At 49.0% G+C, this 60,948-nt stretch overlaps 1 protein-coding gene across 1 annotated transcript; it reads left to right on the top strand.

Annotated features, from left to right (window-relative positions):
• The first annotated feature begins 1,451 nt into the window (after positions 1 to 1,451).
• Wdtc1 (WD and tetratricopeptide repeats 1) lies at positions 1,452 to 52,946 on the top strand. Its single transcript, XM_051171029.1, has 16 exons — positions 1,452 to 1,896; positions 21,070 to 21,216; positions 24,509 to 24,592; positions 30,932 to 30,978; positions 31,453 to 31,564; positions 37,549 to 37,736; positions 40,110 to 40,292; positions 41,833 to 41,927; positions 42,416 to 42,531; positions 43,853 to 43,925; positions 44,431 to 44,539; positions 45,427 to 45,600; positions 48,483 to 48,718; positions 49,403 to 49,583; positions 50,644 to 50,836; positions 51,668 to 52,946. The coding sequence occupies exons 2-16, from the start codon at positions 21,169 to 21,171 to the stop codon at positions 51,863 to 51,865; spliced, it is 2,037 nt and encodes a 678-aa protein (XP_051026986.1). The 5' UTR covers positions 1,452 to 1,896; positions 21,070 to 21,168; the 3' UTR covers positions 51,866 to 52,946.
• The last annotated feature ends 8,002 nt before the right edge of the window (positions 52,947 to 60,948 follow it).

The following is a 60,948-nucleotide window of genomic DNA, read 5'->3' as shown; positions in this document are numbered from 1 at the left end:
CCAGTCTCACCCTAAAGAAGGCTCTAGCCTGAGGCTAGAGAGCTGAGGCTACAAGATGGGGAAGCCTTCTTCTGGTCTCAGTATCTATGCTGTTTTTTTGTTTTTTGTTTTTTGTATTTATTTATTTTTGAGACATAGTCTCACTTTCTAGCTCCAGCTGGAGCTGAGCTGGAACTCACTGGCCTCAATTAATACAGATCCACTTAGCCAGGCGGTGGTGGCGCACGCCTTTAATCCCAGCACTCGGGAGGCAGAGGCAGGCGGATCGCTGTGAGTTCGAAGCCAGCCTGGTCTACAAAGGGAGTCCGGGACATCCAAGGCTACACAGAAAAACCCTGTCTCGAAAAACAAAAACAAACAAACAAAAAAAAAGACACTCTTGGGATGATAAGCATGGGACCAACACGTTAAGCACTGAATGTCTGTATCTGGTCCTTGCTGAAGAACTCTCAATCTTTGTTTTCTTATCAGCAATGCGACCCTGGACTAGCAGCGTTTAACCTCTTTCCTCTTTTATAAAAACAGAGAGACAATTGTACCTATCAAAGGGAGCATACCCAATACAGTGAAAACTTAAGTGTTTGGGCTTTTTTGGTTTGTTTTTCGAAACAGGGTCTCTCTGTGTAGCCTTGGCTATCCTAGACTCACTTTGTAGACCAGGCTGGCCTCGAACTCACATGAATCCGCCTGCCTCTGCCTTCCGAGTGCTGGGATTACAGGCGTGCGCCACCGCCGCCGATGACCATGTTTCTGAGTTGAAGCTCATGGTCTCTCTACCTTAAGCTATCCTGAGTGCCTCCCTTGTCATCTTGGGTACTTCCTTAGAGAGGAGAGTGGCTCCGTTCTGACCTGGGACTCCCAGCACAGCAGTTACTCGATTAGTATCAGATGGACTTTGTCTGCCATCAGTCTGGGTTCCTAGAGCTCCCAGGCCATGCAACCTAGGAACTATTCTCTTATTTTTCTTCTTCCAGCTCCGGAAGATTGGAGCTTGGAATGTGTTAGCTTCAGCAGCCCCCTAGATCGGGAAGTTGTAGGCTGTGGCTTGGCTCTGGAATGAATTTGGGTCTTAGCCCAAAGTATTTCCTAATTTACAGGATCAGAGGCAAATTTGACGAGCCCTTAGCCCTAAGAATGGCTGTGCTGGACTCGGAACGAACTCGTAGAACTGGGTCCCAGAAAAGGTGTGAGAAAGCATTTTATCCGCTAGTGGGAGGTGCGTCTAGGTAAGTAATGGTAACCAGGCGGGGCAAGTCCACGCCGCAGGACCTCCGCGATGGCCAAAAACTACGACTCCCATGACACTCCAGGGCTGAGTCCCGCTTCCCCGCCCGCCCCCTGACTGCCGTTCCCGCGAGCGGTGAAGCCGATTGGCCCCGGCGTAGCGGGGGGCTCCCCCGCTAGCAGGTTAGTGGGCGCCACCGACTGCAGACGTTGACCGGGCGCGCGATGGGGGGGCAGGGAGCACTAGGGCCCCGCGCTCACTATTCTGGAAACTGCCGGGCGCCATCGCCGTAGCGTAGCCGCGGACCGGGAGGCGCGGGGCAGGCGCGGAGACTGCGTGGCGCAGGCGCAGTGCGGGGTTTCTTCTGGGTCCCCAGACAGCTGGAGGAGATAAACAGAGGAGGAGGGAGGGGAGTGCGTGTGTGAGAGCGCGCGAGGGAGTGTGAGTGTGTGTGAGCGCGGGTGTGAGGCGGTGCGCAGGGGCGGGCGGAGGCGCTGTCCGGCCCCGGCCAGGCGCCGGGCGGGGAGCATGGGAAGAGGCTAAACCTGCCCGGGTCCCCAGCCCCCTTCCCGGGATCCGCGCTCCTGCTCCCGGGAGAGGGGCCGGGCCCCACGGACCGACATGGGCTCGTGAAGTTGCACCGCTGCTGGTCCCGGGAAGAGACCTGACAGGTACGGGTAGCCGCCGCCCCATCCCAGCCACAGACGCCGAGTCGGGGACGTGCTCGGGCAGCCCCAGCACCCGGGCCGCTCGCTCTGGGCCGGATCCGGTGCTGGGGACCTGAGCCCGATCGCCTCGGGACTTCGAGGTGTCCCGAGAAGGGGACAGGCCTCGGCGGCGAGGAAGGACAGAGTGGGCCGGGGACGGGACGGGAGGAGAGGCCAGCAGACGGCTAGCTGGGAGGTAGTGGGGAAGCTGTAGGAGTGTCCGGGAGGCTCTATCGGGACAGAGGTGGAAGTCGTCCTATCACGGGACTTTGTTATTTATTTATTTATTTTTGCGGAGTTTTTGACATCTGATCTGACGCAGGTCGCACTCAGAAGAAAGGGGCAGGTGGAAGTTTCACGAGGTCAGTGACCTGACCTACTCTTTCCGTGTCTCTGTCGCTCTGACTCCCCCATGCCCCGTTCGTCTCCCCCCCCCTCGTGTGTTTGTGTGTGTGTGTGTGTGTGTGTTCAGGCAGCCGCAGATGCCTTCAGTGGCTCATCCTGGCACCAAACTGAACTTTGCCAAGGTGTTTGCATCATCGACTGCAGCGCCAAGTACAAAGGGTCCCTGTTTGGGAGTGGGCTGTTAGTACCTACTTCAAAGGGTAAATAAGAAGTGTAGAGATAAGCTTCAAATCAGCAGGCTCCCTTTCTGAAAAGCTTTAGTGGCGTGGTCCCGTCCTGTCCCCACTCGTACTCCCTAGCCGGATAATTGGAGTTTCTTGGTAACTTCGGGTTTGCTCTCCACTGTAGGTGCGTTGCCACGGCTAATAGAAAACAGGTATGAAGGACTTGTCTTAGCAGCAGATTGTGTCTGGTTTTTTTTGTTTGTTTGTTTTGTTTTCTTTTTTTTTTTTTTTTTTTTTTTTTTCTTTCTTTTCTTGAAGCTCTCTGGTTTTCTTAAATCTCTTGAGGTAATGTATTTGGTGGAGCAACTTGAAAATTTTGTTCTCAAGTTTGAGTTTAGAAGCTGAGTACAGTGGCTTTCCCACTTCTTCCAAGGATGGGGTGGATGGTCAGGATAAAGCGTCAGATAAGTGTTCTTATTGTGTGTGCATTTTACAGCAAGGTCTCAGGTAGCCCCGGCAAGGCCTTGAAGTCATCACACTCTTATCTTCCTGCCTCCAAGTCCCCAAGTACTGGAATTATAGTGGTATGTCACTACACTTGTCCCAAGTGTCTTGTCCTCCCCACTCCCCCCTTCAAGGCAGGTTTTCTCTGTGTAGTCCTGACTCTCCTGAACTCATTCTGTAGTCCAGGCTGGCCTTGAACTTGTGATCTGCTTGCTTCTGAGGCCTCTCCTGAGTGCTGGAATTAAAGGCCTGTGCTACTACAACCAGCTAGCTCCAGGTGTTCCTTTTTACCCACAACCTGCCAGATCTCTGTGAATTTGAGGCTAGTTTCAGGACAGTTGGGAGTACATCGTAGTGAGACCCAGTCTCAAAATAAAACCTAAGTGTAAGTGAAAAAGTAAAGCCCGAAACAGTTTTGAGAAGAAAAACAATCCTTGGCTAGCTTCTGAGGCAACACCTTCATGTTATCTACCCTGGGCACAGTGAGCTCACTTCTTTTTTTTTTTTTTTTTTTAAGATTTTATTTTTTTTTTAATTTTTTTTATATTTTATTTTATTTTAATGTCCGTTGGTGTAGGAGGCTCAGATCTTGGAGTTACAGACAGTTGTGAGCTGCCATGTGGGTGCTGGGAATTGAACCCAGGACCTTTGGAAGAGCAGGCAGTGAGCGCTCTTAATCACTCAGCCATCTCTCCAGCCCAGAGCTCACTTCTTTTTACGTGTATGAGTCCTTTGCCTGCCTGCATGTATGTATGTGTGTGCAGGCCCCACGGAGTCCAGAAGAGGATGATGGATTCCTTGGAAATGAAGCTGTAGATGGTTGTGAGCTTCCATGTTGGTGTTGGGAATTGAACCTCAGTCCTCTGCAAGAGCAGCCATGTTGGTGTTGGGAACTGAACCTCAGTCCTCTGCAAGAGCAGCCGGTCCTTTTAATCACTGAACCATCTCTCCAGCCCCCCAGGTCTTCTAGCAGGCCAGAAAGTAGCTAGTAGGGCAGAATCTGAGGCTTTTTGTTTGTTTGTTTGTTTTTCCAAGACAGGGTTTCTCTGTGTAGCCTTGGTTGTCCTGGACTCACTTTGTAGTCCAGGCTGGCCTCGAACTCTCAGAGATCTGCCTGCCTCTACCCCTGAATGCTGGGATTACAAAAGCAACAATACACCCAGGTGAATCTGAGGCTTAGCCATTGATTTCTTCATTGTTAATTATATTTCTCTTTTTTTCTTTAGAGACACGGTCTTGGTATGTAGCCGAGGCTTGCCTGAAACTCAGGCAGATCCCTGGCCTCAATCTCCTGAGGGCTGGGAATATAAGTCTGAGCGTTTATGTCTTTTAGTCTATTAAACTATTTATTTATTTATATTTCATATGATTGGTGTTTTGCCTGCATGCATGTTGGTATGAGGGCTTTGGGTTTCTGGAGTTACAGACAGTTGTGAGCTGCCATGTGAGTATTGAGCATTGAACCCAGGTCCTCTGCAAGAGCAGTCAGTATTCTTAACTGCTGAGTCACCTCTCCATCCCCCTGAATAATTTTTCTTGTGTTTTGTTTTTTGAGACAGGATTTCTCTGTGTATCTCTGGCTATCCTGGAACTCTCTTTGTAGACCAGGCTGGCCTCAAATTCACAGCACAGCAAATTCACAGCGTGTAACACCATGCCCGGCTAAGAATGTTTTTAATAGAGTTTTTTTTTTAAAGATTTATTTATTATTATGTATACAACGCTCTGCCTGCATGCACACCTGCAGGCCAGAAGAGGGCATCAGATCACATTATGGATGGTTGTGAGCCACCATGTGGGTGCTGGGAATTGAACTCAGGATCTCTGGAAGAATAGTCAGTGCTCTTAACTTCTGAGCCATCTCTCCAGCCCTTAATGTAGATTTTAAGCATGAACCTAAGGAGAAGGAAACAGGTGCTTGGGAAAGACATGCTTCAGAATGGAAGTAGACTTCTGAGAAAAAGTTACCTCTCTTCTATTCTTTTATGTTTTGGTTTGGTTTTGGCAGCACTGGGGATTAAACCCAGGGTCATGAACATGCTAGGTAAACCCTCTCCCTCTGCACCACAGAGTTATATCATCAATCAGTCCCCAGTCCCCCCCCCCCCCCCCCCGTCTTCCTGAGTTCTGGGGTTGGGGGTGCACACTGCACCCAGTATTCCTTTAATTAAGATAAATATTACTAGGCAGGGCATGGTGGTGCATGCCTTTAATCCCAGCACTCGAGAGGCAGAGGCAGGCAGATCTCTGTGAGTTTGAGGCCAGCCTGATCTACAAAATGAGTTCCAGAAACCCTGTCTCAGAATAAAAATTACTCTGTGTGAGAGCAAGTATGCATATGCATTTGTGCTGCATACATGTGTGCAGGTACACACACCACTGTTTGCGCGTCCCATTGCATGTGTGAGGTCAAGTGGGTCAATTGTCTCCTTCACAGTGTGCTCTAGGGATTGACCTCAGCTTGCCAGGCTTGCATAGTCAGCACTTCTGCTCACTGATCCACATTGCTGGCCCTTTATAAATGTTTGAGATAGGCTCTCAGTAAGTTGCCCGTGATGGATTTGATAATCCGTGTGGGCCTTGAACCTGTCCTCTTCCAGCATCCGTTTCCTGAGCAACAGTGAGGTTCGAGGCCTGTTTTGTCAGCCCAGCAAGTTACTGTGTTCCGTTGGAAGACTGGAGACAACCCTTTCTTTCATAGTTTGGATTACATTGCTGATAAGTCTGGATCCTTTTCATCTCTTTGGGAACCTTTTCAAGTCACATCGTACAGAGGGAGCACTACTTCTGGCTTGATTTGGCAGAATAATTGGACAACAACCTTTATTTCTGCTTGGGATTCCTTCCCTGGTAGTCACTAGAGAGAGAGAGTACATAATGTGATCACAATGACAATGTCAACAGTAGTTGAACAAGTTTTGGAGTTGTCACAAGTGGCAATTTTGGTTTTTCGAGACAGGGTTTCCCTGTGTAGCCATGACTGTCCTGGACTCACTTTGTAGACCAGGCTGGCCTCAAATTCACAGTGATCCGCCTGCCTCTGCCTCCCGAGTGCTGGGATTAAGGTGTGGGCCACCATGTTAAGTAGGAAAACTTTATTTTGGCTATCTGTTTTAGGGTGTCAGTTCGTGGCTCCTTGGTTCCATGGTGGCAAAAGTAAGTGACAGAGGTTTTTACCCCATGGCAAACAGCAAACAGAAAAAGGAGAGAACTGGGACAAGGTATCACCTTCAAAGGCATGACGCCTCCGGGGACCTCTTTGACATGTGAGCCTGTGGGGACTATTTCTTTTCTTTTTGGTTTTTTGAGACAGAGTTTCTTTTTGTAGCCCTGGCTGTCCTGTCCTTGAACTCACTCTATAGACCAGGCTGGCCTTGGACTCAGAGAGATCCACCTGCCTCTGCCTCCCAAATACTGGGATTAAGGGTGTGCGCCACCACCCCCTAGCAAGGGGCTGTTTCTGTTTTCTTCCTCTCTCTCTTTTTTTTTTGTTTTTTGTTTTTTGAGACAGGGTCTCTCCTGGACCGGCATTGTAGACCAGGCTGGCCTCGAACTCACAGCGATCCACCTGCCTCTGCCTCCCGAGTGCAGGGATTATAGGCATGCGCCACCACGCCTGGCTTTCTTTTCATTTTTTAAAAGATTTATTTATTATGTATACACTATTCTGCCTGCATGTATGCTTGCACACCAGAAGAGGGCACCAGATCTCATTATAAATGGTTGTGAGGCAACATGTGGGTGCTGGGAGTTGAACTCAGGACCTCTGGAAGAGCAGCCAGTGCTCTTAACCTCTGAGCCATCTCTCCAGCCCCCCTGGGGTAACTGGCAGTTGTTCAGTTGGAACAAATTCTGTACGGGCACACAGGGCCTCCTCTGTGTGGTGTTTTCGTACCCTTGGGCCTCAGGACACAGATGGGACACAATTGACGAGCCAGAGCCACACTGGAGCCTTTGCTGTGCTGGGACTCACTGTGTCGCTCGGGTGGCCTAGAACTCATGGCTGCCTGCCTGCCTTAGTCTCTTCAGTGCCACAATGACAGGCACACAGTAGCATTCCCAGCAGTGACCTGTTCTTCGGTTGTTTTTTCTCTCTCTCTCTCTCTCTCTCTTTTTTTTTTTTTTTTTTGGTTTTTCGAGACAGGGTCTCTCTGTGTAGCCTTGGCCATCCTGGACTCACTTTGTAGACCAGGCTGGCCTCGAACTCACCGCAATCCGCCTGCCTCTGCCTCCCAAGTGCTGGGATTAAAGGCGTGCCCCACCATGCCTGGCTGTTTTCTCTCTTTTAAAATAGAAAACGTGTGCTGCACATTCAGTTCCTGATCTCAGAGACAGCCCTGGGCACCGTGTGATGTGGCCACTGGGTACCTTGCTGTTTGTTGGGCCGGCGGCTTAGAGTCTTACGCCGCTTCTCCTTCCATTCTTCCCTTTACAGAGGCTCCATTGCGTCTTTGGGCCGCTGGTATAGATGGCTAGACCTATAGAACTGGCAACTATGCTTTCTTCTTATCCGTCATCTCTTAGGAGATCCAGGTCCTGAAGGTTGAGGCCGGAGACCAGGACCTTGTTGTCACATGGAATTCTGATTAACCTACTTCGACAGATACATACTAATTGGATATATCTTAAAAATGGCCGACATATATCGATGGGTTTGGTTCTAGTTAATATTCTTTTTTAATCTACTTTAACCCTCAGGGCTGCCTAGTGAGATGAAAATAATTTTTCCTTGCTATGCACATGAAGTCACAGATTTAGAGTTATAAGAAACTTGCTGAAGCTGGGAGGTGGTGGCACATGCCTTAATCCCAGCACTCCGGAGGCAGATCACCATGAGTTCAAGGCCAACCTGGTCTACAGAGTGAGTTCTAAACCAGCCAAGGTTATACAGAGAAACCTTGTCTCAAAAAGACAAAACAAAAATTAAAAAAAGGAAAAGGAAAGAAAGGTGCTTGGAGCCACATGACTGGTCAAGGGGAGAGGCGCGCTCTGTGTGCTCTGTGATATGTGCTTCCTCCGTACCAGCATCACAGGAGCATGAGCTGGACAGAGCAAGGCTGAGAGCACGGGGACCTGGTCCTTGTTCTCAGTCACCTGAAGGACCATTGAGAGGGAAGCCGGGCGGTGGTGGCGCGAGCCTTTAATCCCAGGCAGAGGCAGGAGGATCGCTGAGTTCGAGGCCAGCCTGGTCTACAAAGCGAGTCCAGGACAACCAAGGCTACACAGAGAGACCCTGTCTCGAAAAGTTAAAAAAAAAAAAGAGGGGAGGGAAGTGGAGTTTCTCGGGATTCTAGAAGACAGCACAAGGACTAAAGGACAGAGATCTTTGAGAACTGGCTTTGGTTTGATAGGAGAAAATTTGGCTCCCCACCCCACCCCACCTCCGCCGCCCCCCATGTATCCCCGGGGGCCATGATCTTCCTAGGACTCAGCTCCCCTCACCTCTGCTTTCCCAATGCTGGGCTTGAAGGCAGAGCCACGCCTCCCAGCTTGCCTCCCAAGCAAACGGCAGAGGGTTCAAACTTAACAGAACTAAGCTGTCTTTTGGTGTTTTAAATTGTTATCCTGTGAAAATATCAACCACTTTCTTTTTGATCTGTAAAAAACTGACGTGTATTGACATTTTGCTTTATACTAGACACTTGCCAGATACTTTTTCCGAAATACGTCCCTTAATTCTGCCAGAAATCCGTATGTCCCCTACCTGAAGAGACAGGCTCCGCAGTCAAGAAATATGCTAGAGGTTCCACAGCTAGAGGTGGTAGGGCTCTTATTTGCACGGAGTCAGCATCTTTGTGTACGTGACATGGGTCACAGGTCCTCTCTGAGGTGCAGACACATTGCCTGGCCTCTAGGAGGATGAGGACCAAGACAGTCTATGCCTCTCACTGCATCTCCTTGCCTTCCCTGGGGCCGGCTGGGGCTTTATTGGCTTCCTTAGGGTGAGTTCAGGACTGAGTAGGGGAACCCCCAAAGCCCTGGGCTCCTTCTTTGTACTATTAGTAATAGCGTCAGACTCCAAGAGCTGCATGGCGATGGTGAGCAACCCTTAAAACCTGAGACCCGAGTAAGGGAAGGAGGCCAGAGTGTAAGAGGGCCTGTTCTCAAGGAAAGTCGTCAGCCAAGCCGGCCGGGTGGTGCAGGCCTCCTGTCCCAGCTGCCTGGAAGGCTGCTCTGGAAGGATTGAAAATGTAATGCCTTCGTAGGCTACAGAGTGAGTTCAAAGCCAGCCTGGGCAACCTGGTGTTTTCAAAATAAAGCACTGAAAAGGGCTGAAGATGTAGGTCAGTGGTAGAGCACCTGGCCAGGCCCTAAAGGAAGGAGGGGAGGAATAGGACATTTCCGGACATTCTTAAGAGTGAGGGTCAGAGGTCACTGTTTACATTTTTATATTAAATACCTCCTTTTAGGACAAATAAACTCACAACTGCTATAGCTGGGCCAGAGCTGGATGCCAAGAATAATGGCCCTTAATCCCCCCTGTAGCCATTGAGGGAGGGATTAACCCTGTTTCCTTGGAGTGGGGGTGGGGAGAGAATAGGGCCTTGCCGGGAGTTTCCCAGCAGTGTCAGGCAGTGTCAGGACTAGAACCTGGTAAACTTTTACTTTAATTTACAACCCCAGGTTCTATTTCCAAGCAGAATAAAATTGCTTTTTCTTGGACCTTGAAGGGAACTTTTTCAGAATGGGAGCAGGTTGGCTAACAAAAGGCAAAGTTCTGAAAACTGAGGAGAAATACTCACTCTGCTCAGGTGGCATTACAGTGCCCGGTCAGGCAGAGGAGGTGTCAAGGTGAGTTTTTGCTAACTGCTTCCCAGAAAGCGAAGCGTGTCTTTAGATGGACTTCCCTTGGGATTCTGTGAGCCAAGAGACTCAGAGATGTCTCCAGAGGACTAGTCTGCCTACTCCCCTTTGTATAAAACTGTCCATGTATTAAGTCAGTGCATGACCCTGAAGTGGTGTGAAATTCTGACCCTACCCTCTTTTATTGGAGACAGGGTTTTTCTATATAACCTAATGTGCCCTCAACACCACCCACAGTCTTACTGCCTTGGTGTCCTAAATGTTGGGGCTACGGGCCTTCACCACTTTGCCAGCCATTTATTGGGGGGTTGGGGGAGCAGTGTTTCATTGGCTACCCTAGGCCAACCTCAAACTCATGTCCTTCTGAGTGCTAGGGGACAAGATGGGCTGATACTTCAGGCCTGAAGTAGCACTCTTTAAATTATTATTTCTTTTTGTTTTGTTTTTTTGAGATGGTGTTTCTCTATGTAGCCCTAGCTGTCCTAGAACTTTCTCTGTAGACCAGGCTGGCCTCAAACTCAAGAGATTTGCCTGCATCAGCCTTGAGTTCTGGGATTAAAGGCACACACCACCTCTGCCTGGCTAAGTCTGTGTTTAAGACTACCAAAACCAGCTCCCCAATAGAAACTCAAATAGAATCCCAGCACTCTGAGAGGCAGAGGCAGGCGGATCTCTGTGAGTTCGAGGCCAGCCTGGTCTGCAGAGCGAGTTATAGGACAGCAAAGCCATTTTTTCTGTGAGTGTTGGTGCTGGGATTGGACCAGAGTGCCACACATTGTTAAGCAGGTTCTTTATTGGTAAGCTACACCCACGGCCATGCTAATTTTGCCTCCTTGCTTAGCTCTAAAGAATGGTAAGAGATGAAATGCGTTTTCGGCAAGTGTCGGACATGGTCTGATTAAAGATCATAGCAATAGTTGCTATGTTGACTCCCCACTTAATAACTTTGTGATGTGGTAAATTAACTTTTCTGTCTCATGGGCTTGCTCTGGGGGTCTGCAGTAACACTTGTAAACTGTTTAGAATGCTGAGTAAATGTCATTTAGCAGCTCAGTCTCAACCTTTTTACATGTGTACTCTTCCATCTGTGGGTACCCTGCAGAAGACCCCAAGACCAGACTAGGAAACCGAGGCTTAGAAATGCCATGTAGGGGCTGGAGAGAAGGCTCGGAGGTTAAGGGCACTGACTGCTCCTCCAGAGGTCCTGAGTTTAATTCCCAGCAACCATATGGTGGCTCACAACCATCTATAGTGAGATCTAATGCCCTCTTCTGGCGTACAGAATCACATGCAGAAAGAATACTGTATAAATAATAAATAAATCTTTAAAAACAAAACAAAACAAAAAAGAAATGCCATGTAGAGCTGGGTGCGGTAGTGCACACCTGTAATCCCAGCACTCGGGAGGCAAAAGCAGGTACATCATTGTGAGTTTGAGGCCAGCCTCGTCTACAAAGAGAGTCCAGGACAGCCAAGGCTACACAGAGGAAACCCTGTTTTAGGAGAAAGAAGGAAAGAAAGAAAGAAAGAAAGGAAAAGAAAGAAAGGAAAGAAGAAAAATGCCATGTAGAAAGTAGATGGTGGGGTTGAGATTTGGGTCTGTTGGGTTCCACAGCTCGGCTCTCCATCATGTTTTGCCACTTGTGCTGACCTTCCATGCGCCCTTGCGATGCCCTTTTCCCCCTGTGGGGTTGCTCCAGTAGAGGCTGCAAGCAGAAGAGAAGGAAACTTGCATACATCTTTTGCACAATTCAGAATGTTGAAAGGGATCAGTTGTCACTTGAGCTGGAGGCACCTCCACGTGGTGGGAGACGGCGTGTCCAGAGACTGGGAGCACATGGGACTAAGGTTCCACCTTCCTTCTGCAGCTAAAGAGCGGTGTCTCCCTAGAACCTGGTTGGTGGAAATGGTTTTGTAGCTCATCTCTGAGTTTGCTTCTTATATATTTAATGTGTGTGTGTGTGCATGTGAGGAAGTCATTGAGCCATCTTGCCGGCGCACCCCCCGCCCTCCCCCCACCTTTTTGAGGTGTCTGAGTGAGAACAAACACCAACAGGCCCATATATTTGAATGCTTGGTCCCCAGTTGGTGGAATTGTTTGGGAAGGAGGCGTGGCCTTAGAGGGAAGTGTCACTAGGGTCGGCTTTGAGCTCATGTCGTTTCCAGTTAGTTCTCTTGGTCTTGTACCTGTTGATGAAGACGTCAGTTCTGAGCTACTGCTCCGGCATCCTGCCTGCCCACCCGCTGCCATGGGTCACAGACTCTAACCCTGTGGGACCATGAGCACCAGAATAAGTTGCCTCAGTCGGGGTGTTCTGTCATAGCAATAGAAAACTAAGAGAGTAGCCGGGCATGGTGGCGCACCCTTGAGTCAAGTTCCAGGCCATCCTGGTTTGCAAAGCGAGTCCAGGACAGCCGAGACTACACAGAGAAACCCTGTCTCGAAAAAACCAAAAAAGAAAACTAAGATAGGTCTCATGTAGCCCAGGCTAGCTTCCAACTCACTCTGATACTGAGGCTGGCCTGATCTCTGCCTTCCTCCTAAATACTGGTATTACAGGTGTGTACTACCATTCCCAGTTTCTATTTCTCTCTCTTTTTTTTTAAGACAGGGTTTTTCTGTGTAACAGCCCTGGCTGTCCTGGACTTTCGTTGTAAACCAGGCTGGCCTCAAACTCACAGAGATCCGCCTGCCTCTGCCTCCCAAGTGCTGGGATTACAGGCGTGCGACACCAATACCCAGCCTACTTCTTGTTTTATAGATGGGGAAAGAGTCTGACAGAGTGCAGTGTCTCTCTCAGTTCATGCCAGTTAAGGTGGAGGCTGGCCTAGAGCATAGGATCCCAGCCAGCCCAGTGGTCCTTCTCAGCACCTGAGTGTGCTTTGGTCTTCCTTAAGTGGAGCTGGTAATGTAATAGTTTATGGCTTCCTCATGGGATTGTTGTAAAGCAAATTAAAAGCAGGAACAAAGGCGCTTTGATAGGCATGATGCATCGTGTGTGTGTGTAGGTAGCCACGCTGTTTACTCAGCAGCAGTTATGGGCATCTGCTAACTTCACAGTCAGCCGTGGGAACATTACGGGATGAGTCAGGTGAAGGCTGGCCTTGAAGGAACAGTTGCTGCAGAAGGTCAAGGTTGGAGACAGGGAAGGAAAGGTTAAGGACCAGCTTTTTGTTTTGAGCTGTGAACCTGAAGTAAGGGAAGAGGGTTTGAGAGCTTTTCTTTTAGTAGTTGACATAGTCACATGCCAGGGATGCACTGACATAGAAGTTACAGCTCAGCGGGTTTTTAGTTATTAGTTTTTACATTGTAAAAATCGTGTGTAGCAGCCGGGTGTGGTGGCGCACGCCTTTAATCCCAGCACTCGGGAGGCAGAGGCAGGCGGATCGCTGTGAGTTCGAGGGCAGCCTGGTCTACAAAGTGAGTCCAGGATGGCCAAGGCTACATAGAGAAACCCTGTCTCGAAAAACCAAAAAAAAAAAATCGTGTGTATGTGTCTGCAGGCATGTAGGGAGCCCAGAGGCATCTGACTCCCCTAGGACTAGAGCTCTAGGAAGCCGTGAGCCACCCAGATCTCAGGTCTCGTCACCTACTGAGCTAGCTTTCCGGTCCCACTGTGGTGCTCTGTGTCCTCCCTCCCAAGACTAGAATCACCATATGTGTCTTTTTTTTTATTAATTTATTCATATTACATCTAAATTGTTATCCCATCCCTTGTATCCTCCTATTCCTCCCTCCCTCCTGCTTTTCCCTTACTGCCCTCCCCTATGTCTGTGACTGAGGAGGACTTCCTCCCCCTGTTTATGCTCATAAGGTATCAAGTCTCTTCTTGCACCGTATGTGTCTTTAGCTGTGTACAGATAGCAGTTTTTCTGTTTCATTAACCAGTACTCCACATTTTGAAAATTGCTACAGATAGAAAGAAGGTTTTTTTTTTTTTGTTTTGTTTTTTTGGTTTTTCGAGACAGGGTTTCTCTGTGTAGCCTTGGCCATCGTGGACTCACTTTGTAGACCAGGCTGGCCTCGAACTCACAGCGATCCACCTGCCTCTGCCTCCCGAGTGCTGGGCTTAAAGGCGTGTGCCACCACGCCTGGCCCTTAGAAAGAGTTTATCTTTTTATTTGTTTTAGGGAGAGCAGGGTCTCTACATAGTCTTTACTGTCCTGGCCTGTAGATTTGCCTTCCAGGCGCTAGGATTAAAGACATGCCACCATGCCCTGACACATCATTAGAACTTTTACTCTTTTTTTTTTGGTTGATAGTTTTTTTTTTTTTTTTTTCCCCACTGAATTTGTGAGATATTGCATGCACTGAATCCAGGTTTCGAGATCCTTGTGATTAGCAGTAGGGCACACTGGGGACCGAACTCGGGTTGTTGGGTTCTCTGCTATAAAAGGCATGTTCATAACCTCTGAACCATGTCTTCAGCGTCTTTTTTTTTTTTTTTAATGCAGATTAAGCCCAGCACCTTGAGGATGGTAGGCTCATGCTCTGCCACAGACAGAACTACAGTGTCATCTTGAAGATTTTTATTTGATCATTTTGAGGCAAGGTCGCTTGTAGTCCCATCTACCCTTACGTTTATTCTGTATCTGAGGATGAAGGGGATTTGGTTTGGGTGAGTTTGAGGTTTGAGACAGGGCCTGGTAGAGCCCTGGTTGGTTTGGTACTTTCTTTATAGCTGAGAATGCCCCAGTCCTCTTGACTGTGCCCGCAGAGTTGGATTTTAGGGATTATAGGTGTGTACCACACTCCAGCACAAGATTTTTAAAAATATTATTCATTCATTCATCTGTTTCTGTTCTTTTTTTTTTGAAATAAAGTTACTCCGTGTAGCTCTGGCCATCCTGGAACTTGCTTTGTAGACCAGGCTGGCCTTGAACTCAGTCCACCTGCCTCTGTCTCCTGACTGCTGGCATCAAAGGCCTGCTCCACCACCGCCCAGCAAAATACTACTTTATTTAGAGCATGGTCTTAGTATGTAGACCAGGCTATTCTGGAACTGGCAGATATCCTATTGTGTCTGCCTCTCGAGTGTGGAACTAAAGGCATGCACCACCACGCCTGGCCTTGGAAAGAAAGGTTTTTTGTTTGTTTGTTTGGTTGGTTCATTCATTTTGTTTTGGTTTTGGTTTTTTGAGACAGGGTTTCTCTGTGCCCTGGCTGTCCTGGACTTTGTAGACCAGGCTAGCCTTGAACTCACAGAGATCTACAGCCTCTGCCCAGTGGAAAGAGTTTTAAAAGTACTTTACATGAAGAACTCCAGTTCTTGTGCCTGCCAGGAAAATGTTCTACCCTGATCTACTTCCCTAGCCAGGGGCTTTTTTTTTTTTTTTTTTTAACAGATGTTCACAGCACTGCTGACACCCGCCAGTGGATAAACACCCTATAGTAAAGTAGTGGAATACTATGTAGGCATAAACAAAGAACTGAAGTAGTAATAGTACAGACTGGAAGGCGTTCAAATATAATTATGATTATAATTAAAAGAAGCCAGAGTAGGTGGACCCATCCAGACCGAAAGGCGTTTGCCAGGTGCTGGTAATAGAGGGGAAACGGGAAGTGCTTGTTTGCTGGGTATGGGGTAATGGGAGTGTTCTGGGATAAGCTAGGGCTGGTGGCTACACAACAGTGGGTGTACTGGATACTGCTGAGCTGTGTCTTTGAAAATGATTAGTTTCATATATCTTATGAATTCTACTTCCATTTAAAAATCCGTGTCCTGGGGCTGGAGAGATGGCTCAGAGGTTAAGAGCGCTGGCTACTCTTCCAAAGGTCCTGAGTTCAATTCCCAGCAACCACATGGTGGCTCGTACCCATCTATACTGGGATCTGGTGCCCTCTTCTGGCACACAGGCATTTTTAAAAACAAAAAAAAAAAACCCAAAACACATGTCCTTTAGCTATCCTCTGTCTACCATCTCTTCTAACCTAAGTAACTATTAACCTGTTTTCTATTTACAAATTCTAACCATTTTATAGTAATAGGATTATATCAAAGACCTTATCTTTTACTTGCATGTTTTCAGAGTTTATCCTTTTGTTTGTGAGTTGATGGGTACACGTGTGTTGTGAGTATGTGTGAACGTGTCTTTGAATTATATATGGAGGCAAGAGGTCAAACTCAGGTGTGGCCCACTATTGAAAAGTTTGTGTGTATATGTGATGTGTGACCACACATGCACATGCCATGATGTCAGAGGACAGCTTATGAGCGTTGGTTCTCCCCTTCCACTGTGGGTTCCTGGGTTAGACTCAGGTTGTCAGGAATGCACGTCAAGTACTTTTTCTTGCCGAGTCGTCTCAGCACGTGTGTCCCACCGCCACCACTACTTTTTGAGATACAGCCTAGGCCAGCTGACTAGCAGGCTCCAGGAATCCAACCGCCTCCCATCTCCTAGCACGGGAGTTAGAAGAGCACACTGCCAGACCCAGCTCTGTGAGGTCTGGGGTTGCACCTATTTATTTAGTTAGTTTTATTGAGACAGGGCTTCTTTGTGTAGCCTCAGCTGTCCTAGACTCACTTTGTAAACACTATTGGCTTTGAAAGGAGAGATCACCTGCCTTTGCCGCCCTAAGTGCTGGGATTTCAAGCGGGCACCACCACGCCCACCCAGGGCTTGGAATTATTAGCAAGTACTTTATTAACTGAGTTAGCACCCCAGCCCCCCTTCCCCGCTCTTGCGCTCATGATCGCTCTGCCTCAGCCCCTCAAGCTCACAGGGGTGTACCACCAAGCCTGGCTTTTTCAATGCTTTCAATGCCCAAATGACAATCTACATTTTATGTATCTGTTGCAGCACTGAATTTTCTTTTTGTCCAGCGCTTCTGTAAACATCTCTCTGCATAAGGTTTGGTGTGGAGTTTGCTTTTTATTTTATTTTATTTTTTAGATTTATTTATTTATTATTATATATACAGTGCTCTGTCTGCATGTACACTTGGAGGCCAGAGAGTTTTCCTTTTTACAAATAAAGTTAGTAGCCGAGTGTGGTGATCCCTGTAATCCCAGCACTCGGGAGGAAGAGGCTCTGAGTTCGAGGCCAGCCTGGTCTACAGAGTGAGTCCAGGACAGCCAAGGCTACACAGAGAAACCCTGTCTCAAAAAACAAAAATAAAGCAAAAAGTTAGTTTTCCTTCTGATTTCCCAACTTAAGGCTAGCAGAAAGGACACAGAGCTTTCTGTCACCTCTCAGTCCCCTGATGGGATCCCCAATGTCATTCTTGATAGAGTAACATGGAGACACGCACCCTGCGCTACCAGACATGTGTGACAGGACTTACCAGGTGTTCACATTTGCTGTTCCAGGCACTGTTAGGGTCATTCATATTTGTCGTATTATTTGTTCCTCACACCTGCCCACTGAGGAAGGCAGCCCAGCCCTATTTTCATTATGCGGACGTACACACTGAGGCTCATACGAAGTATGTAAGGGGCTGGAATTCATGCCTAGCTGCCACGTTCAGAAAGTCCATTGTGTGGTGGTGTTTTTTCTGCTGTGTTATTGAGGCATTCAAAAGACTGACCAATGTGAAACGGGGCTGTTGTCCGTGTGTATTGCTTGGTTTCAGGTGGGTAACTTTGGTGACTTTACTTCATCCGAAGGCTCTCCAGCTGTTGGTATCTTTTGCATTATGAGTAGATTTCTTTTCTCCAAAGTGAGCTGTTATTTTCTTTCATTTACTATGTATATGATTGTATACATGGGTGCACACATGCCAGCATGTGTAGGAAGGTCAGAGGATAACTTCCTGAAGTTGGTTTTCTCCTTCCATATTACAAGTGCATTTGAGGAATCAAATTTAAGTTCCGGATTTGCTCAGCAAGCGCCTTTACCTGCTGAGCCATCTTGCCAGCTCTGACCATTAGCTTCTTTTTAGTGTGATCCTTGTAGAAAAAAGCTTCCTAGTAGCCTAAGCTAAAACCTTGCGGGCAGGATGGGGTTAAGGACACCATGGCAGTCATTTCAGCCCCAGGGAGAATACCTTCAGAGAGGAGTAACAGCTCCACTGCAGCTCTTGTTTCTGTAAGGACATTATGTCATGTGTTTTCCTCCTCCTTCATGAGGTCTGTTAGGGCTGGCCTTGTAGCATCGTAATTATAGTTCCTACCTGCAAACCTTTGTCCTCTAGCTAGAGAAAGTCTTTATTGAGCTTTCATTTTCGATAAACAAATTAGCTCTCAATGTTCTTCCAGTTCTGAGAGTGAAAGGGTGTGGCGTTCTCTGGAGAGGACACATCCTCCTTTTCCAGCAACTCCACGCAGTCACGTTCTTCCCTGTGGTGACGCCCTGCTGTCATCTGCACTTTCTTCTAAGATGTACGGATAAATCAGGATAAGTAAGATTCAATTAATCCTTCCAAGTCCAGCTCATTAAAATGTTTGTGATAAAATTCTTGAAAGTATTCACTGCAGCCATCGTGTAATTTGCATACTGCATCCACGATAGAATTCTCGTTGGTCTCTTCTCTAGTGTTTGATCATGTGTGTCTCTGCAGCATGCCAATTTCAGACCCCTCATTCCTAAGTGTCTGTATGTGGCTTGTTAACTACTTCAAGAATGCTCACTGAAATACACACTAAAAGTTGGCCATGACTTACTTCATCTCATTGAAAAACCAGTTTTGATTTATTGATCTAATTCTTTTTTTTTTTAAAGATTTATTTACTTTATTTATTGCATATGAATGCTTTACAGAAGAGGGCAGCAGGTCTCATTATAGATGGTTGTGAGCCACCATGTGGTGGCTGGCAATTGAACTCAGAGCTCTGGAAGAGTAGGTGGCGCTCTTAACCACTGAGCCATCTCTGCAGCCCCAGGATCTAATTCTTTATGTTTGGGAGAACTTTAGATGGGAATATCAAACTAGCTGTGCCCCTTGGTAGATTTAAAGGTATTTCTTCCTATGTGAATCTTTTTTTTTTTTTCCCTGAGACAGGGTTTCTCTGTGTAACAGCTCTGACTGTTCTAGACTCTCTTTATAGACCAGGCTGGCCTCAAACTCACAGAGATCCGCCTGCTTCTGCCTCCGAGAGCTAGGATAAAAGGCGTGAGCCACCATGCCTGGTGCTTATGTGAATCTTTTATCTAGTTAGATGTGCCTACAAAATTTTGTGGAAAGGCACCAAGTCTTTGTTTTCCTTGAGAAAAGCCAAGCTGTGTCCCAGGATGGTGTCCCAGTGTGTTACCCATTTCTTCTCAAAGTAGTGCAGAAATAAATGTTCATCAAAATATTAAGTATGAGCCAGGCGGTGATGGCGCACGCCTTTAATCCCAGCACATGGGAGGCAGAGGCAGGAGGATTTCTGAGTTCTAGGTCATCTTTGTCTACAGGTTCCAGGACAGTTAGGGCTACACAGAGAAACCCTGTCTCAAAGCAAAATAAGATAAAAGCTAAGTATGCATTAGTTGTATCTATCTATCTATCTATATTTGTTGTGTTGTTTTGTTTTTTACAGGGTTTCTCTGTATAGCCTTGGCTGTCCTGGACTCACTTTGTAGACCAGGCTGGCCTTGAACTCACAGGTAAGCCTTGAGCTTACCTTTGCCTTCTGAGTGCTGGGATTGCAGGGATCACCACGCCCAGCTACTAACTTTATTTGTAAAAAGGAAACTCTTCTGGCCTGCAAATGCTGGGATTAAAGGCACATGCCACACACTTGGCTTAAGTCTATATGTTTATTGTACCTCTTGACTGACTGGTTTCTTGTGCGCCTGATTTCCCCTTTGCTTCTTTCTGTATTTCCGAACCACATATAAACGTTAACTAGAACCACTTATCTTCAGTCTGAGCTCTCTTGGTGTAGGCACTGCATCTTTCATCTCAGCATTCCCCGTTCCAGCACTGTGCTCCATACTTGAAAACCCTTGGCTAATGCTGCAAGGAAACTCATGAGGAAGTCGCTGTGATCTGGTTGGCCCTCTGGATTCTCACTGTGGCATTCCTCTGGAAAAGAACATACCATTGTGATGAAAAATACGGGCTTTGGAGTCATGTAGGCTTGGGTTTGAGCCCCCACACTGGCTCCAGCTTATTGGCCACATGACATTGTGAAACTGTCACATATCCATGAATCTTAGTTTAAAATGACACCAGAAGTTGGCGCTCACCCTTAGTACCAGAACTCAGGAGGCAGAGGCAGGCAGATCTCTGTGAGTTCAAGTAGAACCTGGTCTACAAAGTGAGTCCAGAACAGCCAGGGCTGCACAGAGAGACCCTGTCTTGAAAAACAAACAAGGGCCAGGTGCGGTGGCGCACACGTGTAATCCCAGCACTCGGGAGGCAAAGGCAGGTGGATCACTGTGAGTTCAAGGCCAGCCTCATCTACAAAGGGAGTCCAGGGCAGCCAAGGCTACACACACACACTCTCTCTCTCTCTCTCAAATAAAATAAAATAAAATAAAAATAAAAAAGCCGGGCGTGGTGCCGCACCCCTTTAATCCCAGCGCTCAGGTTGCAGAGGCAGGCAGATCGAGTGAGTTAGTTCGAGGCCAGCCTGGTCTACAAAGCGAGTCCAGGACAGCCAAGGCTACACAGAGAAACCCTGTCTCAAAAAACCAAAAAAAGAAAAAAGAAAGAAGAAAGACACAAATAAAAATTATCGGAGCTAGTGAGATGGCTCAGTAGGTAAAGCAAGCCTGGCCACCTCAGTTGGATCCCTGAAACCCATGTAAAGGCAGTTGGAGAAAAGGGAGCACCAATCCACATACATACACCACTAGTGGTAGGAAAGCTATTTACTGGCTCATTATACAGGACTTTACAAAGGATACAAATGGATGCAGAGGGCGAGACATGGAAGGTAGAGTAGAGCTTCCTGCCCACTCCGGGAGCTTCCATGTGTCTTTGATTCTGTGGCACTGATTTGGTTGTGGGAGAGTCCAGCTGAGGGTTTCAGATCTAAAGTGATTGACAGTGCAGATAGTTTGCCGCAGGTGTTATGGGACAAATGGACATCTGTTTTGGCCCTGTTGACTTCAGAACACAACACCGAATTCCTAACTGCATCCACAGCCTTTCCCGGTGAGGCATCGCAACTCCATCAAGTGCTGCTCAGAGCTGCCTGTGGTTTATGAGTCACTGTACGCTCCATCTTTCCCTGTTCAGGGGTTCCTCAGCACCGCAGAGCAGGGCCAGCCCCCCCATATTATAAGTCACTGTGTGGGCTAGTGGGCTGGTTTGGGAGTGCGATCAGGCTTTTGAAGGCACCTTATTGCGTTTCCCAGGGCTCAGTGGTGTGTTTTGTTTCCTTCTTAGGTAATTAAATGCTTGTCTTGTGGACCTGGGCTGGGCTGGAATGTGCAAGGGTCTTGAAGATCCTCCTGTAGCTTCCTTCTGTTGAACCATAAAGAGAAGATGGCAAAAGTCAACATAACCAGAGACCTCATTCGTAGGCAAATCAAGGTAAGCAGTCCAGACCTTTTAACCTTGGGCCTGTCCCCCACAGCAGTAGTTCCCAGCCTTCCTAATGCTGCGACTCTTTAGTCCAGTTCTTCATGTTGTGGTGACCGCCAACCATAAAATTATTTTTGTTGATACTTCATAACTGTACTGTTATGAATGGTAAAGTAAATATTTGTGTTTTCTGATTTTCTTTGGCAAATCCTGAGAAAGGGTTGTCCCACCCCAAAGGGGTCATGACCTACATGTTGAACCACTACCCTATAGATTCATTTAAAGATGGAAAAAAAGAAAACCAACCAAACAAAAACTAGACTAAACTAAACAAACAACAAACACACAGCTGTAGGGTTGGTGACTTACCTAAAGCCACATAGCTTGCTAGTAGCAGACTGAGGCTGGGATTCATGGAGGATCCCTCATCTCTGTACTTGTGCTAAGATCAGTGTAGGCTGGGGAGCCATCACTGTAGAGAAGCCATCCGTGTGGGTGTGCACACAGGAGTGTAAGCACCAGCCTCTTTGTTGCTCCGGCATCTACGCTGTAGGTGGACAGGAACCTAAGGGAGTTGGCTGAGCGCAGCTTGGGCCATTCTTCCCTTTCAGGCTCCCTGCACTCTAGCATGTAGAAAGCAACGACACCCGTGAGATGAGTGAATGACTGGACACTTGGGTTCAGTTAGAAACTCCACTCGTGGGAAACTCCGATGTCAGAGCCACAAAGGCTGGGAATAGTTTCAAGCAAGGCCTATGTGCTTCTGGTAAGCAACCCAAGCTGCATCGGGGCACGTGCCACTGCCCCGAGCGGTGTAACTACCTGAAGACTGGTCATTTTGCCTGCTGGTGCTCTGATTTTGTTGTTGTTGTTGTTAAGTGATAGTATCTTTAAAAAGCTAAATGCTAGAACATTTTTTAAAGATATTATTTATTTATTACATATACAGTACTCTGCCTGCAAGTATGCCTGCAGCCAGAAGAGGCTGTAGATGGTTATGAACCACTATGTGGTTGCTGGGAATTGAACTCAGGACCTCTGGAAGAACAGACAGTGCTCTTAACCTCTGAGCCATCCAGCCCGATACAACATTTTTAAACAAAAATGAAATTAAATTACATAGCAGACGGAGACCTCTAGCTAACCCTTGACATTCCTTTACAGTGAACCTTGCCCTTTGTGACATTTCCCTTACAGTGACATTCCCTTTACAGCGAGCTCTTAAAGCCGCTAAGCAACATTGTTCTATAGTAGTGTCATCAAATTGAATCTGTTTTTGTATATCAGAGTGCCGCCCTTCACGCAGCAACTAATCTTTTACTATATACATTCCCCTCGCTCTATTTCACTGCTCAATATTTGTGGCTTCTTCTCTCTACTATGTTAAACAGTGTAACTGTGCTCCAACTTCTAGTACAGCTGTCACCAGTTCCTTCCTGTCTTGGGGGATCATTCTAATTTGAGTAGCTCAGTTATTTCGAATTTGTTTTACATAAGGCGAGTACATTCCATATGAAATCATGGCCTCTTGAAAATGCCTTAGATCTGCCGTAAATCTTAGGTCATCCCGTCTCGTCATAACCTTGTTTCACACCACCAGCAGGCATATGCTGTGTGACTACTGGTAAAGCTGATGGTGGTGATCTCTTAACCCTGGCCACCCGCCTCCCACTCTTGAAAGGGTCTATTTCATCAGACTGTACTCCTGCCCTTTTCAGCTTTTCTCTGACCTGACTGTCCTCTGGCATGGTTTCTTTTCCTCTTTCCATGACTGAGCCTTTTTCCCCCCCTTTTCCAGTGCTCCTCCCTTCTCAAGTGCTTCTACTTCCACCCACAAGTTATCCAACTGCTCAGCCATTCTCCCAACCTTTTTTGAAACAGAATTTAGGAAGAAGAAAAAGAAAAACAAAATCCCCTCTGGGAGCAAAGCAAGGAGTTCCCAACAGTGGCAGCCACAGTAAATTTTTTGCTGGTGTCTTGAAACAAGATATCAATTCCTTTGTGCCACGCTGGGTCTGCTTCTCCCCTCTGGCATCCAGGCACCACTGTACACCAGGCTGGACTGAGGGAAGGAAGGTCAGCCAGGTCAGACGGGTTAGGTAGGATCACGGTCGGCACGAGTGCAGGAGAAACAACCTGCTCTGGAGACAGTTTTCAGGGAAATAGCTCTTTTTAACTGGGTGGATACAAGGGCTATATGAACCTTGCGGAGTGGGTGCGTGTACATCATTTTCTGGGGCCAAGATGCTGGGAGCACTTCATTTACATGAAGAGGAATTCCAAGGGCTTGCTGGACATATTCTTATAGGGAAAGAGGAAGTTTAACCTGAAACCTGGCCACCAGGCTACGTGACCACCTCAAGGGTGGCAGAAATAAAGGTTACAAGCATACGTGCAGGGCCCAGAGCAAGGAGGAAGCAGTCCTGCTCCTGCCAGTCTAATGACAAGATTTTTGGAGTTTGGACATGTCTCACCTCACTCTTGCTCTGGACTGCCTCCCTCAGTCACATGGCTTATTGGCCCCAACCTTTGTCCCCTGTCATTTTCTCTATGGCATTTCAAATCAAATTTCCCATTTTGCCTAGCCCTACATCTGACGCCACTTGTCACAAGCATTTGCTTCTTTATAGATTGTTCTTTTTTTCCACCCCTTTCTTCTTCCCTTTCAACCCCCTAACACTAGATATGAGAGAAAAGAGGAGAGAGAGTAAAGGAGAGAGACCGCTGAACAAAGCCAGTAGTTGGAAAGGAGATGACATAATCCTTAGACTGCTTCCTGCTGATTAGGGGCATCGAGTTTCTTGGGACAAGTTTTGTCTTCTCCATCAGGATTTCTAATTTCTTCTTCCTTTGCACACGACTACTTAGCAAACAGAGTTCAGTCACAACCAACCAACAGGCCACCCCTAGCTCTAGCATTTCTGTTCCCTCTGAAAATTTCCCAGAATTCCAAAAATCATACAACTGTAGAAATTATATGCAGCTGGCAAAATCACACTTCTGCTAAAGCATGAGGCAGATCATAGGCAGCTTCTATGAAACAGCCTCATATCCCCACACCTGGGATTAAAGCAAAAACATATTCTTATAATATCTCTGGTTTTTAAAGAAACCAAAAATCCAAAATTACAACTGGTTATAATTCCAGTTCCAGGGATCTAACACCTGCTTCTGATACCTGCAGAAACCAGGCATGCACATGGAGACAAAACACCCATACATGTAAAATAAAATTTAAAAACAGAAGATATACTAAATAATATTGAATTGAAAGGAAATACAAGTTTGTTTTTATTCCCAGGAGCGGGGTGCTCTGAGCTTTGAACGGCGCTACCACGTCACCGATCCCTTTATCCGGCGGCTGGGCCTGGAAGCTGAGCTTCAGGTAAGAGGTCCAGTTTGCACCCCAGACTCGCATGGCCTGTTTTCCATCCTGTGCACACAGAGATCCATCTGCTGCTCAGTGCTGGAATTAAAGGCAAACACCACCAAGCTTAGCTGGTTTTGTTTTGTTTTTTAATTAGGTGTGTGTGGGTGGGGGGGTATGTTCATGTGTGTGCAGGTCTTCTTGGATGCCACAGGCATCAGATCCCCCTAGAGCTGGGGTTACAAACAGATGTGAACCACCCTACATAGCTGCAGGACCTGAGCGCAGATCCTCTTTTGGGGACCTTTTTTTTTTTTTTTTTTTTTTTTTTGAGACAGGGTTTCTCTGTGTAGCCCTAACTATCCTGGAACCTGGAACTCACTTTGTAGACCAGGCTGACCTCAGACTCTGAGATCTGCCTGCCTTTGCCTCAAAGAGTGCTGAGATTAAAGGCATTGATTTTTTTGGGGATGAGGGTGGTTTTTGAGGGTTTTTTTCAAGACAAGGTTTCTTTGTGTAGCGAGCATGACCACACATGCAGGTCAGAGGACAGCTTTCTCTGCTCCTGCCATGTAGGCTTGGCACCGTTACCTGCTCAGCCAGCTCACCAGCTCTCCTTTCCTCATTTACTCACGTACTCATTTATTTTTTTGAGCCAGGATCTAACTGGGAAGCCCAGGCTAGTCTTGAACTTATGTCTTCCTGCCTCTGCCTCCCAAAGGATGCACTATCACATCTGATTTAAAACCTCTAATGGGCCGGATGTGTGGCGCACGCCTTTAACCCCAGCACTCAGGAGGCAGAGGCAGGTGGATCGCTGTGAGTTTGAGGCCAGCCTGGTCTACAAAGCAAGTCCAGGATAACCGTGGCTGTGTGTGTGTGTGTGTGTGTGTGTGTACACATGTGGAGATAAGATGACAACTTGGAGGAGTCAGTTCTCTGCGTTCACTATGCAGGTCCCAGGGGTCAAACTAAAGCCATGAGGCTTTGCCACAGGGGCCTTGACACCCTGAGTCTTCTCATCTGCCCCATTTTTCTGTTTTCTCATTTATGTTTTCAGTGTTATATTTAAGGCATCATTGCTAATTCAAAGCTGTGAAAATTTTTTATAATTTATTTAATTTTATTTTATGTGCATTGGTATGGGGGCAAGGGTGTCAGATCCCTTAGAACTGGAATTACAGACAGTTGTGAGCTGCCGTATGGGTGCTGGGAATTGAACCCAGGTCCTTTGAAAGAGCAGACAGTGCTCTTAACCACTGAGCCATCTTTCCAGCCCCCAAAGCCATGAAAATTTATATTTGTGTTTCCTCCAAAAGTTTTATTGTTTTAGAAGGTGAGATAGTTTATCCATATATATGTAAACAAAATTCAAAGAAGATATCCAGTGGGGTAGGGTGTTGGCGACAAAATTAAGGTCCCTAAGAGGGTTCCCTCTTTATTCTTGAGGTTTTGGTTGTGAGCCTTAAATACTGAGGCCACTCTCCAACCTGCCACTCACTCTTGGTTGTTGATGGTGGTGTTGGGGATCAAGCCTACCTCTTGCTGTACCACAGAACTCTACCCCAGCCCAGACTTAAGTATTCTGCATGTGGATGTCCAGTTGTCCCAGCATCATTTGTTGCAAAACTGTTGAAGTGTCTTGGCACTCCCACTCTACCCTGAGACAGAGTCTCTCTGTGTAGCCTTGGCTGTCCTGAACTCACTTTGTAGACCAGGCTGACTTCGAACTCACAATGATCTGCCCACCTTTGCCTCCCGAGTACTGAGATTAAAGGCCTGTGCAACCACACCCGGCTGTCTTGGCACTCTTAACAGAAATTAAGTACCCATAAATGTAATTTTGTTTTGTTAACTGTCAACCTACATCATTGATCTAAATGTCTGTTCTAAGGGCAGTACCTCTTTGTAGCAGTGGGAATTAGGGCATGGGAGTCTTCCAACTTTGTTCTTCTGCAAGATTGTTTAGCTATTCTGAGTCCTTTGCATCTCCATATGAGTCTCAAGTGCACTGCCACCTGTTCTTATAAATAAAGTTTTATTGGAGCACAGCCACACTCATTCATTTATGTATTGTCTGCCTGTTTTAGTGATTCAACAGCAGAGTTGAATGATTCATACAGAGCCCATATGGTATGCAAAACCTAAAATATCTATTGTTTGGCCCCTTACAGAAAAAGTTGTCAACACTTACTTTATATAATGAAGTAAATTCGTGTTTAAATCACCTGAGAACAAAAGTATGAAAGCAGCTCTAATTCCCTCACATACTCAGGCAAGTAGACTATGAAGTATATGGTGTGTGATGTGCATACCAGCAGTATATCTAGGCACTCAGATGAGTGAGGATGTCCAGGGTAGTTCCTGTCTTTTGAAAGAGAGAGCTTCTCTGACCACAGTGCATTTGCACTGTGTCTAACCACTGTGCTTTATGGTCTTCATGGCACCTAATCACTACCTAACTAATCTGACTGTGTGGTTTTCCTTTCTCCCTCCAGAGTCCCCTGTATTACTCAGCACAATAGTATGTACATGTAGAAGAATACCTATTATAGGCTAAGGTCTGGCAAAGGCCGACTCTGTGAGGCTGGAGAGCTTTACAGTAGGTGTGGGCTCAGCATAGGGAAAAGTTCCCGTTGTGAGTTATGGCTTTTGTCTTGCCTGCTTAGGCTTGTCTGTTATGTCAGAAATTGAAGTACGTTTTTGCTAATAGATGATTTTTTTGTGTGTGTGTGGTAGTGGTGATTGATTGTTTTTTGAATCAGGGTTTCTCTATGTAGCCCTGGCTGTCCTGGAACTTGCTCTGTAGACCAGGCTGGCTCAGGCTGGCTTCAAACTCAAAGATCCGCCTGCCTCTGCCTCCTAAATGCTGGGATAAGGGCATGTGCCACCACTGCCTGATCTAGTACTCAGGACTGAACCTAGGACCCTGCATGTGCTAAGTGCACTCTACCACAGATAGATAGATGGATGATATTTAGTTGATAAATACATATATATATATATTTTTCCTTTTCTCTTATCCAATCCTCGCTCCTTTGTAGTGATGCTTGTTAGATCATAATAGCACAAGAGTTATTTAATGTTGCTGAAACGTAGTCTTCCCTATAGGAAGGAATAATGAGGTCAACACCAAATGTGTACGATTCGACCCAGCATTATCACACATGTGTTCAGCTCCTCCGCAGGCCCTGAACTGCAGCCAGTGCTCTCTGCACTGCTGAACCATCTCTGCAGCCCTCCACATTGTTTTTTGTATGTTTGCTTTTGAGACAGGATCTCTCTATTAAGTCCTAACTGTCCCAGAACTCACTGTCGATCAGGCTGGTGTCAGACTCACAGAAATCCTCTGTCTCTGCCTACCACATGCCGGGAGTTAAATTAAAGGTGTGTGCGCCATACCTGGCCCTCCATGGTAGTTTTTGAAGCAGGGTCTCTCATGGAATCTGGAGCCCCCTAATGAAAGCTGGACTGGCCGGTCACGGAAATGCGGGGATCTGGCTGCCTTTGCTCTCTTCTCTTCCTGGGGCTGTAGGTAGGTGCTGCCACCCCCAGCTTTTACATGTGTTCTGGCTAACCGCCAAGCCAGACCGAATAAATCCACTTGGTATGAGGAGGAAATCAGTCTTTGTCCTCTGACCTCCACACCTGTGCACACATACACCATATGCACATGTACAAACACATACACTAAATAACCGTATAGGTCTGAGGAGATGTCTCCATGGATAAAGGCCCTTGTCATCAAGCCCAAGGAGCTCGTACACATAGTCGAATGAGAGACCTGACTTGTCCTTTGACCCCTATATATGCGCTGTGGCCCAGGCACCCCCAAATCTGAGTCCTGGAAGCTCCAAACTACCTCTCCAGCCTCCGTTTCTCTTCATTTTGTTTGTTTTTGGTGTTTGAGGCAGTGTCTTGCTGGAGAGCTCCGGCCGGCCTGACGCTTCATGTCTAGTCAGGCTGACCGCAGACTCAAGAGTCCTCCTGCCTCAGCCTCTCAGGCACGAAGATAGGGATGTCCCGCCATTGCCGGAAGTCAGAAATCTGACACAGGCCTCCCAGGGCCAAAAGACGGTGTTGGCCGCTAGGTCGCTCCAAAAGAAGTTCTTTTGCTAATCTCAGTTTCTTAAGGCTGTTGCAAGTCTTGGCTCCTGGCCCTTCCCTCCGCCTCAGAGCCAGCAGTGGCTGGTACAGTTCTTTGGCACCTCCATCTGTCTACTTCTCTGTAGGCAGCACAGGTCCGCGTGACTAGAGTGAACCCGCCTGCACAGTCCAGGATCATCTTCCCATCCCAGAGTCCTAACCGTAGTCACACCTGCAAAGTCCTTTCTGTCACCTCAGGTAACATTTGCAGGTCCCAGAATGATGGCAGGGCACCAGTGGAGGGCTGTCATCCTGCCCGCACAAGTACTCAGCTTCGCCCTCACTAAGCGGCAGCCATTCTAGGTCCTGGGTGCACCTAGAGATTCCCAAGATGCGTGGCCTCAGGCACAAGGATAGAAATGATTTTGACTCAGGTGGAGGTGTGAGGTTGCAACCAGTGTATGAGAAAGCAAGAGGCCTTCGGGCAGCAGGTGACCCGCCATGACTGAGCAGAGGCAGAGGGCAGTCCAGCTGTTTACTCGAGTGCAGAGCCTGACAGGAGTGACTTGCAGCTCAGAGGGGAGAGGAGCCTGTGCTGGGAAGTGGAGAGACTGCATGGTCTTTTCTGACTGGACAGCTAGGAAATTAGATGTGGTTGTACCCCTCAGTTCTCACTAGCCCCCCCTGGTGCCATTTGGTCTGTTACCAGCAGCAGATACCTGCGAGGCACTGAGGCTGGCCTTGGACATGCGGCGTAATCTATAAAGCCTGCTTTTGCAGGCCTCAGTCTGGTGGAAGAAACAATCAGCTGCAGAGCCATCATGTAGGTGGCAGTAGGAGCCAGCAGGAAAGCCGGGCGTCTCTCACAGGGTCACTGGATAGGCAGGATATCCTGAAGGCTACAGACTGGGATGCCTGCTTTAGAAGCTTTGGACCACAGGTAACAGCCCAGTTTGAATTGTCTTAAACACAAAGGAACTGAGGGGCAGGAGGAGGTATGTGTCAGGATCTGTTCCTGTAGTCAGCCTGGCTCCATTTTCTAAGACTCTGGCCTGAGCTCACCTCTGGGTGTAGATTTCACCCCAGGGCTGCTTTCCCTCAAGGTGGCAAAATGTTTGCTACAGTTTCAAGAGTCAGCTACACCCACATGGCCTGGCCTTGGAGAAGGCAAGGCACCTGTATACCCCAGCTCTCCTCAGAATGGGGCGCACCTTCCCAGCAGCTCCTGGCGCCTGGATTCCTCTCCGCATCTGATTCCAGATCCAGGCCCATCCCTCAGCTCACCACTGCACCACACAAGTGCTATGCACCATTTGGATTAGTTCTACTTCCTGAACCCGTCACCGTGGCAAGAAAAATGGATTTGTGCTTCCTGGGACACTTGGTCTGATTTCAGGCAGGAAGCTGGTAGTCCAGTGGTAATCTTGGTGCTCTAAGGAAGGAGGGAGGGCGCGGGGACAGAAAGATTACATAATCGTTTCATCTCCTTCGCTGTGAACTGGGGCCTGCTGCTTCACTTCCTCTGCTTATTTGTAGATTCCTAGCCTCACCATCTCTCCCTGCGCTCCCATTGACTGCCTCACTCTCTCTGTTCTTTCTTAAGATTTATTTATTTATGCCGGGTGGTGGTGGTGTATGCCTTTAATCCCAGCATTCGGGAGGCAGAGGCAGGTGGATGGCTGTGAGTTTGGGGCCAGCCTGGTCTACAAAGCAAGTCCAGGATGGCCAAGGCTACACAGAGAAAGCCTGTCTCAAAAAACCAAAATAAAAGATTTATTTATTTTATTTCATGTGTGTGAATGTTTTGCCCTCATGTGCCTGTGAGCCACTGAGGTCAGAAGAGGGCACCAGATCCCCTGGAATTGGAGTTTCAGGAGTCGAACCTGGGTCCTCTGTAAGTGCTCTTAGCTACTGATCCCATCTCTGCAGCCCCACTTTCTCTATCTCTTAACCCTTAAGGTAAGATGCCCTAGCTCAGATGACCTCTTTGCAGCAATCTCTAGGGTCTTCCTTTGGTAAGGAGTGAGGATGGAGGAACGAGGAACGCGGCAAGCGCTCTATCCCTGAACCTGCCCCTCGAAGGAACTGTGCCCATGTCGTCCAGGGACAGGGGCAGAAAGAAAGAGTTTGGTTTTGTGTTTTGGTTTTTTTACTGTCCCTGGCAGCTGCTGGAGGAGCGGCTGCCTGCTTGCTTAGCCCCACTTGTTGGCACTGAGCTTCCCAAGAAGCTGTCCAATCAGATCTCTTCTTACCCTTCTATTCCTCCCCCAGGGTCACTCAGGATGCGTCAACTGTCTGGAGTGGAATGAGAAAGGAGAGTAAGTGTGAGCTAGCCAGGCTGGGGAAGGGGCCAGAGGGCTGGGAGAGGGTTCGTTGCTATGGTATATCTGAGGAGATAGACTCCTGCTCTCTGACTTAGTGCTCCTCCCCTTCCCCCTCCCACCCCACCCCCTCCTCTTCCTCTTCCTCCCCCCTCCTCTTCTAAGAGGGTTTCTCTGTGTAGCCTTGGCTGTCCTGGACTGTCTCAAACTCTCAGTCCAGGAGTAGCCTCAAACTCACAGCAATCCACCAGCCTCTGTCTCCTTGAGTGCTGGGATTAAAGTTTGGATAACATCCAAGCCCTATTGGGAGAATATTGGAAAATTCTTAACAAAGCAGAATAAAAGCTACTAATATTTACAAGCTAACCTTAAACTCTACGACACCTACTGTTTGAGTTCTGCATGCCCAACTCTGGAATGGGGGTGGGGAAGAGGCAGCCTGGGGCGTTCACCTCCTACCTCTGCCCACAGCTTGCTGGCTTCTGGTTCTGATGACCAGCACACCATTGTGTGGGACCCGCTGCACCACAAGAAGCTGCTCTCCATGCACACAGGACACACAGCAAATATCTTCTCTGTGAAGGTGAGCAAGACAAGCCACATGGTGGAACTAGGTTGTCAGCATGGCTGTGTGGGTGTAGTGTGTCCTGTGTATATAGCCCTGTGATGGCATGGCTGTGTGGGTGTAGTGTGTCCTGTGTATATAGCCCTGTGATGGCATGGCTGTGTGGGTGTAGTGTGTCCTGTGTACATTATCCCTGTGGTGGCAGGGCTGTGTGGGTGTAGTGTGTCCTGTGTATATATCCCTGTGATGGCATGGCTGTGTGGGTGTAGTGTGTCCTGTGTACATTATCCCTGTGGTGGCAGGGCTGTGTGGGTGTAGTGTGTCCTGTGTACATATCCCTGTGGTGGCAGGGCTGTGTGGGTGTAGTGTGTCCTGTGTACATATCCCTGTGATGGCAGGGCTGTGTGGGTGTAGTGTGTCCTGTGTATATATCCCTGTGGTGGCAGGGCTGTGTGGGTGTAGTGTGTCCTGTGTACATATCCCTGTGGTGGCAGGGCTGTGTGGGTGTAGTGTGTCCTGTGTACATATCCCTGTGGTGGCAGGGCTGTGTGGGTGTAGTGTGTCCTGTGTATATAGCCCTGTGATGGCATGGCTGTGTGGGTGTAGTGTGTCCTGTGTACATATCCCTGTGGTGGCAGGGCTGTGTGGGTGTAGTGTGTCCTGTGTATATAGCCCTGTGGTGGCATGGCTGTGTGGGTGTAGTGTGTCCTGTGTACATATCCCTGTGGTGGCATGGCTGTGTGGGTGTAGTGTGTCCTGTGTACATATCCCTGTGGTGGCAGGGCTGTGTGGGTGTAGTGTGTCCTGTGCTGTGAGGATTGGATAGTGATGCTCAAACCGCCTCTTTTCCATGTTCTTCTCAGAACCATGTGTGGGAGCACATGTGTGTCATGATGTGCATATGTGCTATGGTACATGTGGGGGTCATAAGAAAACTGGCATGAGTCAGTTCTTGCCTTACTTTTTGGGGTGAGGTTTCAAGACAGGCTGGCCTCGAACTCACAGCAATCCGCCTGTTTCTGCCTCCCGAGTGCTGGGATTAAAGGTGTGCGCCATCACACCTGGCTTCAGTTCTTGCCTTTCTCCCTGTGGTCTTGGAGCTCATTCAGGTCATCAGGCCCTGTGGCAAGCACCTTTACCCACTGAGCCAGCTGGCTGTTCCTCAATTCGTGTATCTGTATGTGAGCAGGCAAACCCAGTGTCCTCTCTAAGCTTGTTTCCTCTCCTGTAAAGAGGAAGCAGCTAAAGAGGATTTCCAAATTCATGAACAAATGAATGAATAAGTTAGACAAATGAGGGGTTGGGCAGAGAGATGGCTCAGCTGTTAAGAGCATTTACTGCTCTTGCAGAGGACCTGAGAATGCAGTTCCCAGCATCCTATGTAGGGCAGTTCCAGCTCCATCATCTTTGACACCCTCTTTTAAAGCCTTTTGTGTGTACACACACACACACACACACACACACACACACACACACACACACACACACTAGCTGGGCAGTGGTGGCACATGCCTTTAATCCCAGCACTTGGGAGACAGAGGCAAGTGGATCTCTGAGTTCAAAACTAACCTGATCTACAGAGTGAGTTCTAGGACAGCCAGGGCTAAAACAGAGATACCTTGTCTCGAGAAACCAAACACACACACACACACACACACACACACACACACACACACACACACACACACACACATACACGTTTAAATTTTTTTTTTAGATTTATTTATTTGTTTATTTTGTATATAGTGTTCTGTCTGAACACCGGGAGAGGATACCAGGTCTCATTATAGATGCCTGTGAGCCACCATATGGTTGCTGGGAATTGAACTCAGGACCTTTGGGAGAGCAACCAGTGCTCTTAACCTCTGAGCCATCTCTCCAGCCCCATGTTTAAAATTTTTAAAGAGTTTTTTTTTCTGTTTTATGTGTGTGGGTGTTTTGTCTGCATCATGTGTATCTATGTACCCCGTGGTACACAGTGCTCGTGAGAGGGTTGTGAGCTACTATGTATGCGCTTGTGCTGGAAATCAGTCCTGGTTGCTCTGGAAGAGCAGGTAGTTTTCTTAACAGCTGAGCCATCTCTCCAAGCCAATTTTGTATGTTTGTTTGTTTGGGTTTTTTTGTTTGTTTTGGTTTTTTTTTTTTTTTTTTTTTGAGACAGGGTTTCTCTCTGTAGCCTTGGCTGTCTTGGGCTCACTTTGTAGACCAGGCTGGCCTCACTCACAGAGATCTCCCTGCCTCTGCCTCCCAAGTGCTGGGATTAAAGGCGTGCTCCACTACCACCTGTTTTTGTTGTTGTTTTGGTTTTTCAAGACAAGGTCTTTCTGTGTAGCCTTGGCTGTCCTGGACTCGCTTTGTAGACCAGGCTGGCCTTGAACTCACAGTGATTTGCCTGCCTTTGCTGGGATTAAAGGCGTGTGCCTCTACTCCTGGTTTAAGCCAATATTTTTTAAATCTCAAAGTATATATTAATGAGCAAGTAGCAACCCTGAGGGTTAGTAGTACAATTCACTTAGGTAATTGATTTCTAAGAAAGAGCTTGCAAATCAGGTTTGGTTACACACACAAATAATCAAGTCCTTGCACTTGGTGGGAGGTGGAAATAAGAGGATTAAAAGTTTAGGTGGTGGTGGTGGCGCACGCCTTTAATACCAGTACTCGGGAGGCAGAGGCAGGCGGATCGATGTGAGTTCCAGGCCAGCCTGGTCTACAAAGCAAGCCTAGGACAGGCAAGGCTACACAGGGAAACCCTGTCTCAAAAAAAAAAAAAAAAAAAAAAAAAGCTGGAGAAATGCCTCATGCCTCAGCAGTTAAGAACACGGACTGCTCTTCCAGAGGACCTGAGTTCAATTCCCAGCACCCACATGGTAGCTCACAACTGTCTGACATCCACAGACATACATGCACACAAAACACCGATGCACATAAAAATAAATAAATTATATTTTTTACAAAAGTTCAAACTAGGTACGGTGGCCCACACCTTTAATCCCAGCACTCAGGAGGCAGAGGCAGGTGGATTGCTGTGAGTTCAAGGCCAGCCTGGTCTACAAAGTGAGTCTAGGACAGCCAAGGCTACACAGATAAACCCTGTCTTGGGAGCGTGGGGGAACCTTGACTTGGGGCACATGTCACTTTTTCCAAGAAGATGATTTCCAGAGATCAGCTCCCTGACTAGCTTAAGAGGCCTAAGAAAGGGTCTGGCCTGGTCTCAGTCCTACAGAACCTCTGGTCCTGGTTGTGGGAGCTAGGGGAGGCCCTGGCTGTAAGGGTCATTTAGATTACTGGCCACATCTGGTCCTGGTTGTAGGAGCTTGATGTGGCCTGGCCCAGCAGATCACCAGGAATGTTAATCCCCTCAGTTCCTCGCTCTCTAGATGGAAGAACAAGTTTTACATCTTTTCCTGCGTGCTTCACATTCCTGGGGACCTTGCAGTGCCCTCGGGGTCAGGGGCACAGCACTGAGGCTGTTTGGCTGCCAGGTTTAAAGGTCTGAAATGACCTGTGAGGAATTGGCCTTTTCAGCCCTGAAATTCTATTCTTTGATGTTGGTGGGCATGCACAGGTGTGTGGCTGACCTACTTCTAGACTCCTTTCCCAGGCGCCTGTCAAGAGCTGCCAGAAGTCATAGCTTAGAGTGCTCCGGGTCTTACTACCCTACACACTGCCTCCTTCCCACAGACTCTCACCTCCTGTGGATTATGTCCCGTCATTTTTCTAGAAGCAGAACAACTGCAGCTTGGTTCATGGTCCTGATGACCAACACATGATGTGTGGGTCCCTTGTGCCACAAGAAGCTGGACAGTCTTGTCATTGTAGTCAACCCTGGAGTGACCGCCTGAGCCGTCCATGTGGCACCACTGTTTCAGAGACGTGGACAGTCCTCCTGCATGTCTCTTCTGGTGTTTTTTTTGTTGTTGTTGTTTGTTTTGATTTTTTGGGTTTTGGTGTTTTAAAAGTACATTTTCCCGGTTGTGTGGTGGTAGCACACACCTTTAATCCCAACATTTAGGGAGCAGAGGCAGGGGGATCTCTAAGTTTGAGGCTATCCTGGTTTCCAGGACAGCCAGGGCTACACAGAGAAACCCAGAAAAAAAAAATCTAAATTTTATTTCTTTGTTGTTCTTGTTTTTTGTTTGGTTTGATTTTGGGTTTTTTGTTTGTTTGTTTTGTTTTATTTTTTGAGATAGGCTTTCTCTGTGTAGCCCTGGCTGTCCTGGAACTAGCGCTGTAGACCAGGCTGGCCTCGAACTCAGAGATTTCCCTGCCTCTGCCTCCTGAGTGCTGGGACTAAAGGCCTGCGCCACCACCACTAGACTGAAAATACATTCTCAAAATATATTATTATCATTTATATAGGTGTGTGATCTGGGTTATAGCCTATGTGCGGAAGTAATAGACAGCTTTGTGGAGTTGGTTCTCTCCTTCCTTTTTGGCTGCCCAGGGTTGATTCCAAGTCACAGGATTGTATGGCAAGTGCCTTTACTCACTGGGCAATCTTTCCATGCATGTGCGCCCCCTGGTGGCCATGGTGGTACACTACAATGTGGCAGCAAGGAGGGCTCTCCTTTTTGTTTCTGCGTTGCTGGGATCTATGCTATCTTCCAACAGGATTAAAGATTGCTGCTTGCCCCTAAAAACATTCCTTCTCCTAATGTGCATATGGCAAGGCAGAAAAAGTCTTGTTTACTTTCTCTGCCAAATAAAAACTAAAAAGGAGAGCTGGAATATAGCTCTGTGGTAGAGCACTTGCCTGTCATTCTCTATGCCAGTCTGTCCTGAGTACAGGGAATGACAGAGAGGAGACACACACACACACACACACACACACACACACACACACACACACACACACACACACACACACACGCTCAACTAACATCAACCCCAAACATTTTCTTCCTCAGGGTTAGCTGATAACACTGTGTCCTATTTGTATATCAAGGGCACGTTTATAACTGTTTGAACTGTTTGGTTTTGTCCCATGTGTCTGGAACGCCCTGTTCCCCACTTCCCTGGGGTGATGGTGGTGGTCTCTGCAGTGGTCAGCCCTTCCCCCCAGTGTCCAGCATCTGTCCCTTTGCTGTTATAAGGAGCACTGTACTGACTGTTTTTGCCCAGATCCCCTCTTCCCTTACTCACTTAGAAGTGAGAGTTTCAGGTCAAAAGAAACTTTGTTATCCAGTTTCCCAATTTTTCCACAGAAACAGACCGTTAAAAAATACCCAATCTCCTAAAACTCCTGGTTTATTCTTTCCAGTTCTGAACCACTTCAGCTTTGTTACCTTAGCTCTGGAATCATGTGTGCTTAGTCACCAGCATCAAACCTGGATGGACGGATGTGTGGGTGGACAGATGTGTGGATGGACGGATGTGTGGATGGACAGATGTGTGGGTGGATTGACTGATATACAAATAAAGCTGACAAGCTTGGGTTTGAACAGTTGGACTGTGTTCTGAAACTCGATCATTGGCTTTACTTTACTTTGGTACTGGAATTGAACCCAGAACTTCATACATGTTACACATGTAGTCTGCCAATAAGCTACAGCCGTAGCCCATGCTCCTTAAAGGTGGTTTTCTTTGCCTGTGCTAGGGACTGAAGTTAGGTTTTCACACATGCTAGGTGAATGCTCCCCACTGAGATACATTCCCAGCCTCCAGGGTATAATGAGATTATTTTCAGTGTCAGCAAGATAAAGTAGCTGCCCTGTGGTCTGGGTTTGGAAGTTCTCTGTAAGTGACAGCTAGGACTCATCCACTCAGCTCCTGCTTGGAGAAGAACCAGGAAGAGGGCTCCTTAGCAATCCAGCTCCGTGTAAGTGGCGGCTACGCTGACTGCGCGCAGCTCACTGCCCATGGTTACTTCAGTGAGCTTTTAGAGATGACCTTACTTTCCTGAGTGGCATGAGAGCGAAAAGGCGCGCTGACATCCGAGTCAGTCTCCTCTGATAGCCAGCTCTGCCCTATCTCCTGCCAATCATTCACTTTCTCCTGAGCAGTTCCTGCCTCATGCTGGAGACCGAATCTTGATCACTGGGGCAGCTGACTCCAAGGTGCACGTCCATGACCTGACGGTAAAGGAGACGATCCACATGTATGGAGACCACACAAACCGCGTGAAGCGCATCGCCACAGCACCCATGTGGCCTAACACGTTCTGGAGTGCCGCTGAGGATGGACTCATCCGGTAAGTGGCTCTGCCAGGCGCCTCCTTCCACAGACCTGGCCTCTCCCTTCAGCAGGGGGACTGGATCTCCCCTGTTCCCGTGTCCCTTGTGTGTTTGCCCTGCTCCCTTCAGACAAAGGTGGCGCCATTGCCCTTTTTTCCTTTTCCCTTTGGGGTGCTGGGAATCAAACCTAGGGTCTCTTGCATGCCAGTTAAGTTTTCCACCACTGAGCTAACGTGCCAACAGCCCCATTTCATGGGGGGATTAGATGTGGAGACAGGGTCTTGCTCTGTAGCCCAGGTTATACTTGGACCTCTTGACTATTGTTTTGAGAGAGGGTCTTTCTGTTCCCCGGGCTGGTTTCAGACTCTGGCTCTGCAGACCCCCGTCTGTGCTTCCTAAGCAGTTAGATTTACAAGCGCACCCCAGCATCCCCTGCTGTCACTGTTCTCTCCAGGTGCAGCCTTACAGCTTTCTCTCACTTCTCCAGCTTGCTTTAACTGTCCATCCCTTCTATTCCCTTATCTTCTTTCTGCTGTCAGAGAGATGCATTAAGTATAAACTCATTGCAGTGCAGTTACAGGCAGGGCTCTGAAGCCATAACAGAAGGCAGCACAGGTCCAATCCTAGTTCTCTCAGTGTTAGGTCTGAAGAGGCCACTCCACCCCAGAACTATAGTCTCTTCGTCTATAAAATAAGAATAATCACAATTGGTCAATGGCACATTCAGGAAGCACTTGCTGACCCAACTGCCTGGCCTGTTGTCAGGGCCAGCCGGTGGATGCCAACAAATCGAGCATCAGGTGGACTCTTGAGAACCTGGGTAGAGTCCCCATCAGCAGAAGTGTCCCAGCCCCATGAACAGAAGCTGGGCCTTCAAGAGCAGGCAAGAAGAGACAGAGTGGGTTCCCCACATGAGAGGTGTTGTGAAGGCAGGGTAAAGTTGCATACAAGATGCCTTTGTAGTTACTGGTTGAGAACACAGCTCAGTAGCAGAAAGCCCACCTAACATATTTGAAGCCCTAGAGTCAATTCCTAACTTTGGGGGCGGGGGGTGCAGGGAGGAAGGCCACAGATATAATTGGCCCACACAGAAGACTGAGGAATGTGGGGTATGTGAAATTGGGTCTTAAAAGTCAGACTAGAGTTCCATAAACTTAACACTTAGCAAGTGGCAGAAGAAGGATGTCAGACTATTTTAGGAAGAGCATTCAGTGAGGATGGCCTAGAAGGACAAGTAAACGAGTGAGGCCATTAGAGACACCTAGGCAAGAAATGTGTAAGTGCATGGGGGGTGCTGTGCCCCCTTCTGTAATGGCAGCAAAACCCACCCCGCTGCAGAGGCAGGTGTGTGCTGCTGCTGTAGGCACATGGGCTTTTCCTTTGCGTGCAGCTGGGGCCCGAGGGCTGGCCCTGGCTTTGGTGCCCTTTCACAGCTCTCAGATAAGCTCGGCTCTCTTTTTTCTTACCTCCCACTAGCCATGCAGCCCTTGTTTCCTAAAAGAAAGTAGATTAGGAAGGAGCAGATCTGAGTAAGTTTTTTGGGCTTGGAGGTTTTGGTTTGTTGATTGGTTTTTAAGACAAGGTCTTGCCAGGCATGGTGGTTCACACCTTTAATCCCAGCATTCAAGGAGGCAGAGGCAGGTGGATATCTATGAGTTCGAGGCCAGCCTGGTCTACAGATAGAATCCAGGATAGCCAAGGTTACATAGAGAAACCCTGTCTCAAAAAACAAACTTAACAAAACAAAACAAAAAGAGGTCTTACTATGCATCTTAGGCTGTCCTCAAACTTACTGTGAGCCCAAGCCTTGAACTCATGATCCTCCTGCCTCAGCCTTCTGAAAGCTAGGATTCCAAACATCTACCATGACACCCAGCCAGCAGAACAGTTACATGCCGTAGTCTTAGCCGGTTATCCCTGCTCTGCACTTCAAAGCTGTGACATCCCACACAGTTTACTGCATTTCTTTGAACCTCAGTGTTCGGGGCTGGTGGTGTTTTAATTAAATAGTACGTGTGAAACACTCAGGGCAGTATTGGATGAACAGAACAGTTTCACTCAGTATTTATTACTAATCACTGGCAGAATAATAGTAGCAGTAGTGCTGACATTTATAAAATCTGAACTGGAGTATCTACCCTAAGGGGTTAATTTAGGATAAATCAAAATATGCTAAGAAGCCTACTGCAAGCCGGGCCTATAGTTTCAGTGCTCAGGGATGCAGAGGTAGGTGGGATCTCTGTGAGTTCAAGGCCAGCCTGATCTACAAAGTGAGTTCCAGGATAGCACCTGTCTCGGAGCAGACGCCCTCTGCTCTGGCATTACAAGGACATGGTTTCTCCTCTTCTTCCTAGAAGTGGTGTAGCCACTAAATCTGTCCTCTGTTACAGCCAGTACGACCTCCGGGAGAACAGCAAACACTCAGAGGTGCTGATTGACCTGACAGAGTACTGTGGCCCCATGGTGGAGGCCAAGTGCCTCACCGTCAACCCCCAGGATAACAACTGCCTGGCAGTCGGGGCCAGTGGGCCCTTTGTGAGACTCTACGACATTCGCATGATCCATAACCACAGGTAGGACCAGCAGCCTCGTGGGCAGCCCACAGGGGACACTGGCCTGTGATCCCATCCCATGAGTCACTAGTTATCTCAGCGTTATTGGTATCTGTACAGAGTAGTGGTCTTTTTAATTCCAGTCTTTATCTGGGGGTGGGAGTGGGGTGGGGGGGTAGCTTCATAAGTGCCATGGTGCATGCGTAGAGGTCAGAGGACCTTTAGGGAGTTAATTCTCTGACTTCATCATGTGGGTCCTGGGGATCACACTCAGGTCATCAGACTTGGCATGTGGAGCCTCTTAGCAACCCCAGAGTCAGTCTTGGTTTTTGTTTTTTCCTCTGCCCACTGCTTTTTGTTTTTTGAAGCAAAATTTTGTTTCTTCCCCCCCCCTTTTTTTTTTAAGATTTATTTATTTATTATTCTGCATGCATGTACACCTACATGCCAAAAGATCACATTGTAGATGGTTGTGAGCCACCATGTGGTTGCTGGGAATTGAACTCAGGACCTCTAGAACAGCAGTCAGTGCCATTAACCTCTGACCCATCGCTCCAGCCCAGAAGCAAAGTTTTGTTACATAGGCTTGTCTGGTCTAGAACTCACTATATAGACCAGGCTGGCCTTGAGCTCATAAACATACACTCTGTCTCCCAGGTGCTGGGATAGTGTCACCACACCTGACCCCAGAGTTAGAGTCTTACACATGGAATATTTTGTACATATAATTTTATTTATTGGGACTGGAGAGATGGCTTAGTGGCTAAGAGCACTGGCTGCTCTTCCAGGGGACCCGGTTCAATTTCTAGCACCTATATGGGAGTTCACAGCTGTCTGGAACTCCAATTTCATGGGATCCAACACCCTCAAACAAACATGCAGAAGAAACACTAATACTCATGAAATAAAAATAAAGCATTAAGGGGCTGGAGAGATGGCTCAGAGGTTAAAAACACTGACTGCTCTTCCAAAGGTGCTGAGTTCAATTCCTAGCACCCACATGGTGGCTCACAACCATCTATAATGAGATCTGGTGCCCTCTTCTGGCCTGCAGTTGTACATGCAGGCAGAACACTGTATACATAATAAAGAAATACATCTTTTTAAAAATAAATAAATAAATAAAAGTATTAAAAACATTTTTATCGGCCAGGCATGGTGGCACACACTTTTAATCCCAGCACTCTGTGAGGCGGATCTCTGTGAGTTTGAGGCCAGCCTAGTCTACAAAATGAATCCAGGACAGCCAGGGTTGCACAGAGAAACCCTGTCTTGAAAAAGAAAACAAAACAAAAGAAAGAAAGAAGAGGGCTGTCTCCCCTCGCTCGTTCTCCAGCCTCGGCCTCTGTGACTGGGACAGGCCTGGTCTGCTCTGCTTTCATTGGTGGATAGGCCCACAGCCCTCCCAACAGCAAGCCTTGAGGTTGCTAGTGGCAGGAGGACAGACACCTTCTGTCCCTCTGTATCTCTAGGAGCACAGCCCTGGGTTTCCTCTGGCATGTGATCCAGCCTGCCAGGGACAAAACTAGAGTTTTGACCTGTCTGATTTTCTTCCCATCAGAAAGAGCATGAAGCAGAGTCCTTCAGCGGGTGTGCACACCTTCTGTGACCGGCAGAAGCCCCTTCCAGATGGTGCAGCGCAGTATTATGTGGCAGGTAGGCCCAGCCTGGCTCTTGACTAGACCCTGGGGCCATGGGGGAGGTAGGGGGGAAGGGGCATGGGGTGGGAAGAAGGAGGGAGAGGGGAGGACGGGGATGACAGCAGTCAAGAACAGGGAGTTTGGAATCAGACAGATCTGAGCTTTACTCCTGACTTGCCATTGACTAGCTGTGTAACTGTCAACAAATCACTTAACCCTGGTGAGCTTCTTCTCTGTAAAATGGGATTGTAATCCCAGAACTCCTGAGGCTAAGGTGGGAGGCTCAACACCACAGCACTGATCAGGAGTAAAGATCGAGACCCTGCCTCAAAGACACAAAATGACTGAGGACGAGCATAAGCGGCTGGCCCTTTGCCTGTACCAAGGGCTCCGAACTTGGAGCCACTCCATGAAGCTGATTGCTAGCATTTTCACTTTGACTGTCTCTACCTCTTTAAGGGGCTTAAAAGTCTCATCCTAGGGTCACTGTGCTCTTGTTGGCAGGGCACCTGCCGGTCAAGCTGCCCGACTATAACAGCCGTCTGAGAGTGCTGGTTGCCACTTATGTGACCTTCAGCCCCAATGGCACAGAGCTGCTGGTCAACATGGGAGGAGAGCAGGTAGGCTCAATGCCTGGTGAGACCCTCCCACCATCCGTCCCTGTCTTGGCAGATAAAAAGCAACAGCTTCTAGCTGGGCATGGTGGTGCACACCAATAATCCCTATACTTGGGGAGGCAGAGGCAGGCAGATCTCTGTGAGTCCCAGGCCAGCCTGGTCTACAAAGCGAGTCCAGGACAGCTAAGGCTACACAGAGAGACCCTGTCTCAAACCAAAAAAAAAAAAAAAAAAAAAAAATGGGGAATAGGGGCTAGAAAGATGGTTCAGAGGTCAGGAGCACTGGCTGCTCTTCCAAAGGTCCTGAGTTCAATTCCCAGTAACCACATGGTGGCTCACAACAGGCTGTAATGAGATCTGGTGCCCTCTTCTGGCCTGCAGGTGTATATCTCAACAGAGCACTCATGCATATTAATTAATTAATTAATTAATTAATTTAAAACTAGCTATTTACAGTGACTTCAAGCAAGTGTCTATATTTTTCTGAGCCTCAGTTTCCTCTTCTGTGAGGAAATCTTTGAGGCTCAGAGTTTAGCCAGGCTGTGATCTAGGGCCAGCTTTGAGAAGTGTCACTCAATAGTACCAAAGTGCTGGACCCTCTGTTAGTGTGCTCTCAGCTCAAGGTGTGCTGCCGAGCCTTGTAGAAATCCATCTCCAGCCACCATTATGATAATGCTGTGGCACTAGCATTATCATAGGCATGATAGGGACAAATGCAACACAAAGTGTCCTGAGGCTGACAATGACCCCTTACAGAGCAGGGTGTAAACACACACAAAAGAGAGGGCTGGACAGCGGGTGGTGAGGATGAGGGCCTGGCGGAGAGAGCAGGCAGAGGCAGGGGCCCTGGCTTCAGTCCTGCTCTTAGGACCCTGGTAAAGTCTGACATTCTGAATCTGCAGAAAGGATGGTGGTAGAACCAACGGGCTCTCTGTGCTGGGCATTCTGGGGTAAGTCCATCTAGGACACCCAACAGATCCGAGACCAACACTGAGCAAGTGTCAACAGATAATAGTTGCTTACTGAGAGCAGTCAGTGCAGTGTCACTTTTCGTAGCTTCTCTTCTCTGAGGCCTCAGTTTTCCAGTCTGTAAAACAAGATATCTATGGCCTTTGAGGACTTTTCTAATTTAAATATGTGCTTCCAGTTAATGACCATGTCAGCAAGGGCTTTGAGTAGTCCTACAGCCTGCCCCAAGAGTCCAAAGCCAGGAGGAGTTTCCTGCTCAGGGTTCCTGTCTGGGTGGTTCCATGCTCAGTGCTCACAGTCAGCTCAGAACTCTGGTCTTAAAAGCTCCAGCATCTTCCATCTCTCCCCAACTCAGGTGTATTTGTTTGACTTGACTTACAAGCAACGGCCATATACTTTCCTCTTGCCTAGAAAATGTCACTCAGTGGGTAAGTTCTCCCTAAGGGAGTCTGTGCTGTGGTGGGTGGGGCCTTGCGTGCTTCACCTCTGTGGAGAAGCCTAGATCTCTACAGTAGCCTTTTTAGGACAACCACAGCAGGTCAGAGAAGTCCGTCAACCCTTTGCATCCTGCCCCTATGGGTGATGGGTCCTCCCGGTACCGTGCTGCCTAAGAACTTGAAGTAGTTGCCGGTTCCCTTCTTATCCTGGTTCCTGGATTTCTTTCTGTGGCTTACAGCTGATGCACCCACCTTCTCACCCCTCATCCCTCCCCAACCTCCGCTGCAGGGAAATGTCAGACAGAAGCTATGTCCTCTTTTCACCAGCAGAGGGTGCACAGGCTTTTCTTTTTACCATTGCCAGTCTGTCCTGACTTGTTTTCTGGGACTGGCTTTGACCTGGGAGGGTAGTCAGACATGCTGGAAGCCAAAGGCATGTAGAGGACTGAAGCCCTCCTCCTGAGCTGTCACTCTTACTTTCTGTACATCCTTCCAGAAGTCCAAAATGGCAAGATGTCTACCAATGGTGTGTCCAATGGCGTGTCGAATGGCCTACACCTCCACAGCAATGGCTTCCGGCTGCCGGAAAGCAAGGGGTGTATCAGGTGAGGCCAGCTGATTTTGATCACCTTTCATGTCTTAGTTACAGCTTATGGATGAGCATGTCCTGTAAACCTCTCTTCTGGGGGCCAGACTACTCAGCAGTCAAGTCAGAGGACCCAGCTTCCATTTCCAGAACACACAGAGCAGCTCACAACTGTCTGCAGCCTCATTTCCACTAGATCCAGTGCCCTCTTCTGGCCTCCTCCAGCACACACATACAGACATCGATGTAGGCAAAACACCCACGATACAAAAAGAAATGTCAACAAAAGTTTAAAACACACATGTGTGTGTACACACACACACACACACACACACACACACACACACACTTCCTCCTGACCTGAATGCAGATAGGAATCCCAGATGGTGGACTGCCGCTTGCCCCTCTGTAGCAGCCGCTGGGGTAAGGGTGCAGGGGCTAGCTGCCTCTCCCACACAGACGATGCCTCCCTGGTATTTTATTCCCACTTCATAGCACATCCCTGCCTCTGTTCTCTTCTCTCCCCTCTCCTGCGCTTAGATGCATGATGTTCAAATTCCCCAAAGTCATAGGAAGAGGTAGGATGGTCACAAGGTCTATCTCAGTGTGGGGGCAGGCCACATCGGTGGCTGTCACCTCAGCCAAGCATTTGATTAATAATTGCTTTTTAGCTGTCCAAACAGCCTTCCCTCTGCCTTTCTTTTACTGGCTCACAGTATTTGGGATTGTGTGCATATTCTCTCATGGTAATAGGTAATAACCCAAGCTCAGGGTGCGAGTGGCCCCTTCTCCTGGGTGCCAGTGAGATCCTCGGGTCCACGAAACAGTGCGCAGCCCTTGGGTAGGACTACCAACCTTTAGCTGGTCTGACCTGGCTCCTCTCGCCTGGCTCCTCTCGCCTGGCAGCCCCCAGGTGGAGCTACCCCCGTACCTGGAACGTGTGAAGCAGCAAGCCAACGAAGCCTTTGCCTGCCAGCAGTGGACCCAGGCCATCCAGCTGTACAGCAAGGCTGTGCAGAAGGCCCCTCACAACGCTATGCTCTATGGGAACCGAGCTGCCGCCTACATGAAGCGCAAGTGGTGAGTGGGCTCGCAGGGGACCCGGGGCAGAAGGGGCGGAAGCACCCGGACCCACGTTGCTAAGGCACCCAGAGAAGGTGGCATTGGCTCCCACCAGCTCACAGAGCCACTCCTTTCCACCAGGATCCCTCAGGCACAAGACATTTAGTGCTGCAGGAACTTCCCACCTTGCTTTGTTGTAAAGTGTGAGTGAAGCAGGGGTTGAGGGAATTGTTCCTGATTACTGGAGAATCGGCCTTGCCTTGGACTTTGGACAGAACAGTGAAATCTTGGTAGCTGCTACTGAGGCGCTTGATGAACTAACTCAGTTGGTATCTTCACAAGATGACTCTGTAGCCAAATGGCCCTACATCTGCTTTCTGGGCTTTTAGGCCCACTCACTGGACCAAGTACAAATCAGACCTCAGAGGCCTGAGGTCAAGTAGATTATGTTGGGATAGGTGGTAAAGGGACAGATCGGTCAGTATCCTAAGACACTCTGCATCTTCAGAGACCACCAGGGATCCAGTCCTGCCTGCAGCACCATCAGACAAGCAGGCAGGCGGACCCCCATCCCCCAGCCAGGGCCAAGACTAGATGGATAGAGCTGGGCCCACAGCCATCTCTGCTCCGTCTGGCATCCGTCGGCTCTGCCCAGACAGACAGGCCAGCTGGTGTGCCATCGTCTGGCTGAAACTAGGCAGGCCTGGGAAAGCTTAAGAAACCCACCCAAGTCAGCAGGATGGGGGTGGGGAAGATACCACACACGCAGAAGTTAGCTTAAGCATCAGGAGTTTCCCCAGGGATCAAGGGGCACCCACATTCAGAAGAGGACTATCTGGGGGCCACCTGAGGTGTGTCACCTCTGTTCCAGGGGTTGGGTAGGATGTGGCAGCCTCATCAAGAGCTCAGCTTTGTGTCTGTATTTTTGCTGAGAGAAGTTGGTGGTTTCCTAACCCACAGCTTGTTTTCTGAGCTCCTAGTATGTACTAGGTACTGGGGAGACAGTTCTGTCCCTGAGTTCCTGTGCCCTGAAGTGTGCAGTCGCTGGACCAAGGATTAAGTGTGTGACATAGTTCAGCCTGAAACATGCAAGATGCAGGAAGCAGTAAGTCTTGTTAATGGTCAGGCAAAGTGCTGTGGGCATCGAGAGGAGTTGAGTCACCTAGCTCAGGATCAGGGAAGCCTCAGGAAGAGGTGGTGCCTGAATGGGCTTGAAGTGTGGGCAGCTTAGGCAAGGAGATGAGGGGGTGGAGAGGACTGTGGGGAAGGACACTGCAGGGAGATGAAATGGTGTGAACAAAGGCCTGGGGGCGGGGACTGACTGAAGAGCCTGCCTCAGAACAGCAAATCCATTTGGCTGGAGCGTAGGGTTCTGGAAAGGACTGGCAGGGGCTGAGTCTGTGAGGTAGCCTGGGGCTTGCCTGGAAAGGGCTTGGAATGCAGAGGGTGGCGTCTGGCCTGGATTCAGTGTGTGATGGGCAGCTACTGGAGAGATTGGAGCACGGATGTGCAGAGGGCTGTCTTTTCAGGGACACTGATCTGGCAGAGCATTGAGGATGGGTGAGCCCTGGGGCCAGCCTGCATTCCCCCCCGCCCATCCCCACATGCCTGCCAGTGACCCCTAGAATGTGACATTCTGTCCCAGGCCAGTCTCCCCAGGGCTGCCATCTGCTCCTGGAAACAGACCACCCTCTGGCTCCCGGCTGGTCTCTGGGCTGGCTCTTGCTAGGAGCTCAGAAGGGGCACCTTGCAGGCAGTAATTGGGTTTCCACACAGTGCCTGCTCCTTCGTCATAGCCACTCATCCTGACGCAGAGCGCACACCAAAGTGGCTCTGTTTCCTGCCTGCCCCACATTGCTTAGCTGACCCTTCCTAGTCTAGGGGCTCCAAGGGCTGGGTGCTCCTCTCACTTACCTGGCAACAGGAGAGTCTGGGAGGCACCTTCTGGAACAGGCTGATGGTAGCCATACAGGAGCCTTGTGAGCTATGCCCTTGGAGGGACCCTTGGCTTTAGGGGTTGCTGCTCATTTGTCACCTGGGGAGATAGGCCCACCTTAGCCCAGCATTGAAAAAATGAACATATACATGTTTCTATAGGGCAAAGTGGTTCTCACTACAGACAGGGGCAACAGGAGAGGTGTGCCTCCTGTCCTGGCTCAGCATAAGAAAAGGAGGGCCTCTCCCCCTTACACCCCTCCAATAAAAAGCATCTCCACTTTCCTTTATCTATACTTTTCCATTGGAGAGAAGAGTAGAGAGGAGTTGGAGCTCCTGGTGCGCACAGCCCCCTCACCATCAGCTTCCAGAGAGCTGACTTTGCCAGACAGTCAGGCCCCATCCTCCAGCCCCAGGAGGTGGAGGCCACAGCTGCTGCAGATCAGTCAGCCAGGGCAGAGGGGGGTCTGGCTAAGGGCATGCTGCCTGCTGGTCAGACCCCGAGCCCCCGGCCTAGCACTTCTGGCTTCTCCAGACCACAGAACTGTCCTTGAGGGCCCCCTGCCTCAGACGTAGCTTTGAAGGCCAGCAGGGGGACTTGAGGGGGTGGATGGAGGAAGAGAGAAGGAGGGCTTGGGGAGCCTGAGGTGGGCAGGATGCCAGGCCTTCTGCTGCAGAGCTGCGGGTGCCTGAGGTGACCAGTGCGCAGTTGCAGCCTGTGCCCGGCAGAGGGCAGCCCAACACTGCTTTTCACTACCTCAGGCCTCAGGATTCCTGACTTGCTCCTCAGCTTACTTGGCTCCCAAGGAATACTGGGGTAAGCCAAGCCTCCTTTACCTCCATGTCTCCTCGCCGTGAGGTCTGTCAGAGATAGCCTGGAGGCAGCCACAGGAAACGGAGACTGCTGGAGAACTTGTGTTTGCCACAGGACCTCACCTCTAAGCTACATCCCTCTACCTCCCCAGGGATGGTGACCACTACGACGCCCTCCGAGACTGCCTCAAGGCCATCTCCTTAAACCCCTGCCACCTGAAGGCGCACTTCCGTCTGGCCCGGTGCCTCTTTGAACTGAAGTATGTGGCTGAGGCTCTGGAGTGCCTGGATGACTTCAAAGGGAAGTTCCCCGAGCAGGCCCACAGCAGTGCTTGTGATGCACTCGGCCGTGACATCACAGCTGCCCTTTTCTCCAAAAGTGACGGTGGTGAGTGAGTGCCGAATGGTCTGGAAAAGGCATGGTTCTGTGATCCAAAGGCCCTTGCTTCAGATGTGGATTCAGTCTGCTGAGCCCTAAAACTCACTTAACATAGCTGAAGGAGGGGACAGCCAGCACCTCCTACGGAAAGTTTGCGGTGCGGGTTACGGCTAGCATTCAAGGCACCAGGTAGAGCCCAGTCAGGCTGTGTGGGCCCCAGCTGGAGCTTCCTTCCCCGCCTGTTCCCAGACAGGGCCTTGGCAGCGCACTGGGCTGAGAGAGGCGAGTGATGTTTGCTGCCTTTGTTCTGATCTGTGCACGTGCTGCAGACAGTGGCGAGGGCAGTGCTGAGGCCCAGCTTCTCCAGGGGAGCTGTGTGTGGCCATGGATACAGCCTCCAGACCAGTCTCATCTGCAAAGGGCACCGGAAGTCTGCCTGGGTCCTCTAGCTAGAGTTGCAGGCCAGGCTAATGGGCTACAAATATGGAAAATGGGCTGACTGGAGGCGGAGAACTAGCTGTGTGGGAGCCATGTCCAGGCTGAAGCCAGCAGTGCGTCTTTCTACAGCCCGCCTCTCAGTTCTCCAGAGGAAAGTGGAGGCGGGGTGGGGGGGGGGGCTTTATTGCTTGTTCTGGGCTGAGGGCTGTGAGGAAATGAAGGGACCTTTCTCACCTCCCTTCATCTCTGCCCCAGAGGAGAAGAAGGCAGCTGGCGGCGGCGGCGGCGGTCCAGTTCGCCTTCGAAGCACAAGTCGCAAGGACTCCATCTCAGAAGACGAAATGGTGCTGCGGGAGCGGAGCTGTGACTACCAGTTCCGCTACTGTGGCCACTGCAACACCACAACGGACATCAAGGAGGCGAATTTCTTTGGCAGGTCTGAGGCCCTGAACGGGAGGAGGGTGCCCATGACAGTTGGCGGCAGGGGCTTGTGGGAGGGGCCACATGGGAAGACATGCCTGGCTCTGCCTTTGTCCCCTTTGGTGCCTCTGGCCAACCTGTTTCTTTGTCCATTCAGCGAAGCCACCCACCCACTCATGGAGTCCAGAGCTGTGCCTGGAACGGTTTCCTCTGCCCCTCCCCACTCTGTCTCGTGTCCCACTGGACACTTGGAGCTTTTCTTTGCTGCTGAAAAGGGAGGCAGGAAGTCTCAGAGGCTGGTCATCTCAGACCACTGTGTGCTCAGGAGGGCAGAGCCCGTATCCGCAGACACTACCACCCGTGCCCCAGCCTTCCTTTGTTTATGCCCTTTGGGTGTATGTCAAGATCGCCCCTGAATGTCAACAGTGTGTGAGGCCTGTGTTGTGGATGTACTGTCAGGTTTGGTGGTCTGGTAGTCTTGGGTTGCTGAGGGAAGGCTTAGCTAGATGAGGGTGTTCTTAAAGAGATAGATAGAAAGTTGGCTGGGCGTGGTGGCGCACGCCTTTAATCCCAGCACTGGGGAGGCAGAGGCAGGCGGATCACTGTGATTTCGAGGCCAGCCTGGTCTACAAAGTGAGTCCAGGACAGCCAGGGCTACACAGAGAAACCCTGTTTCGAAAAACAAAAACAAAAAGCAACCACCAACAAACAAAAACCCAAAAACCAACATCAGTGATTGTCTGGGTCCCTAGTGGTGGGATTATAGGTGTGCACCACCACACCCAGCTATCTGATTTTATTTTGAGACAGACTCTCACTAAATTGCTCAAAGTATCCTTGCACTCACTTTGTAGGCCCGGCTGGTTGCGGGGTTTTATATGCTACTAGTGATGACTAGGACGAGGGAGCCCATCTGCGTAGGAGAGTTCTTAGTCAAGGAAAGCCCCCTGGTATGAGGAACTGAGTGCTCCTGAGTTGCACCCAGCGCTCCTGAGTTGCACCTAGTCCCTCAAGCCTTTACTTGAGCCTTTAGAACAGTCTCCCACCTGACCTCCCTGCCCTTTGCCCCCTGCCAGCAATGCTCAGTACATAGTCAGTGGCTCTGATGATGGCTCCTTCTTCATCTGGGAAAAAGAGACCACCAACCTAGTCCGAGTGCTTCAGGGAGATGACTCCATCGTCAACTGCTTGCAGCCACACCCTAGCTACTGCTTCCTGGCCACCAGCGGCATCGACCCTGTTGTGAGACTGTGGAACCCACGACCAGAGGTGAGGGCACGGCAAGGTGGCCAAGGCTGCGCGACAAGGCACATGAGGGCTGTGTTTAGAGCCTCTAGCTGAGCATCAGGGTCAGGCTAGAAGCTGCTGGGAAGTGGGGAGCCCCTCGGCTTCAGAAAGCTCTTGAAGCAATCTTGGGGTGAGCCTGGCTTTTGTACCCGGGGAGTGTATCCTTGAGCTGGCCATAAAGGTGAAATGCCGATACACGAAGAGCAGGTGTGCAGGAGGGAAGGCAGAACCAGACCAGCCTCTCGTGGGAGCGCCTCAAGCTCCCCAGAGGCCTTTCTTTCATGTGCTCTGTGATGGCTCTGCTCAGAGGCTGTTTTGAGGGCTGACTCCTTGAGTCCAGGAAGGGGCACAGACTTTGGAGTTGATTCCTATGCACAGAGTACTTGAGCCAGTGTGGCCGCCTCTGTTCTCAGTAGAGTGGGCAGGTGTGCCTTCCCGGGGCAGCTGAAAGTTCACGTAGATCTGAATCCAGAACTGATTTGCTGTGACTTTTATAGAGAGGACCCCATGAGAGCCTTCCTTGAGAGAGAAAATGCAAAGGGCTATGAGAGGTAGGGGGCTGTATCTGGTCCCCAAGCCATGTGAGGCATCCCCCCGACATGTACTCCTGCCTGCGTATCCCCTCCCAGTGCGTTCACCTTGTGTGCCCCAAAGACACCTCAGTGTGATCTCTTAACATGTTCTGAAGTAGGTATTTCCTCTTATATTTCCCAGGATGTGTGTTTCCCTCCCCCAACCCCATGCCACAGTCCACGTGCCCTCTCTTATGCCCTCTGTCCCCGTCCAGTGCTCACTAGAACCCCCTCTTCACAGAGTGAAGACCTCACAGGCCGAGTTGTGGAGGATATGGAGGGTGCCTCCCAGGCCAACCAGCGGCGCATGAATGCCAACCCCTTGGAGGCGATGCTGCTGGACATGGGCTACCGGATCACAGGCCTTAGCAGCGGAGGCGCTGGGGCCTCTGATGACGAGGACAGCTCAGAGGGCCAGGTGCAGTGCCGGCCCAGCTAGATGCTCCTAGCCCCAGTCCCCAGCCATGTGCAGGAGGGCAGAGGGTTGGGTTCTGTTTTGGATTGTCTTCCCACCCTCATTTTTTCATTTCCCCTGTTTTGTTTGTTAGTTTGACACTGTGGGTGGGGATTGCTGCAACTTGCTGGCTTTCAGACTCTTGGGCTGATTGTCCCTTGACTGTCCCAAGCCCTGAGCAAAAAAGCAGGAGGGAAAGCCCCTCCGTCCGCCCTCACCTCCTGCTTCCGTGTCTCTGGAAACCCCTTCTGCCTCCAGTGGGGAGGCTAGAGCCAGAGCTGTCTTCAAGGACTGCCCTGCCCTTTAAGTTGGCAGCAGAAAGGGGGAGGAGCTCCCTGCTGGCAAAGGCCTGCCTTGGCCTGTTGTTGCCCACTCTTGCTCTCCTGCCTGCGGGGCTAGCTCCCCTGTGGTCTTTCTGGAAGGTCCCTTCACAGCCACCAGTGTTAGGGTGGAAGCAAGGAAAGATAGGAGCCCTGGAGTGGCAAAGTCAGGCCACCTGCCCTGGCGGCAGTGGGCAGTGGCAGGCGCCTCCTCATCCCCTCCTGGGCCTGTTCTCCTAGGCTGTCTCTGGGGGCTTTGCCTTTCCTATGATGTGGCAGAAGGTGGGGCACCTCGTCCCCACCCCACCTGCCCATGCAAGTACTTTTGCGCCATGGCCACTCTCCTGGGGCGCTCCTCGGCCTCACTGTGACCTTTCTGCCAGAGCTCCCAGCCAGGCCTACTCTGCTGAGGCGGCGCTTCCTAAGGCCCCTTCTTCTTGCCCTCCCTGCCCTCCCTTCCCACCCATGTGCTGAGCCGCCACAAAGACCAAAGAAGTGATGGCTTTTCTCTGTCCCCTGCTGCTCTAGGGGGAGGGGGTGGGGAAGTCCTTAGCTCAGCCATCCCTCCTGGGCAGCCCAAGCTTTACACTGGACACAGCGGCCACTCCACCACCAAGCTTTCCCTCTCCCTCTGCCCCCTCGGCTCCTGCCCTGGAGCCTCCCCCAGCCCTGTGTGCTTCCTCTGGGTCGCAGCCTTCCAGCTGCAGCCTCCAGGGAGAAGCAGCCCTCTTCCCTCCCTCCCTCCCCCCACCCACCCCTGTCTCTGCCAGGTGCCTCCTCTCAGTCAAGCTTCTGAGCAGCCCTGGAGACAGGAGGGCCATGTTAAAAGCTTTTTCACAGTTTTAAGAAGACTAGGGGGGGTGAGGCTAGTGGTGGGGGGTCTGGCACCATCTCATTGCTTTAATCTCAGCGACACAGGTGGCAGCTTCTTTCTCCCCCTTCCTGCCCCCCCAGGCCCTCATCCCACCCCTCTCTTCTAGCTTGGTAATGAAGTGTATTTATTGGTGAAGGAAACAGCTGCTGCTGCTTCTCCTGCTGCTGGGACTTGCTCCCCTGTCTCTTCCTCATGACCTTTCTCAAGCCAGGGAGGGGGAGCGGGAGTGTCGGGCTAGGCCCTGGGGCACAAGAACTGGCCAGGGTCCCTTTGCTTTCCTATGTTCAAGCCACCTGCCATTTCCCCCTCCCTGCCTCCTGTCCCCCACCCGCCTAGCCCAGGCCCTGCAGTGTGGAGAGACACATAAGCCTTACTGTCCTTGGGGGGCAGGAGCCGAGCCTTTTTGTTGCTCTGCTCCCAGGAGAGTGAGGGCAACGCAATTGATTAAAACCATTTTGTTCTAGTTGTGACTGGTGGCATTTGTTGGGGTATAATGGGTCTCGAGTCCCTCCCCGGGCACGCCATGGCTCTGTGACTTGGAGCAGCCACACCTCTGCCAGCCAGAATGAGGCCTGCCGGGGGGTGGGGGTGGGGGTCATCGTGGGCAGCAGCCACCCTGCCCAGCAGGCCGAGCACAAAGCCCAGAGCTGGTGGCTGTGACTTGGCATAAGCAGCCTTTACTCTCCGGGCCCTCCCCCGTGAAATGAAGGATTCTTTAAAAAACTAGAACCTAGATCAGTGGTGCACACTCTACCCTGTGATCCCAGACGCACGTATTCTTGTACACGTGTCATTGAAGCGGGTGTTTCACATGGTGGTGTTCACCCTTGCCTTACACTCTGTGTGCCCTTCTACTTTACTACAGGAAAAAACTGGTTGTAGCCTACTAAATGGATTTCAGGACCCATGGGGCTTGGTTTGGTTTTGTTTGCGGGGCAGGGTGGTGGTGGGGTTGTTCTGATTCCTAGATTTTCCAGTGATTTCTTAACCAGAAGATTCCAGAATCTCTCATCCTGCAACATTATAACAGTAATTTTTCATGAAGCTTCCTAAGCAAGAAAAAAAAGAAAGGCTGAGTTCAATTTATTAAGTATTTAAGTCGAATCACTTAGGAATTTTTATATCCTAGCAAATTTGTTGTGTTTTTGAAAATAATACAGATAAAGTAATTAGGAGAAATGTTTGAGGCAGGCTCATTAGCCCAGGCTGGACCTGAATTCACTATGGAGCCAAGAATGATCTTGAATTTCTGATCCTCCTGCTTTTGTCCCGAGTGTTGGGATTCACGGGTGTGCACCCCACACCCAGTTAATATGATGCAGTTTATTGCATAGTAGGATTGGAACCCAGGGCATCATACAGGCTGGGCAAGCACTAGCCACTGAGCAACAACCCCAGCCCTGTCTTTTCCTAAATTGCCAGTTAGAGGCGGGATCTATGTCCTTGGTGGGTGCTGCACAATTTTTCAAATATGTTCAAAGCAAACACCACTCATCACAGTAATAATTCCATATTGATTCATTTTATTACAGTGACTGCTAACAACCCAGTTTTGTTTTTGTTTGAGACAGGGCTCCTCTATTATACAGCCCTGGCTTTCCTGGTAGACCAGGAACTTCCGCCTGCCTTCCTAGCGCTGGGGTTAAAGGTATGTGTTACTGCATCCAGCAGAAACCCAACTCCCCCACTACCCCCAACAGGGTTTCTCTGTGTAGCCCTGGCTGTCCTGGGCTCACTTTGTAGACCAGGCTGGCCTTGAACTCACAAAGATCCGCCTGCCTCTGCCTCCCAAGTGCTGGGATTAAAGGTGCATGCCAAAGAAACCTAACTTCTTGAAAGGATGTAGTTGAAAGCAGTGTGATGCAGTCCGCAGACTACCTCAGGCTGGTCTCTTTCTCCAGTATATGTCGGTAGTCCTCCAATTTAAAACATGCCTCTTTGCTCCCAGCGTCTTACCAGGACACCATGAGGTCCTCTGATATAGCTTAGGAGCTGGTAGTGCCACAAGAACAGTTCCACTGTGAAACTTAAGACTCTTCTCAGCCAGGCGTGGTGGCGCACGCCTTTAATCCCAACACTTGGGAGGCAGAGGCAGGCGGATCGCTGTGATTTCGAGGCCAGCCTGGTCTACAAAGTGAGTCCAGGATGGCCAAGGCTACACAGAGAGACCCTGTCTCGAAAAACCAAAAAAAAAAAAAAAAAAAAAGACTCTTCTCCAGCCGGGTGGTGGTGGTGCATGCCTTTAATCCCAACACTTGGGAGGCAGAGGCAGGCGGGTTGCTGTGAGTTCGAGGCCAGCCTGTTCTACAAAGTTAGTTCAGGACAGCCAAGGCTACACAGAAACCCTGTCTCAAAAAAAAAAAGACTCTCTCTTTGTAGCTGTGGGAAGAACCAAGCTGAGCTAGCAGGCTGTGCCTCATCAGGCCAGGCATCCCCAAATTAACGCTCCAGAAGCTTCAAGGTAACCCCAGACCCTTGCAGAGAGGTACAGTATCCCAGGGCAAGGAAGCAGCAATCCAGTCCTAGGTGCGCCTTTGTAGATTTGGGGCAGGGTTATAGCTAGTGGAACTGAAGGAGCCCGTGTCCTCAGCAGAAGACTTGCCCTGTAGACACGGAGGAGCCCTTAGACTTCATCAAGAGGGTGGGAGAGCTTAAAAGCACTCACTTGTTCTTACAGAGACTGAGTTCTGTTTCCAGGACACACACCAACCATCTGTAACTCCAGTTCCAGGGCACCCAACGTGCTCTCCTGACCTCATGGGCACTGCACACATGTGGTGCGCAGACAGGGGCAGGCAAAACACCTGTACACACACAGTAAAAATAAGGAAGTGAATAAAAAGCTTTGTGGTGGTTTGAGACAGGTTCTCACTGTGTAGCCCTACTGTCCTGGAACTCACAGTATAGTTCAGAGGCTGGTCTCCAACACACAGAATCTTTTTTTTTTTTTTTTTTTTTGAGACAAGGTTGTCTCTGTGTAGCCTTGCCTATTCTAGAATCACTCTAGACCAGGCTGGCTTCAAATTCAGAGATCCAACTGCCTCTGCCTCCTGAGTGCTGGGCTTAAAGGTGTGCACCACCACCACCCACCTGGACACACAATCCACCTGCCTCTGCCTCCCTGGTGTTGGGATTAAGGACCACCATGCTCAGTGAGGAAGAAATTTTACCAAGAGCTTCCTTTTATTCAACATTGGTGCTTCTTTTTCCCTTTAGTTAAGAGCTTGGACTTTTTTTTTTTTCTTTCTTTCTTTCTTTCTAGAGTAGTTTTAGCCTTACAGAAAACTGAGGGGTCAGGGGGTGACCCAGATGTGGCCTGCAGCTGAGTCCTAGCTTTGGGGTAGCAGAGACAGGAAGCTCCTTTGCTGGTTCGATAGTCGGGCTGAATCTGCAAGCTCTATGCTCAATAAAGAGAGCGCGTCTCAAAAAATAGAAACAACAAAAAGACATCTGTCATCAACCTCTGGCTTATACAACACAATACGCTGCCATACGGAACAGTTTCACTGTTCCCAAAGCACACTGTTCACTTCTTCACCCTGAAAAGAAAGGGTTTGTTTGTTTTTCTTTTTCTTTTCTTTTTTTGTTTTGTTTTTTATATTTTATTAATTTATTCATATTACATCTCAATTGTTATCCCATCCTTTGTATTTCCCATTCCTCCCTCCCTCTCATTTTCCCCTTACTCCCCTCCCCTATGACTGTGACTGAGGGGGACCTCCTCCCCCTGTATATGCTCATAGGGTATCAAGTCTCTTCTTGGTAGCCTGCTATCCTTCCTCTGAGTGCTACCAGATCTCCCCATCCAGGGGATGTGGTCAAATATGGGGCACCAGAGTTCGTGTGAAAGTCAGGCCCCACTCTCCACTCAACTGTGGAGAATGTCCTATCCATCGGCTAGATCTGGGTAGGGGTTTGAAGTTTTCTGCATGTATTGTCCTTGGCTGGTGCCATAGTTTGAGCGGGACCCCTGGGCCCAAATCTGCCTATCATAATGTTCTTCTTGTAGGTTTCTAGGACCCTCTGGATCCTTCTACTTTGCCATTCTCCCATGCTTCTCTCATCTAGAGTCCCAATAGGATATCCTCCCTTCTGTCCCAGTTTCCTGTTAAGTGAAGACTTTCATGGTACTTGTTTTTGATTTTCAAGGCAGAGTTTCTCTGTATAGCCCTGGCTGTCCTGGAACTTACTCTGTAGACCGTGCTGGCCTCAAATGCAGAGATCCGCCTGCCTCTGCTTTTGAGTGTTGATTAAAGGACTGCTACCACCACTACCTGGCTAGCAATTTTTTTTTTTTTTAAAGGAATTGGGCTCTGCAGATCCTTCAAGAAGACCAAAATCTGGTTCCCAGCACTCATTGGCCATCTCAGAAGTCCCTGACTCCTGCTTTAGGGAATCTTATGCCCTCCTCCTGTTTTCACAGTCAACAGCCCATGTGGTATACACACAGACACTTACACCTAAAATATCATTAAGGCCAGGTGTAGTGGCAGATGCCTTTAATCCCAGCACTTGGGAGACAGAGGCAAACTGATCTCTGAGTTTGAGGCCAGCCTGGTCTACAGAGTGAGTTCCAGGACAGCCAGGGCTACACAGAGAAACCCTGTCTCAAAAAAACCAAAACCAAAAAACTGGGCATGGTGGTTTATGCCTGTAATGCCAGATGTGTGTCGGGGGGGGAGGGGGGATTTGAGGCAAAAGGATCTCAAGTTTGAGGTCAGCCTGAGCTGCACTGACCTTGTCAAAACGGAGTAAAACGTATAGAAAAACAACATGAAACCTGTGACCTTTAGTTTTTTTTTTTTTTTAAGATTTATTTATTTGTTATGTATACAGTGTTCTGTCTGCATTTAAAGACTGCATGCCAGAAGAGGATACCAGATTTCATTATAGATGGTTGTGAGCCACCGTGTGGTTGCTGGGAATTGAACTCGTGACCTTTGGAAGAGCAGCCAGTAATCTTAACCTCTGAGCCATCTCTCCAGCCCTGTGACCTTTAGTTTTGTAATGAGTTTTTCGATACAGCATCAAAAATAAGATAGCCAGGTGTGGTGGCACAGGCTTTTAATCTTAGCACTTGGGAGGCAGAGGCAAGTAGATCTCTGAGTTTAAGGCCAGCCACGAAAAATCAAAATATACATATATATAAATAAAATAATATCAATGGGGTGGGAGAAATCTGTAGGTAAGATTTGATCCAAATTAAAACCTTTGGCTCAGGAGCTTGGAGCGATGGCTCAGAGGTTAAAAGCCCCGTCTGCTCTTCCAAAGGTCCTGAGTTCAAGTCCCAGCAACCACACGGTGGCTTACAACCACCTGTAATGAGATCTGGTGCCTTCTTGTGGTAGGCAGGCATACATGGGCAGAACACTGTATAAATAATAAAACAAAACAAAGACTTTGGCTCAGCAAAAGACACTTTTTTGTTTTTGTTTTGTTATGGTTTGGCTTGGTTTGGTTTTTGCTTTTTCAAGACAGGGTTTCTCTGTGTAGCCTTGGCTGTCCTGGACTTGTGTTGTAGACCAGGCTGGCCTTGAACTCACAGAGGTCCTCCTGCTTCTGCCTCCCAGAGTGCACCAAAAGACACTGTTAAAGAATAAAAAAGCCAAACCAAGGATTATGAAAAAATAATGCCAAAACATCGGTAAAGGATTTAGGCTTGAAATACGCATCGAGCTCCTTTAGACCAGTCCCTATATTTTTGAGACAGTGTCTCCTGTAGCCCAGGCTAGCCTGATACTCTCAGAGATTGAAGTACTGAAATTGCAGGCATGAGCCATCACACCCAGCTCCAAAGAACTAAGTGATTCTGTGCCAGATGCAGTAGTGCACTCAAGCCTATACTTCCAGCAGTGGCGAGGCATAACAAGGGAGTCAGAAGTTCAAGGCCAGCCTGAGCTACAGGACCTTGTCTCTAGGAGGATGGGGTGGGGCACAAAGATCTAAACAGGAGCTGGGGAGATGACTCAGTGCCTAAGAGCACTAGCTGCTTTCCCATAGGACCTGGGTTCAGTTCCAGTACCTTCCATGGTGGGCTCTCAACTCTAATTACAGGGGATCTGACTCTCTTTTCTGTCCTACCTGGGCACTGCACGCACATGGTGTATACACACAGACACACACACACACAGACACACACACACAGGCACACACACACAGACACACACACACACAGACACACAGACACACACACACACACACACACACACACACACACACACCTACTCATACGCATAACCACTAAGGAAAAAAAAAGTCTGACAGGTGTGGTAGCAGATAGACCTCTGAGTTTGAGGACAGCCTGGTCTATAGAGCAAACACCAGGAGAGCCAGGGCTACACAGAGAAATGCTATCTCAAAAAAAAAAAAAAAAAAAGCGAAAAACAAAAACAAACAAAGCCAGGCATGATGGTGCATGCCCTTAATCCCAGCACTTTGGAGGCAAAAGCAGGTGGATGGATCTCTGTCAGTTCCAGGCCAGCCTGGTCTACAGAGTTCCAGGACAGCCAAGACTACACAGAGAAACCCTGTGTACAAATACCAAAAAAAGAAAAAAGAAAAAACAGAAAAGAACAAAAGGAGATAACCTCTCATTGCAGAACAGCAAAATAACACAAAACTCTCCACACCTGTCAAGATGGTTATAACAAATGACAAAACTAAATGCTGACAAGAATGTGGAACAACTGAAATTTTGTTCACTGCAAGTAAAAATGGAGAACTATACTGACAGAGAACCAAACAGGGCCTTTCTACATAGCCTAGGCTGGCTTGCAACTTTAGCCCAGGTTTCTGAGCCTCCCAAATGCTGCGATACCGTGCAGTAGCCACCACAACCCCTAGCTAAGATACTCGCTTCTGAGGACAGTTTACAGTACTTGTGAAACCAAATCTACACTACTACCCCGTCCAGACGTACTGATTGGTATTCACAGAAACGAGGCAAAATCTATCTGTGTAAAAACATATCCCTGGGTATTTATAGGTGTTTTGTTCATGACTGTCTAAACAGGGATCAGCTAACATGTGCTTCGGAAACTCAGAGGATAAACTAGCTACAGCCACACACTGGAATGTTCCTGAAGAAAATTTCTTTCATACACATAAAATATATTTGGAAAAAAAAAAAAAAAAAAAAAGCAAGTATGGTAGCCTTTAATCTCAGTACTCAAGAGGCAGGGGCAGGCAGATCATTGTGAGACACAGGCGGAGCTAGTTGTGTGCTGTAGCCTGCACCTGTGGTCCCAGCTATTGAGGGCACCCCAGCTCAGTATTCAAGGCCAACATGAACAGTGCCTAACCTATCTCAGAAAAATAGGGGGGAGGGGCTGGAGAGATGGCTCATTGGTTAAGAGCACTGGCTGCTCCTTCAGAAGACTTGGCCGGCTTCAACTCCTAGCACCCACAGGGGCAGCCTGTCACCATCTCTCTAGTCCCAAGAATCCCATGCTCTCTTCTGGCCTCAGAAAGTTCCAGGCTCACATGGTGTACACAGACCCATGCAGACAAAACACCCATGATACATATCAAATATTTTTTGATGTGCATAAAATAAATGCACATTGAAATCCGTCAGGAAAGGCGACATGTTTTGCTCTTCCAGCTATGTGACTCTGGGAAGGGCAGAAGCATACAGACAGGAAAAAGGATCAGTGGTGGTCCATTTTTAAAGCATTGCACACGTGTGACTTATCCAGAACTCTCTGGCTTTGCTGATAGAGAGCCTGGAGCTTCGGATAAGCCCAGGTGGTGGAACTGCACAGCAAGGCAGGCGTTACAAATAGAGGCCTCCGTGTCCACGGCGGGCAGTTTTAGCCCCGGGGACCGGCAATGGTCTCAGTATAGATCCTCAGTTGCAGACTCTAAGAGACAGA

The sequence above is a fragment of the Acomys russatus genome, chromosome 29 (genome assembly GCF_903995435.1).
Source record: "Acomys russatus chromosome 29, mAcoRus1.1, whole genome shotgun sequence".
NCBI lineage: Eukaryota > Metazoa > Chordata > Mammalia > Rodentia > Muridae > Acomys > Acomys russatus.
This window is presented reverse-complemented; position numbering and strand designations above follow the sequence as displayed.

Excerpts from the sequence above, each read along its gene's own strand:
- Wdtc1 (XM_051171029.1), top strand. The coding sequence starts at position 21,169 with ATGGCAAAAGTCAACATAACCAGAGACCTCATTCGTAGGCAAATCAAG. Across the intron at positions 24,593-30,931 it reads GCCTGGAAGCTGAGCTTCAG|GGTCACTCAGGATGCGTCAA; the intron begins GTAAGAGGTCCA and ends TTCCTCCCCCAG. Across the intron at positions 48,719-49,402 it reads TTTCTCCAAAAGTGACGGTG|AGGAGAAGAAGGCAGCTGGC; the intron begins GTGAGTGAGTGC and ends TCTCTGCCCCAG.